This window comes from Phragmites australis, chromosome 19, assembly GCF_958298935.1.
Source record: "Phragmites australis chromosome 19, lpPhrAust1.1, whole genome shotgun sequence".
NCBI classification, from domain to species: Eukaryota; Viridiplantae; Streptophyta; class Magnoliopsida; order Poales; family Poaceae; genus Phragmites; species Phragmites australis.
Genome location: NC_084939.1, coordinates 181,837 through 236,459, shown reverse-complemented (window position 1 = coordinate 236,459; position 54,623 = coordinate 181,837). Strand labels below are relative to the sequence as shown.

Genomic DNA, 54,623 nt, shown 5'->3' with positions numbered 1-54,623 from the left:
GCCGTGTGTGCATGGTTTGCTACCTATTTGGTGTCCTTAATTTGTGCTGATGATGTGTGTGTTGGTGTGATCGTAGCATCGATCGTGCCAGACCATGCATACATCTCTCTGTCTGTCTGTATGTTTGTGTGCTGGCCTGTGTCTCGCTCTGTAATGATGGATACAGAGTGATATGAATATAAAACTCGTTTGGTTTGCCTAATTAGTACGTAACGTACTGTCTATATGTTTTCATGCCTTCCCTGTATGATTCCTTACTGCTAGTACTAGCTAGTTTAGAATACACTTGTCGTAAATGATGATGATATATATATACTATGCTGGATGCACATAGCTAATGTTCTCAAATCTCAACTCTCAGATATGGAGCAGCAGAAGCAGAATTTACCAGTTTGGATTTCCATTTTTTTTCCAAATCTTCAATGTGCACCGATTAGTGCAGTGTTCTTGAGCTCCAACACTATTTCAGGCGCCATGCATCTGTGCCTTAAGCATCCATCGATCAGGATTAAAGCCATGTCCACCATTTCCATGGAGCTCACCGCTCTCCCGTTCGTGGTCACCTTACTTGTGGCCCTCCTCCTCCACCACCATGCCGCCGCTGCCGACGTCCACGTCGCATCACGCAAGGGCAGCGGCTTCAGCCTGGACCTGGCCCCCAGCCCCGGCCTGAACAGCACCATCCGCATCGACGGCGACGGCTTCCTGCACCTGCAGGACATGCAGCTAACCGCGCTGCGGCCGCACGTTTTTCGGCGCAACCTCCAGAACGGGCAGCGCGGGACGGGCTCGATGGTGATGGTGCAGAGCGCGTGCGACATCCTGGAGCGCTCCGTGGAGGAGCACCTGAGGCCGCTCGGGCTGCCACTCGTGCCCCGCTCCGAGTACCGGCTCTGCCTCCACGGGGCGACGAACGCCGTGTGGGAGCACCTGCCGACGGTGACGCTGCGCTTTAAGGAGCACGGCGTGAGGCTGGTGCTCAGGCCGCAGCAGCCGCAGGACGTCTGCCTGGCCGTCACGCCGGGCCACATGACGGTGATCTGCGCGATGCAGCAGGTGGACAGGCGCTTCACCTACGACCTCAAGGCTGGAGCCGTCTTCTTCGCGACGGAGCATGCAGTGCGACCTCGACATGCACTGCCGGCGGCAGTACTTGATCCTGCTTCAATTGTAAGATGTGTGCATGCTCCCGACTGATCATTGACGGAGTGACTGAACCTGATGAAGCGAAAATGAAAAATAAGGGACGTTCTATAAATCAATCGACTGAAATGTGACGTTCTATAACTCCCGAACAAAATACAAGTCAATTTCCACATACTTAGTACGCTGATACTAAACCGAGTTGTTGGAGAGATAGACGAAGCGTAGACTAAGGTGGCGCACCGAAGGGGACTGTAAAGCTCCGAGAGCAACTGGCGCGACCAACTAGCTTCAGACGCCATTGCAAACGAGAGTGAATTGCAAAATAACATCGCGAAACGTAAGGGGGGGAAATGCCCAAATATCTAGCCGGTCGGTAATTTTATTTTTATTTTACCCAAGTGGTATTTACTTAAAATAGCTTTCGAGGTGAAGTTTAATACGACAGTGACTCAAATCAAATGGATCATTGAACCTCTTTATCTGGTGCACAGCGCGGGGTCCGGCAACACCGGTGGGTTTATGTGAACGGGGATCGTGTATGCATGTGGACAAGGATGGACAATGGATATATAATTGGAAAAAGTCTATTTTCTGTCCTTCAACTATCGCTGCGGTTTAATTTTCATCTCTCAATATCAAATTCTCCGTTGAAGAACTCATCCTAGACAAATTGTAAATACCGGATGATCTGGTGTTCACTCCTCCTGAGTGCTGGACCATTCGGTGTATTCAACTCCTCAGTTCAGCCATTTTGCATCTCTCTGAAAAAATACTCCGGTGAAACATCCGACATACACATTGCCCAGTGCTGAACCATCCAGAGGGTGTGAGTCCACCAGAGTCAATTTGCAACCTCTCTAGAATAAATACTTCAACCTATACTTCTGTCCAACACCGGACCATACGGTATATACTTCAATTTTTGCTTCTGTACTAAAATACTCCAACGTGTACAAATTCCTCAGCGTCGGATCATCCAGCGTGTTTCCTAAACTCAAAGGCAAACACGCCAACTCTATTTTTCTGCAACTATAGTTAGTCATGACCATAATTACAACACATATACATGCTTATACAATCCAACAAATCACCAAACCAAAACAACGACTTTATCAATCACTCATCACTTATAAACCAAAGCACAATTCAATTTGGTTTCTCAATCTTCCCCTTAATAAATACATTGACAACTCTCAAAGTACAAAGATTTTGGTTTGAAGAAATTCAATAAGAGAAATTTATCTAAGTGACTAAAAACTCAAGAAAACTCTAAAATGATCACTTGGTATAAGAAGAGTGCATAAGCCCGAAGAGAATCAAAGGCAAGTCAAAAATTGCAGAAATTATCCTTCGATGAATGCACAGGTTTCATTATGCAAGATTCTCTTTTGTAAATTAGGGTAATTTTGTCCCAAATTTTCTCCCCCTTTAGCAATGCAAACATCAAGGATAAAGCATCATGCAAGATATGACCATGCAACCCTAACGAGCTTTCACAACTATACTACAAAATATTTGCAAAAGCTAGAAGCATCAAAATGCTATGGAGAGTAGAATGTTGAGCTCACAATTGCATAAAAGCTCAAAAAGAGACAATGATATAAGAGCGTGAAGCTTTTTAAGCTAATCCTGAAGAATTGTTAACACATTTAAGTTCACATAGCTGAATCATGTTAAAGTGACCACCACATAAGAATCTACTTGTGCCGAGGTAATACAAGCATTAAGAACTAGCAAATTTCAATCTCAAACTAGACAAACAAGCATTTATGACAGTAGATTTTGTAAACGCTCACATATAAAACTAAGACTTAGTTAGATTAAGTGATTAAAATAAAATTGATCATTTAGACATATTTCTTTGTAATTCATTTTATCCTTAAGTTGAATTTAGCAACTATAGATTTACTTCTTTGGCGAACCATATGAAGCATCAAGACAACCGTATTAAATCATATTTTAGTACAAGAAACTTAATTGCTCAATAGAATTAAAATTGCACAAATTATCAAGTTTTCATTTAGATCAAGTCAAGTAGTGTCTTTTGATATAAGGAACATATGTTCCCCCAAGGTTCTATCATGAGCTAAACATTTGACAAAGATAGAAAATATAGTGCAATATTTCCCAATCCACTGTCTTGAACCAAGAAGCCTAGAGCAAGATATTTATCAAACTAGCTTTAACACAAGCATTGACTAAACCAAAGCAATTACAAACATGGTGATCAAGAATTTAGCATTTCATAGTCTACATGAATTATAAAATTATCAAGCTTCATCTTTAGGAAAGCTAGCTTTTCTAAAATGATTCATGTCAAAGCATCAAGAGGAGCCTAAGTTTAAAATATTACTCCACACAACTACTTAACTTAGTCCAAATTCAAGATTAGCAACTGAAAATGCTAAAGACATATAAGTCAAAGCTCAACTATTATGATTATCTTACAAGATGAGATGCAATGCACATGCAACAAAAGTAAGATAGAGTATATACAAAGATAACTTTCCCTCACACAATGCATAGGAATGACACACTTCAAGCTCTCCTCTCAAAAAAGGCAAATCTGATTGCATTAAGAGGCTTGGTAAAGATATCGGCAAGATGGTGTTGGGTATCCATATATCTCAAGTCAATGTCTTCCTTCTCATTGTGGTATCGCAGGAAGTGGAATCTCACATCTATGTGTTTGATTCTTGAGTGTTGAACTGGATTATTGGCTAAGTTTATGTCGCTGGTGTTGTCACACAAAAATGGTATACTCTTGAAATCTAACCCAACATCCCTCAAAGTAGCAACCATCTACAAAATCTGATAACAACAGCTAACAACAGCAACATATTTAACTTCAGTAGTTGACTGTGCTACACTAGACTATTTGAGAGAAGACCAACAAACAAGGGAGATACTCAAGAAATGACAAGTACCGGAGGTACTCTTTCTGCCAATCCTACAACCAGCAAAGTTGGCATCCAAAATATCTCAAAGAGAAAGCAAAGAGGATGCAGAAAACCAAAGACTATACTCAATGGTGTGTTTGAGATACCTCAATATACGTTTCACCGTTTAGCGGTGAGATGTCCTTGGTGATGCTTGGAATCGGACACACAAGCAAATGGTGAATTGGATGTCAGATCTTGTCGCTGTCAGGTACAGGAGAGAGCTAATCATGCTCTTATACTCTCACTGGTACACCGCTTCGCCATCTTCATTCAAATTTAGCGCGATCGAAGTAGTCATTAGTATCGCCAAGGGCTTTACATCGCTCATGTTGAACTTCATCAGCAAATCCTTGGTTCACTTCGTCTGGTGGACAAACGTGCCTTACTTCCGTTGCTTGGTTTGAAGCCCAAGGAAGAAGTTGAGCTCACCAATCATCGATATCTCGAATTCTCTGCTCATAATTTCTACAAACTTGGCCACAATAGCATAAGAGGAACCAACAAAGGTGATATCATCCACGTATATTTGAATAAGTAGTAAATCATTGTCATTCCTAAAAGTAAACAAAGTTTTATCAATCGACCTTATCTCATACATATGCTTTAGCAAGAAAGACTTAAGCCTATCATACCAAACCCTTAGCGCCTACTTAAGCCTATACAATGCCTTCTGAAATTTATATACTCTATGTAGGTATTTGAAGTGCTCAAAATCTGAGGGTTGCTTGACGTAGATCTCTTCCTCTATAAAAACATTTAGAAAAGCACTTTTGACATCCATATGGTACAACTTGAAATCTTGGGATGCCACAAATGCAAGGAGAATTCTAATAGCTTCTAGTCCAGCTACCGATGCAAAAGTCTTTCCAAAATCTATCCCCTATATTTGAGTAAAATCCTGAGCTACAAGTTTAGCCTTGTTTCTAACCACCAACCCATCTTCCCCCTGTTTGTTCTTGAAAACCCATTTGGTACCTATGGTATGGATATTTGGATGTGGTTCTACAATAACCTAAACTTGATTTCTCTCAAGGATTTCTAGTTCTTCATGCATGGTATTGACCCAATTTAAATCCGAAAGAGCACGTCCAACACAAAAGCTTACAACTAGAAAAAGAAACACTTTGAACAAAAAGATAGTCACGGGATGAAGTAACTCTCTAAGTTGATAATTTAAAGACAAGAGAATTCAAGATCTACTTATATATATTTGTATATGAATTTTATGCCTATAACAATAAAGAGAATGACTTCCTAATGTGAGAGAATTTTAACTCAACAACCAAAACAAAAATCACAACTAAAAAAAGGAAAAACTCATAACAAAGTAATAGGGCCAAAAGAGAGAAAATAGAAGAAGATGAGCACAAACATAGAAGAAAACATAAACTTCATAAGGATAGCCCTATTTTCGACGGATTATAAAGTTTTTTTAACATAAAACTCTCACATAATACATAGGTTAACCTCTACTCTTCCTCTTCTCTAAAATTCTAACACAAAACTGTCAAAATAGATAGCTCAAAGAGCTTAATCAATCATCCCCTCTATTTATAGTGTAGGTTCCTTAACCTTAAAATTTTCTAGACTGTTTCCAAAATACTACTTTCTTTCAATACATTCTTACCTACTGTCGAGTGCATTTTCGTTCATCTTTTCTCTCATCCATCGAACGGTCATGATGCCTTCATAACTTAGCTTCGTCTCGACGCAAGCTTCGCGATGATGTCACATGTACTCCATCCTTTTACGATTTTAAGGCCAAATTGTAATACCACATTGCGCCGCTTCTCAAAGCATGACTCACCACCACTAGAGCTAATTTGCAACCTCTCCAAAATAAATATTCCAGCGTGTACTTTTGCCCAACGCCGAACCATCCGATGTGTACTTTAATTTTTGCTTCTACACTGAAATACTTCGCGCGTGTACATTGATCCATTATCGGACCATCCAGCATGTACCAATTGCTCAGCGTCAGAGCATTTGACGTGTATATTTTATAGAACCTGTCCAGAAAGACCCTATAAGACTCAATCTACATCATTCATCTCTTATCTAATAATTAAATAAAAAATAAACATATATCATGATAAAAGAGATTTTTTAAGATAAAATCTTATAAAATTTGCTTTATTGTTTTTCTGGCGCGTGAAAGCGTGGAGACCGAATCTCACGGGTCGTTGGCGGGGAACCTCTGGACGCGCGTATTGGTGCTGGTGCGGACACGCCTTCACGGGGCTGTATGTATCGCTTCGGTCTTGGTGATTGATGGCTCCTGTTGAATCGCCGCAGAAGAAACAAAAAAAGAGACGGACGGTGAGCACAGCAGGTGCGACGGCAACTTCTGTAGCAGCGCGTGGATCGGTGATTAGAAGGGAGCAGCAGCGGATTTGGATTGCCTGACTTCACACCGTTTAAAATTAGGGATAATGTAGCGTGACTTCAAACTTGTATGGGACTGGAATAGACGCATAAGATTCAGTAATACAAGAAGGTATAAACAGTAAACATAAACAGTATTTCGATGAATAGTAAATCTATACAGTATTTGAAGTGTATCATCAGACATATTTTATTGTTGCTCCCTGACTTCAATGTGTAAAGTCAGAGGATCTAAATCCAGTAGCAGCACCCGTGGCCAGAGGACGGCATCCGGCGTGTGCAGGCACCAATGGCCGCGGTCACCAACAGTAACCGATAGGGCGACTGTGGACAGTAGCGATCATGCTGGTACTGTATCCGGTCCGGTTTGAGATACAATTTTTAAGTAGAAAGCTCTTACAGATAAAAAGAAGACCCTACTGGATAATGTTCATTTTATAAAGAGTTGTACATAACGTAAAGATTGTATCAATTTTCCGTGCGGTTTATAAGATAACGACGACTAGTCTAATAAAGATTATTTTAAAATATGGGTCTAAAATATTTCTTGTGTATGGTTGGTAACACAGGAACCAGGGGTCCTCGAGTCTCGAGGCCAGATCAGCAGAGTGCCATATGGCGTCCTTCCTCGGGGATTTTCTCCCCGAGGTGTGAGAAGACTAAGTCCCGGGAGAGGGTGCTCGGGACCATGTACAGTGGTCCCCGAGTGCCCGAGTTCCCCGATGACCCGAGAAGACCAAGTGCCGGGAAGAGAGTGCTCGGGGCCGCGAGCAGTAGCCTCCGAGCACTCAAGTCCCCCGACGACCAGAAGAACCGAGTACCGGGAAGGGGGTGCTCGGGGCCGCGAGCAGCGGCCCCCGAGTGCCTGAGAACCCCAAAGACCCAAAGGAAGTTAGTTTCGGGAGAGAGTGCTCGGGGCCGCGAGCTGTGGCCCCCGAGCACTCGGTTCCCCGAGGATCAGACCAGCCAGATTCCGGGAGAAAGTGCTCGGGGTCGCGAGCACTGGCCCCCGAGCACTCGGTTCCCCGAGGACCAAGAAAAGGTATATCCGGGAAAGAGTGCTCGGGGCTGTGAACAGCGGCCCCCCGAGCTCTCGGTTCCCCGGGGACCTCAGAAGTCCTTCGCCGGTGGCCCCCGCAGAGGTCCAGCGGTGAAGTGTCAACCAGTGAAAGGCCCGATGCCGCATTTAAGAGGGCGCGTAGCCTGTCGCCTCCAACTGCTCCCCCTACGCTTCCTGACAGCCCTGCCCCGTTCTGGCAGGGGGGCCTGGAGACATTTAATGCACGGGTCCCATCCCGCAACATCCGGCGCGCCTCGGGATAACATCGCGAGGCCCGAGACGCCCCGCCTGCTGCCCTGCCGTGCCAGGCGTACAAGACCGAACGGGCACGCTGGGCTGCTCGGTGGCTGCCCGGTGGGCCCTCCCCACAGCGCCCATTGCAGAACAACATCATGACGACCGAGACCGGACGGGGGCGCATTTTCAACCCCCCGTCGCTTCGCACAGCAGCCCATGATGGTTGCTTTCTATTTATGGCGCCTTAGAACTCGTGCCCTCCCTTTCTGGGCACGCTACCGCCGGCGAGTATTTAAGAGGAGCCGGTGAACACGGAAAGGAGGAGGGAGATCGACTCTAGCATCGAAGGAGCCGGGCAAAGACCAAGGAAGAAGACAAGTCCAGTACAAGCATAGAAGCTGAGATCACCGAAGAACAAGGAGCCCGAAGCTCTAGGATAGACAAATATTCCTGTAACCAGCAAACATCTCTGAGAGACATTCTCAGAGTATTTATAGCACACACAGGAGTAGGGTATTACGCTCAGTGCGGCCCGAACCTATCTAAAAAACCTCCTGCGCATTTACTACTTCTGCATCCGATCATTCCACACCACCTGCCATCGCATTTACATCCATTTATTTCACCCGTAAAACAGGTTCAGAATCATCCCCCCGGCCGAATCCAAAGGAGGTCCCTCCGGATCCCCGCTTTAGGAGTTCACCCTCCGACATGTGTGGTGTAACTATAATTCGAATCACAATACAACTATCAATCTTCTTGCTAATTGCTAATTTGCCATTACCTAAGGGTGCCTTTTGTTGGGTATACAAGATGGATTGTATGGAATAGAACTAGTAACTTATATGAGATGGAAAGGAATTATATAAGGTCTCATTGGTTGCCTGTACAAGATCAACTTGGTTCAACAGATGCGTATAATATTAAAGAGAAACGTATTTAGTTGCTCGTATGTACTATTCCAGCCTGGTTCGGTGGAATCAAATGTATGCCCATAGTTTGGCCTGGCAAATGCAGGCTCTATATCCGCTTATGCAGGCAGACCAACTTGTCAGTGTCATAAAATCATCTTCATACGAGTAACCAATTACAATGTCAACTCTTGCATCCGTTCATCCTGTAAGATCCCTTTTTGGGATCTCCTATGCCTCCTATATCAGTCTCTGGATCAAGTAGCTGCTACGTATAGTATAATAGTTATAGTATCATAGTTAAACTTCGAACATAAAATATTAAGATTACATAGTACAAAAGGTCATAAATCATATTGTATATTACAAACATAGCCTAACGGCCAACAAAAGCATAGCGGAAGACAACGACTCAATGCTACAAGTAGCTAGGGTGCAAATGTGACTTTTAAGTTTACTCTTCATCCTCACCTTCTCCTTCAACGAAATCGGCTTTAATTTCCTCATTTGAATGACAGGAAGAGTGAGTATAGAATGTACTTAGCAAGCCCTATACTATTTCAAGTGTTTGATAGATGCATAAAGGTAATTCGAGGATAAGACTTTACGGTTTAGTTTTGAGCGCAAAACAGTTTATGCAGGGACTCAGTTGTATTTTCTACTGTTAATTTTAAAATAGTTTAAAGTAGTTCGAAACCAGGTAACAAGTCATATCTGGGGTTTTAAGTCTTAGGAGGGGCTACACCTCACTCCGCAGTCCCTATTATCACATCTGGTGCATCTCTATAACCACACAGATCCTGGGGGATTTAACTAGCAATCTCATCTCACGAACATCTAGTCCACACACTTACTCATTAAGATACACGCATCTGGAGTCTAGTAAAAAAGGTTGAAAGGATCGAATAGCCCAAGAGGGGGGGGTGAATTGGGATATTAATTTTTTTTAATTAACTACTGCTTGACCAAATAAAACTTATAAGAAACGCAAGTAAGGAATTTTAACTAGCACAAGATAGCTAACCACGCAAGAATTAACTAAGAAAGACAATTCCTAAGAAGAACTTGCAATAATAACAAAGCTCAAAATAAGATGCAAGAAAGTAAAGAGTTGGAGAAGACAACACCGATTTTTTTTCGAGGTTTCGAGAAGTTGCCACTTCCCCCTAGTCCTCGTTGGAGCATCCACCAAGGATGTCGCTCCCCCTTGAGTCACCAAGACTCAAGTGCTCCCTCTTGATTACCCCTTCTCCATCTCCGGATTGGCGGGTATCAAACCAAGTACATCCTCTTTTTCCGGGGCTCCCACAATTGCTCCAAGAGCTCACCGAGAAATCCTCCGATCACCAAGACCGTCTAGGTGTTACCAACCACCAAGAGTAACAAGCCTCAAGCTTCACTTGACAAAGACCAAGCCTAGACAACAGCTAGATGCACACTTGTTACTCTCCAAGCACTCAAAGAAGTCCTTAATCCTCAACTAAGAACTTAAAATGGACACAAGTGCTCCCTTTCTTGCCTCTAAATGACACACCAAGTGTATGAGCTGCTACAGGGTCGCAAGAGCAACTGTTGAAACCAACTGAGTGGGTATTTATAGCCTAGAGATCAAAAATTAGCCGTTGGCTAACCACTCTCATTTTACTGTAATCACCGGATAATCCGCTGGCTATATCCTTAAGATCACCGGATAGTCCGGTGGGTTCAAACCCAGAGCCAGCTGTCACTAGCCATTGCACGGCAACATTTGTCCGGTGATAAACTCCGGTGAACAACAGTCAACACCGGATAATCCGGTGAGTACAACTCACCCGACCCTTCGAATTTCAGAACCTTCTGCAAGAAATACTCCGGTGATATTTTTCCTACCACCGGATAATCCGGTGAGTTCAATTTGTCTGAGTTTCTTCACAACATTTCTCCGGTGGTCTGCCAGCTAAGTCACCGGATAATCCTGTGAACGTAATTTTCCACTGTGGCCCGAAGCAATGCTCTCTGCAAGAAATAGTCCGGTGTTCATATTATGCATTCACCGGATAATCCGGTGGGTACAAAATTGTTTTTCTCCGAAAATTTTCTCTGCTGGAAAAGCTCCGGTGGTCACCGGACTTTCATCACCGGATATTCCGGTGTAACACTTCTGAAATTTTTCATATAATTTGGATGCCTCAATTAGTGTTTATCCGGTGAGTATTAGACATCCATCAGAGGATAATCCGGTGAATAAATGTTTTGTGAGCTTGTCCAATTCAACTCTCTTTGAGCTCTAATTCCTTGACAGCTTCACCATGGACTTGTATGCTCTACCTAGTGCTAGAATTTAACAAGTGTGCATCATCTACGTCTAGACTCACTAAGTCAAGCTACTACTTTTAGCCCCCCTTTATAGTACGGTCAAAAGACAAAAAGAAAAGAAGACCTATACTACTCTAAGTATCCTCCATCTCCTTTGTGACACTTAGAACTAGAAGATCCTTAGTCTTAAAGCATATGTCCTTTGATTGTCCATATAAGCACTTTAGGGACCAAGATTAACCAAATGTCATTGTATACTGAATTTTTGATTCCCTTCAAAACAAATTGTTAGTCACAGTAATATGGTTGTCATTAATCACCGAAACACTTACCACTTACCTAGGGGCCTAGATGCTACAAAGGTTCTTCCTTGGTATGCCCATGACCGTGGACCCCGCTATTTAAATAGGTTCACACTCTGTAGTGGTTGTACACTGTACTCACACGATATGCTCAGCCTCCAACCATTGTAAGTGGAGGAGCGAATCATACCGAGACACTTCAATCACCTTCCCTGCTGGGCTTTTCTACGAAATAGCCCAAGTACTAGAGGCCTTGTACTAAATGTCAGGTTCCATTTTTAAGCACTTGCCGGTCTCTGCACATTCAAACAAAGGGATAAATAGTCACTTGATTTCTCATTGCTCTCAGCCTCCTAGTATGATGCACAACCCAGTTCGGTGAAAGAAAAGTCAAGTTCTGCTCATACAAAACGCATGATTGCACTATGGTGGCTTAAGCATGGCGGTAAAATAACTCGATCCTTAAGCGACCAGGGCAGACATCTTCTGGCAATGAATACGACAAAGATAACTTAAGCCCCTAAGAGCATCCTCGTTCAGAGTACTACTCTGCCTGCCCTATCAAAATAGTTTTCACCTATTTTTACACACCACCTGTCATATCACAGACACATCAAGGATCTCACCACCATCACGAAAATCACAACCATCAAGGATTCATGGTATATGAGTTAACATTGATAACGATCAAGCAATGTCTCCGAAAAGACGTATTTTGAAAGTGACATATCTAGGAGATGTATTCAATCCTAAGCATATATTAAGGCGTCATCTGACGTTAATATAGATAACGATAGGTAAATCCTAGGGTGATATGTATTTTAGATGATAACATTTAAGGTATGACAATTGTTTGATAGGATTAATTATTATAAGCAGTTAAAAGCAAAATACGTAGCACAAGCGATAATAAGTTCAGTCTTTTTAGTTGATCATGTAGATTATTTGAAAGCATGGGTTCAGTATGATCAAGGAGATATTACTTTCCTTCTCTGACATTCTCCTCTAAGCCTTGGTCGTAATCAGGATCCTCCGGGCTCCTGATGCTTCCTACGCAGCACTCACAAAACTCTGTTGGTTCTACAAATGCAACTACAATTAATAATAAACTATACTAGAGAAGAATCAAACAACACCATATAAAAAGCCAAATGATCCCTAATAGATATCACACTACGATAGATAGGCAAATCTCGAATTTAGATAAATTTTGATGAAAGAATCGCTAAAATTGGAGCCAGGACGAAGAAATTATGACTCACAGAAGATTTATCTAAAATTAAATTGAGAAATATGAAATGGCACTATTCATGGGTGGGGCCCACATAACAGTAACTCGGGTTGGGCCAAATATGGGCTTGGATTGGGCCTGGGCCACATAGTGTTGGGCTGCACAATGGTTGGCCCACTAGGGTCAGGTCAATTGGTGTTGTGAGCTGTGGAAGCTGGGTTGGCCCATTAGGGCACGGCCTCAGCCGGCTAGGCTAGCTTGGTAGGTCGACGACGCGCAGGCCGAGCTGCGGCCTACCTTGGTCGGGCTGCATGGCGCAGGAGCAGGCCGAGCCACGCGCGCGGGTGCAAGCGGGTGCGCGCGAGCGCGCCAGTAGAGCGAAGCGTCGAATGGGGAGCGGTGGAGCCACGCTGGAGGGCTCGTCGAACTTGTGCTCCTGCTGGTGACTCACAAAGAAAAATAGTTGTCATACCTCTACATGTGATGGGGATTCCGTTTGAGGGCGTAACGTCGCCAACAGTGGCTAGAGCAGTGTCAGATGACGGCCGAAGTGAAGCTAGGCAGTGAAGCTCAGCCGGAGCAGTGGAGAAGAGGAAAGGGAGGTGGGTTTGGCCGGCTAAAGGTTCCTGCAGGTGCGACGCGATGCAGGGAATTCCGCCAGGGAGTCTAAGAGCCGATGGTCGGATAGTGGCCTGGCCGGCGGTGTGTGGGTGAGGTACGGCAGTGCTCCGTCATGGTGGAGGGGCACGTCGGCATCGGTCCAAAGGAAAAACGATGCGCACAATTGAAATGGGGGGGGGGTGGGGGGAGGCTCACCGAGCTCAGAGTGGGAGAGGGAGAGGACAGTGGCTGGTAGTGAAGTTTCGGCAACGGCGGCGTGTGCACGTGCTCCGATCTAGCTTCTAGGGGAGGCAGGGGTGGCACCGGGACGACAGGGATCTCCTGGTACTCCTCGGTTGCATGTGGGGGGAGAAAGGGTGATGACAGAGCTACAACGGCGAGCAATGGCAACGGTGACGGTGTTGTGGCAGTGGCGAGTCGGGGAAACAAAGGGGAGAGACCAGACTGCTCTATTTATAGAGGGAGGGGAATGAGCAAAGAGGCAGTGCAGAAATTCATGGCGTCGCGCGGTCGTCAGCGAGAAGCGCAGTGGTGAGGTAGTGAGGCAGCACCCACCTTAATTCCCACAGGCGGCTCTACTGCGCGTAGCGAGAGAAGAGAGAGAGGGGGGGGGGGAGAGAGCGCGGAGATGGCGAGAAAGTCACCGACACATTCCCCAATTGGGGAAATATCCCCAATTGAGTCGCTGGCCGTCGCAGTGGCGTCACGTTGGCGAGGGAGATGGTGTGGGTGCTCAAGCGGAGAGGGCATACGCCGGATGGCCGACACGTGGACGACTAGGCTCGCACGCGGGCGGGCATGGGCGAGCGCGAGCGGGCTGGCGCACGTGGGGAGAGCTGGGCCGGTGGGTTGGTTTGTCGGGCCACGCAAAGAGAAAGGTAGGGAAGATTAGGCCTAGGGAGAAAAGGAAAAAGGGGGAAAAGGAAAGGGTTTTGAAATAAATTCAAAAGAGGGATTTGATTTTGGATTTGAGCTAGGTCTTGGCATAAATTCAATCGGGGATATTTGAATTATGAGATGGGAGAAAAGCTCTAAGATTTGGAAGATGATTTGAATAAAAAAGAATTTAAATTAAATTTAAGCTGAATGTAATCTAAGAATAGATTTAAAATTGAGAGATATTCAATTTCAAATCTTCACTTAAAGAACCATAAAAATAATAAATCAAATGTACATGAATCAATTAATGCACGAAAAAGTTTAGAAATTAAGGTAGTGTATTTTGAAATACTTAGTCAATTTAATATATATAAATATTTACATATTTTCTTGATTTTATTTGGTTTAATTAATTACAATTTTTTTAATTTAGAGTAAATTTTGCTATTAATTAATATGCTAAAACTAAGAATGTTACACATGCAGTCTTAAATTTAATCAACCAAACAAAAACTCAGATTAACCTATCCAGACAGATACAACCAATCAAATACTTTTATTTTCAACAAATATGACTCCGTTCAAGCTACTATCCCTCAGTCTACATATATGATTCATACTAGCAACTAATCACATCCTTAGTTCAAGTTGGACATTTGATTGAAGGGATGGGATGATCCGATTTGGTATTTGATGGAGGGATGAAACTGCCCGAGAATACTTGTCGGAGGGTGAACTCCACAAGCGGGGATCCGAAGGGACCCCCTTTGGATTCAGCCAGGGGGATGATTCTGAATCCGTTTTGCGGACGAAATAAATGGGAGTAAATGCGATGCAGGTGGAATGGAATGATCGGATGCAGGAAGTAGTAAATGCTCCGGGGATTTTTAGACAGGTTCGGGCCGCACTGAGCGTAGCCCCCTACTCCTGTGTGTATGCTATAAATGCTCTGAGTGAGTCTCTGAGTGTTTGCTGGGTTACAAGAATATTTGTCTAGTCTAGAGCGTCGTGCTCCTTGTTCTTCAGTGATCTGAGCTTCTGTGCTCGTCTCTTGCTTCCGTCTTTCGATCGGTCTCCTCCTCGTCCATCTACTGAGCTCGTTTTTCTCCCGGGGAGCCCGTCCAGCTTTATACTCATCAAGACGGTAGCGTGCCCGGAAAGGGATGGCGCGAGTTCCAAAGCACCATAAATGGAAAGCAACCATCATGGACCGCTGCACGAGGTGACGGGGAGGGTTGAAAACGCGCCTCGTCCGGTCTTGTAAGTCATCATGCCATTTTTCAACGGGCGCTGCGGGGAGGGCCCACCGGGCAGCCACCGAGCAGCCCGGTGTGCCTGCCCGGTCAGAGCGAATCCGACACAGTAGGGCGGCAGGCGGGGTGCCTTGGGCTTCGCGACGCTATCCCGAGGCGTGCCGGATGACGCGAGATGGGACCCGTGCATTAAATGTCCCCACGCCACCCTGCCAGGCCGTGGCAGGGACTGTCAGCAAGTGTGGGGGGAGCAATTGGAAGCAACAGGTCACACGCCCTCTTAAATGCAACATCGGGTCTCTCGCCAGTTGACACCTCACCGCTGGACCTCTGTGGGGGCCACCGGCGAAGAACTTCTTAGGCTCTCAGGGAACCGAGTGCTCGGGGGCCAATGTTCACAGCCCCCAACACTCTCTCCTGGATATGCCCTTTCTTGGTCTTCGGGGAACCGAGTGCTCGGGGGCCACTGTTCACGGCCCTGAGCACTCTCTCCCGGAGCTGACTGTTCGAGTCCTCGGGGAATCGGGGAGCCACTGCTCGTCGCCCTGAGCACTCTCTTCTGGAACTGACTTCCCTTGGGTCCTCAGGGGACTCGGGTGCTCGAGGGTCACTGTTCACAGCCCCGAGTACCCTCTTCCCGGTACTCGGTTTGTCTCATCGTCGGGGGACCTGAGCGCTCGGGGATTACCGTTCGCAGCCCGAGCACTCTCTTCCTGGTACTTAGTCTTCTCGGGTCATCGGGGAACTCGGGTACTCAAGGACCACTGTTCATGATCCCGAGCACCCTCTCCCGGAACTTGGTCTTCTCGCACCTCGGGGAGATAATCCCTGAGGAAGGGCGGCACGTGGCACTCTGCTATTCTGGTCTCCGTTCTCGGGGACTGCTGGTTCATATGTCACCGACAGTACTAAGTCTGCATCGTTAGATCAAAGATCCAATGACTCGGTCATCTTCTTCGATGCTCATGAATGGAGCATCTGCCAGGGCTACCGACCATATCCGCAACGCAAACTCCATCCCCGATCTTCATCTCTGAGGAGTCCCGCCCAAATTGAGCACATCAAGATGTGCTTCACCATCTCAGCAGTGACAGCTCCTAAATAAATTTTGTTATTGGAAGCACGACGACCGATGCAGCAGATGGAAAGGTTGAGTCAGTGTAGCTCGACAACATGAAACAAGGAGGCCTTCTGTTCCTTTAATTTGTGTTTCTACATAGAATGGAATGATTTAATTCGTGTTTCCACACAAGAAACAAATTTGGACCAAACCAAACACAAGCAGCTACAACAACTAAGATACACCCACCACTTCAGTTTACTCCCTCGTGCAAAGGGATGATAACAATCATAATTATAAGCTGCCTCTTGTAACTAAGGATACCACCCAAGAAGCATGGCAGTCAGACAAGAGTATAGAAGAATGTGGCGCAAGCCCGGCAGTATCGACCCTCCAGCTCCAGCGCTGCTGGAGCCTGGAGGACGTGGACTCGAGGCTGGTGCCCCTGCCCCTGCACTGCCTGGACTTGCTGCGTCCCGTCAGGAGACGTATTTGCAGCTCCCGTAGCCTGCGACACAATGCCATCGTCAGTTGCAATTCAGAAATCATCATGCAGAACAGTTTTCATGGACTTACTCGGGTCGTCGGAGGTGACCACGCCGGTGCCCTTGAAGTCGCAGTCGTAGTCGTGGCGCCCGCTGGCCTGGTAGTATGCGTTCATCACATACGCAGCATGGGACTGCACGTTGTTGGGGTCAAAGCACGCGCCACCACTCTGTATGGGCTTACAGTCGATGTAGCCACAGGCGTAGTTGATGTTGTTCTGCAGGTCAGTCGCATCTGCACCGGCCTTAACAACACACCACTTCCCTCCACCGGACGGCGAGGGGTTTGATGAGGGATTCGGACTTGGCTTGGGAGATGGATTTGGTGACGGGTTTGGAGCTCCAGACTGCAATATAAACAACATGATGAGCCGAATAATTCAGGTCAGATTTTTTTTTTTTTTTTTTTTTTTTGAGTTTTGAGCATCATGAATAGAGTGAATGCATAGAAGTATAGACATGAGGCTAGACACCATGGAAAATCTCTCCAGAACAAACAGCATTTCTCCAACCGAAAATTTTCCTGCTATCAGTCCGAAACTCTTAATGGAGATAGGCACATTAACCCATTGCTCTTAAATTTAGAGGATGCCTCACACGAGGACTGTAGAATTGCACATATTACTAATGCATTTGACAACGAAATACATGGTCCCTGGACTGGCACCACCAAAAAGGCCAAAACATGTCCTGCCCAACTTGATTACCCGCCTAAGATTCTTGAGTCAATAATATTGATCCCACCAGAATGCTAAGAAATACAGACAATCTCTTAATGGAGATTGTCCACATGGTATACTTTCCCTAGGCTGCTGCATTTTTTTTTTTTTTTTTTGGAAGGAACAGGCTGCTGCGTTTCTTTGATTAAACTACTGGAGAAGCTACTCACATGTGCACCAAAATATATAGCTCAAGCAGAATTGGGGCTAAAAGTTTCAAGAGATTGAGACGGCAATGCATGCATAGAAATTTAGAAAGATAGACCTAGAAAAGTTTGAAACCGCACTGCTCCATCCCATTTATTATCTATACGATGCCTGACTTGTTGCTGGCGATAACCGATTGACCAATCCTCATTTGGAAGTATCCAATAGGCATCTTGGTAAACCATATAACAAGTTTTGAGGCCTATTTTTGGTTGAGCTTGAGACCCACGACATTCAGAATCTTAAGCCCATCCCCTTTGCTTAAGGTAGCTACTTGCGGACGCATCTTTGAAGAAATAAAAGTGATACCAACAAATCAATATCATATATGCCCATATTTCATACAACCCAAATCAGGACCACCTATAATAAGCTACTAGAATGGTGGTGCACTCCAGAAGGTCTATCCATTTATAAGCAGTGTGTGGCACAAGCTGCATTAGGTCCTATCTAGAAAGCAACATCTGGGTATAATGTCCATAAAAATTTGGTTTAAGGCACTAGACCCTGAAAATCATTTCATTCATATTGTTCAATATGCAGTCAAATTTTTACGTACTCTTTACGGTTCCCCTTGCATATACTATAAGAGCCTACCAGTAAAGTAGTAAACCAAAGCAACTGGAATGGAAATCACCCAACCAATAGATCATCCAAATTATTCACTACACAAGCTTGTGGTTATCCTGTTACATTGCTGGTGTTTTTAGATAATGGAAGCCAAAAGACCTGCAGTTTCTCAGGTTTTATTTATTTTTACATTGGTAAGATGTACCATGTAAAAATCTGAGAATTACCCGGTGCCAGGTAGCAAGTAGATTCGGAGCAGCAGCATCTCATCACACAGGTAGCAACGTGTGCATTCGGATCTAAACAGAGTACTATGTACTAACAGCAAGGCTAAAAAATCCAGAGGTGTCCAAGGCATCAGCACATGGGATGCTGTCACTGCATCCATCGAGAAAAGCAACCAGCCGAGGCAACATTCTAATCTTTCGACAACTAGAATACTAAAAATCATGCGGATGAGAGAGCAAAAGTTGGAAACGAAAGCAGCCCTTTCCAGAGGCAGAGGGGTCGGTCCACTCCACACACTGACACACCTCGTGGCTACACCACCTTTGATGATGGATGATTCAACCTAACAATGTAAGTACAATCAGCATGTGGAATTTTGGAGTGATTTTTCTGGCTGAAATCGAGGACCACATGGTTTCGAGCAAAGGATATACCGATGATCTATTGACAAGAGGACACGGGCAGGCAGAGAAGCTAAACATATGTCCAGATCTAGCTAGCATGGCATGTCGGTTTAAAGTTCGCTTTCAACGGTGTCAAATGGCCATATATGAGATAACCCATTGATTCGTTCCCTCGAAACCATAAAAGAATAAAATATCAGGAGCAGTGGTGGTTAAAAAAAATGCAATCTTTGACACAGTGACGCGACCCTATGACCTCCCTGGCATCTCATCTCTGAAGACATTCTTTAATTCAAAACACCATCTTTCCGCGTCTCATTTCCTCTCTTTCTTTTGAGAGGCGTACACGCTCGCAGTCAAATTTTGGCACCGAGTTGAGTTTGTGTTGTGGGCAAGTAAATTGGTTGCGTATTTTAATTTTGAAACAAGAAACAGATTAACAGCAGTGAGTGGGTGAGAGGAGATGGATACTGACCGCGCCTTGTCGGAGGAGTCCGAGATAGTATTTGGCCGTGAAATCCGGTTTGAAGATGCCAAAGTTCCTCTCGGCGATGAGGCCGGGCTTCTGGTTCTCGTCGAAGAGGGAGAAGATGTAGGTCTCGAAGGTCTTGCCCGGCATCAGCGGCGTGCCCTTGCCGCCGCTGCATACCCGAATCATCCCGGCGTTGAAGTCCCTGGCTTCTTCGGGGCCGACGCCGACCTGGCCGGCCTCGCCCTGCGTGGGCCATCCGGCCTCCCCGACGGCGATCTCGACGTCGCCGTACCCGAGCTTCTTCATGGCGGTGTAGATGGCGTCCATCTGGGCGTCGAACATGCTAGTGTAGTTGAGCTTGGTGGCCGGGTCGTAGATGCCGCGGTTGGGGCGGAAGATGGCGTAGTCGAGCGTCTGCGCGTTGTAGCTGAAGTAGGGGTAGGCGTTCACCATGAGGGGCGACCCTGTCTCCCTGTGGAACTTGAGCATGGGCGCGAGGATCTTGTCGTCGAGCCCGGGGCGGAAGCGCGCGTTGGAGGGGATGCCGTCGGAGGGCGCGAGGATGCCGAGGTAGTGCGGCGTGGTGACGCGGACCTGGGGAAGTTTCTCGAGCTGGAGGGCCTGGTTGAGGCGGCGCATGGCGGGGAGGAGGGCGACGACGAGGTTGGGGTCGATGGTGGGGCCGAGGATCTCGTTGCCGGCGAGGAGGAGGGTGACGTTGGCGCCCTGGGCGGCGAGGTTGTCGCGGACCCATCCGCGCGCGGCGTCGAGGCCGGTGGCCTTGTCGGCGAGGGAGGGGAGGACGGAGTTGGGGAGGGAGACGGCGAGCGAGATGGCGGGGGCGTTGGCGGCGAAGGCAGAGAGGAAGGCCGGGTTGGCGTCGAAGAGCTTGACGCGGTTGATGGTGGTCTTGGTGGCGAGGAAGGAGGCGACGGCGGCGGGGGTGGGGAGGTTGTCGGCGTTGGCGCCGTAGTTCACGCCGATGGGGTAGGACGGGAGGCCTGCTTGCGCCGCGGCGCCATCGGCGGCGAGCAGGAGGAGGAGCGGGAGGAGAGCGTGGGGGAGCATGGAGCCGAGCGATTTGGATTTGGAAGCAAGCAAGCAAGCCCAGAAGGCCTCCCTCCCTCCCTTGTCGTTTTGAAACAAACCAAACCTCACCCCTCTCGCCCTTCGTTCAGTAGAGTACTACAGTAGTATTTCTTTTTTTAATGGCGCCAACGTTTGGTGCCTCGATTCTTTTCTTTTCATCTCATGCTTTGTTCAACTGGTGGCAAAATTCCAGGAAAGAAATGGGAAAGCACAACAGAAAATTGCTAAAGTGGGCTTGTATTTTGGTTTCATAATTCCTTCTTGTTTTCAGTTTGAATTATGCTAAAGAGGGCTCTTTGGAGGGTAAAGGAGGCTAAGAGGGATGCAGGGCAATTGTTTACATCATCCTTTCTTTTCTTTTTTCTTTGCATTTCACTTGCTTTGGTTTATTTCGCAACTAGTGGTGCAAATCCCTTTCGAGGACAAATGAGCTTTGAGGGGAAAGAAATGGCAAAGAATGAAGGAGAGAAGACGACGAAGGAGGCGGCCACGCATCACCCATGGTAGGCAGCAACGCGTGTGGAGGAAGAGAGAGAGAGAGAGGGGGGGGGGGGGAGGTACTAGGTAGGTCCGGGCCAAACCACATGTCCAACAAACAACACAAAATCATCCCACCGTATCGTAGCATAACGTTGCAATGCATACCTCGAAAAAAAAAACGTTGCAATGCATAGACCACAACACTAAGTACCACCACCGCATCAAGTTACTACGTCTCACAACAACAATACCGCACCTTGTCTTCTCATACATTCTCAGCAAAGCAAAAGGTTTAACGGCCTCACTCATCTTACTAGCAATCTAACCTCAATCAACCATCCATCACACAGCACAAAACAACTAGAGGGGGGAAAAATAAAGGGCTACAAACTGAGCACATCAACCACCACAATATGAAGCGTGTATATCACAGACACGGTTCCCTTATCGGATCATCGGCTGCTGTGGGTAGGAGATGCCGATCTTGACCGCGACCCTGGAGGTGACTCAGTCGATGCTCTGCGGCGCCGCCGAGGTTCCTCGTCCTCAGCTGCCGGTGACCTCCTGCCCACATTACATAAACTGTTATTGCACACGCAACGGAGTATATGACCCACTTGTAAATAAACCTAAACCAAAAACACATCAACTCTACGTTTCTAATACAATGGAAAACCAAAAACAAAAAAAGATGGTGTCAGGTCCATGATGTGAATGCGAATATATGATTTGCTCAGTTGCTCACTAGCATCGGAACAACCTGAATCTAGTAGGATATGAACATACCAACAGTTGTGGGATTTTCAATACAATATTGCTGAAAATATGCATAGTACAAGGAATTTTGGTACACTTTTACAAGTACTGGAGCGCTCAAATTTTAGGCAGTAGCCCATAAGACACTATTGGTGGACAAGGTATAAATTTATGTGTTCTCAGGGTTCCATTCACCATTAACAAATGATCACTTCTAGTACGCACAATTGATGCAGTTTAATGGGTATGAAGTAACAAAATTCTTTGTCAAATAAAGATTATAGTAGCAACCCTCAGTCTGTTGCGTGCTATACATGGCAAAAAAGAAAAGCTCCAAAACATGACCACTCAGTAAGCACAACATTAGTTTGGGAGTCACAAAACTAGATTACACCAAACAAATGTAGCAGCATTGGATATACAGAACTTACTCAGCATGACCATTGTCTCCACCACGGCGATCACTTCTATCATCAGGAGTATAGGATCTCCGCTTCTTATCCCCATCGTGTTCTTTAGTCTGCCTTGGTGATCTCCGGTGCTCTTCCTTTGCCCGTGGGGAAGCAGAGTAGTCATCCCGCCTTTTAGGGGCAGGAGAGTATGACCTGCAGTGTATGCAGCATCATTTTGATAAAGATCATTGCGTAGTGCATCATGGTTAAATTACTTCTTCATAGACTCAATGACATACCGGGATCTAGCACGGCCACGAGGGCGTGGGGAGCGGGAACGTGAGTAGGAACGAGAACGAGACCGTCCTACAGGAAGGGTAGCAACATGTAAATATTGCAAACCCGTGGTATTCAATGAAGAACATTTGTATACCAGTAGGTGCAGCCCCGATACAGAAAAATAGTGCCAGGGCATTATAGAACCAAAGAAAAGAAATTGCATAACACATCAAGCATAAAATTGAATGGATCAAGACTCTAGATTTTTTTCTATTTTGGGTATTTACTTCGGAATGAATCAAACAGAGACAGTTATACTTAGACAGGGTACATTTCTTATAAGTTGGATTATGATAATGAAAACTCTAGCATTCAGCTGTGCAGCTCAAATAATAGGACAAAAATAACTATAACCAGTGGAAATAAATCAGATTACCATGGCGAGAAGAACGACGCCCCTCATGATCAGAATAACCTCTGCAGAGCAGCCACTCAAAGTCATCTAAAATGAAATACACAGATAAAGCTTTCAAAACAGCAATGGGTACTGGCATACCTTGGTTTTGTTCGTCTACGCATTTCCTCAGGCCTTTTCCGTGTATCCGCAGCAAGAACAACAGTGATCTCTCGTCCAGCAAACATCTGACGGTTCATGTGATATTGCGCCTCAGAAGCATCATAAGCATCAACAAACTCCACAAATCCAAACCCTCTTGGCTCCCTAAATGATTACAAAATCCTTGATAAGTACAATTCACATAGTATAATAAACAAACAAGAGGGCACATATTGATCATTAATAGTATGTGCCCAACGGGTTACCACCACAGTTTCATATTCCTGTGAATCCTCTATAATTCTCCATGAAGCACAGCTAACAACTTACTAACATGTTCATCAAAAGGTAGCAAGCCTCTCAAAAAGCGGTTAGGAGCCCAGGCTCGTCTTAGTATCCAAGTTTCTTGTATACATCTTCATAAACTGATTCGCTTCAAGTTCTTCAAATGTTTGAAAAGTCATGAAAGTACTTGAAACCAACTTCTCTTCATTATATCTTCTCAGGGAAGACACAGTAAAACCCTCTTCTCTTCAGGAAATTAATTTTGTCAACAAATCGAATCTTGTCTTCATAAAAGAACTTCATTCGCACAATACTCTATCTCACCAAGCAAATAAGCGGTTAGGACTGTTAACGTGCTCTTCAACAAGTTCAGGGCTTGTATTTACCTTCAACCAAATACAATCCTGGGAATAATTTCAAAAGAGTAATTCGTACCAGCAGAAAACTCATGGGTAGTATAATGTAAAGTAAATATACCCTTCACGAGACATTAACTTGTGAAGCTCAAGACGTCAAGGAGTTACCAGGCGTACTCCACACATTTTGACTATTCTGAGAGTTTGCAACAAGTATGCCGTACAGAAAATGAAAAGGGTGCAAGCAAGTTCTTTAACACAAAAGTTTTGAACTAGGACAATCTCCCACTGGCAACTCATGTAGTATATGTGAGCTACGACCGTGAGTAGATCTCCAGCAAAGTCTACAACCCAAGCAAAATGTTTAGTTTCACACAGACATTAACAATCGTATTTCCACATGATGATAGGACTATAACATCCTAAAAGGCTTGTTCTTCTATGCTCTTCAAAAGCACAAGCAAGAAAAGGAGTTTTAAGCTTCCGAGTGCCTTTGAATGCTCAATGGTTCAACATATTTTTTTATATATCCGTCATCCAACCATGGCACTGAAACGTAACGGATAGAAAAGGACGGCAGCTAAACCAACAACCAGGTTAGCTCAGCGGCTCCATTAACACTTACCCAGTGTGATAGTCCCTTGGCAGGTAAACATCCCGAACAGGACCGAACCTTTCAAAAGGGGCACGGAGATCTTCAGGCCTGCAAATTTGGGGGAGAACCATAAGGAGCAAGTTAACGAGCGATGAGAAGAAGAAATTGCCAAGGATGTTGAGGCCAGAGTTTGTATACCTGCATCTGAGCGGAATGTTACGGACCAGGAGACTTACAGAGCCTTGGTCACCGCGTCCTCCGCGGCCGCCGCCGCCGCCACCATATCCTCTCCTCGGTGGGCTTCTTCCCCTGCCGCCATGTCCTCTCCTAGGGGGGCTATGGAAAGCGGGGCTGTACCTCCCCATTGCTCTCGGTACCTGCAGACGCAATTGATTCAGTCCATCGGTACGCCTCACCCTCACGGTAGCAAGCAATCCAAGCTGGGGTTGAAGAATCAAGGTAAAGGGCTGTCAATTGAGAAGCATACAGGACGCACATGTTCCTGAAAAGAATCAGACTAATCCATGCACGCCTCGTGCTAAACGGATAGATCGCCGCGAACGCTGGTAAATAAGAAAGATTCTGGGTCGCACGAACATCCATCGCGTCAAGAGCAATTAATTGTTCGGAATCATTCGGGAAAGTATTGTGGTTCCTAGACCGCAAGACATGAGCACGGATAGCGAGCGAGCGAACGACACAGAAGGAGGGAGAGCGAGAGGGAGGGGGCGTTACCGCGGGTAAGAAGGCGCCGCCGCCGCACCGCGCCGGCGGAGATGCGGAATTAGGGCAAGCGGGCGAGCGAGCGAGGAGGAAGAGAGGAAAGGAGAGAAGAGGACCCGTCCGTGTGAAGGAACAAGGAAGAATTTTATTTGGGCCGTCGGTGTTTCGCAATGGGCCCTCGCTTCAGCTGATTGATACCTCCTTCGGCCCAGGCAGGCACCCAGCTTACCAGAGAGATGTCGGGTGTAGGGATGTTAATGGGGACCTGATCCCCGATTTTCCGTGAGGAATTCTCCTATTAGGGAACGAGAATGGGGAGACTTTATCCTCCGCGAACTCATATGGGGACGAGGACGGGAAGGCGCTCCCCGTCTCCGCTCCCCGCTATATCCTCGATATCACATATATACATATTTTTCTTATTATATAAATGTACAAACATTACATTACGTAGAGTAAATAATAAATTACTCTTATTCTTTTTTGTCTAACCTATAATATTTAATCAATCTTATATTAATTACCCTCGTATACATCAATAAATTACTTATTTATACAACATATATATTATTAATATATAAAAATAATCAAATATCATTCAATTTTATATCCCCGTTGGGGACCCGATCCCCGCAAATTCCCCGCGGGGATGGGGATGGGAGAAATCTTCCCCCCGATAGCTAAATGGGGACGGGGATGGGGAAGCATTCCCCGTGGGGATTAGCCCCGTTGCCATCCCTAGTCGGGTGTGTTTGGTTGTCTATACGTGTATTTTATAAAGAAATTTATTTGATTGTCTGTATATATTATTATTATTTGTATTTATAGATGTAATTATACAGTTAGAGTCTGATCTAGTGCGTATATCCGAATTGAGCTTCTCTATGAAGCCTGACTCGATGGCTGCATTGACATCTGCTACAATACTGCAATAGGCTCATTCATTAGTCTAATGTGCAGAGTCATTGCATCCGTCCTTACAGGCAACCAAACACCTTCACATGATCATTGCATCCGTAAGTACAGACAAATAAACACTCTTCTTTTTAAATCACTGTATCAACTCAGTCTGTTTCTACTCATCCAGGATATACGCTGCAGGTCTACGAAATGGTGAAGCGAGGTAATGCTGTATTCTCTCTCACACAAGGAAGAAATGTATCTATTAATTCATGTACACAAAGAATAACGAATATGATACAGCAGGGAGGGAAAACTCGCGGGGAATGGGAAAGGAATCAGATCTTGCTAAGCTAGCTGCAAAGCTGGTTGCAGAGGTCGTTAATCTTGTCTTGCGTCGGATCGCCTATGATGTACGTCGCATTTTTGTTTGTGCCTTCACATATCAAGTTCAAAGTGTTCTCTCGTTGAATTTCCTGTAGTTAAGGGAAAAACATTCTCAGTACCATGGATATATGCCAAAGGAATCTCACAAGGCTGGCTTCAGAATTTAGACAGATTAAGCACCATTTACACTGTTAAAAAATTTCTAGTTCATTTGTTCGCAACAACAATAGCACTTGGAAATGCAAACAAGGCACTTTGGGTTATCTTACCGTGCATAATGTTGGCGACGAGTTGCATTTCCATCTCTTGGTAGGAACGCAGCTGAGATAGTGACACCAAGAGCAGTGCTCATTCGCATTGTATCCTCGGAAAAGCAGCACGGTAGCCACAGCAAACCTGTAAGTTTCGGATAACAGGTTTCGTCATGCGTGTGAAAAAATTCCTATACATTAGTGCCTCAACAGAGAGGTTTCACATACCCAACAATGAGCGCGATAGCAGCAGCCAACCACAATATATACTGATATGTCTTGTGCTTGCGTTTCACGGGAGAAGTTTGTTGCCCAGGTGTTCCTCTTCTCTGGTTCAGCCAAGCAACCTGTGGCCGAATGAAGATAACAAATCCAAGGAAGAAACCGGATATAAGGCCCCCAATGTGAGCAAAGTTATCTACTCTGGGAAGAATCCCAAGAGCCAAATTCACCACGATCATCAACACCAACGTTAGTAGTGCTGACACCTGAAAAATGAAAAAGGTTGTACCGTTTAAATGAACAAATCTTCCAGAATGGAGGACAACGATGGATAGGGAAATGCATACCTTATTTGCATAGAGTGACCAATTTGTTATGAGCTCCGAAAGCATGGAACCAATCAATCCAAACAAAGCACCGGAGGCGCCAACAGAAATACTTGATCGTATGAAGAGAGCGGACATCAAGCTCCCACCCAAACCGGAGACGAGGTAAACCAGACCAACCCTCACTGCATCATAGGCAGACTTCATGATTCAGTAAGCCATTGAAGCGTTAAAAATATGTATTTCATATTCACTTCATCACTTGGACTAGTACTAGCATGAAATTGTATTCGAGTTTCATGAAATTTTTTGTAAACTAATCAACATGGATAGGGGAGTTCGAATTATGATTGTCAGGGATGTAATTTCTTTCTGTTCCTTTCTGTTAAATTCTACAAAGTTCAGATGAAAAAAAAAATGCAAACACAGTGCTTTCACTTACCAAACCCAAATTCTTGTTCGAGTCGGATACCAATAAATAGGAGGCCCAGCATGTTGATGAGTAAATGAACAACTCCGGCGTGAAGCCACATACATGTAATCAGACGCCATCCTTGGCGACCATGCACAACCTTAGACACATCTAGAGCCCCCATCTTCAGCAACCTGACATTGAGATGAAAAGAAAAGAAAAAAACTATTTTTAGCCTCTGATAGCAATTCTAGGTCCAGACAATGGCATTATGGAGCACAGATCATGGTTCTGAGCAAACTACTTCTAATTTCAACCACACGTAAGCCGTTTCGAAAGACCATACTTAAGAATGTACCTAAATTAGAAACACAAGTACTGAAATCATCATCTTTAAGATGCAAATCACAGCCCACACCTGCTCTTCTTTGACTTTACATTTCCGAAAATCACAGTGACTAATCTATGTTCCACAGAAGTCTAATTATGTAGTAAGTTAGTAACATGAACACGCGTAGACAATTGAGAAGAAAATTTGCGTTTGTCTTCAGCCTTCACCAACTCCCACCACGAGTACAGACAATGGACCAAATCAACTATGAGAGCAATCAAAGATAAATCAACTGATACCAAATCCAAAGTTTTTTTTAAGTAAAGTTCAAAGATTTTGTGATCACTGAGAGATCCTACATTTGAGTTGACAAACCAATTGCTTGGTTGTACAATTTAATTTTTCACCTGTCAGTTTCAGACAATGATATCATCCCCCCAAGTCAATTACCAACTCGGGAAGGAAGGAACGTTGCACACTTCACACCTACAAGACATCTATGCCTTTATGAGGAGCGAGGCAATGCTCGTCACTATAATGCCTAATTTACTCATTTTGAAAGCTAAATTAAGCAGACTTAATGTTTGAAACAAGGTAAATTGGACAAACTGATTTGTACAGAATGTTTCTACGACCCATAAATACATTTTTCGCATGTGATACTTTGGGAATCTATAACATATATTATCGCTCCAAGATTTGGAGCGCTCTCATGTGTTCGGCACTGTAGCTACTGTAGCAGTGGACCCTGTGTATGTGTATGTATATATGTGTATACATATACATATATTTACACATAATATAATTTTATTTTCGGGAAATTCCAAAAAAAAATATCAACAGGAATATTAGTTATATTAATAAATCGACTGAAATAATCTAAAATACAAAGAAAAATATATAAAAATCAAAAAATATGAAACAAATTTTGTTAGTTTCGTATTACTGTTGTCTATATGCTAAAATTATGTGCATACATGAAAGTACTGCTGTTTTCCTTATAATTAAGTAAATGTGTTAAATATTGATAAATTCATAAGTAAATATTGAGATATCATAAATTGGTTTCTTTTGTCATGTTCTGTGAAAAAAAAAAGGGCACGGCGTAAGCCAATCCGCCTAGTTGCATTGCAGTTGACAAAAATGAAAGGTGAAGGCTAATAAAAATATCATCTTTGAGCCACCGTTCCTAGAATCTATCTATGAGCAGCAAGGCAAAACATTTGAGTCATGATTTGCGGTGTCGGTACGAACCGAATATGGAATTAGTCATGTGTATCATACGACGAAGACAGACAGGTAGGTACAGAAAGAATTCATGTTTGTGTAACTGCAGCAACAAGTCAGGAATTGATGATGCAGCAACAGACTAGAAAGTCACCTTTAATTTGCAGATGAAAGAAGGGAAGAGGCCGGCGTATGGTAACGTACGTGGCGGAGGAAGGGCCGAGGAGCGGGTTCTCCCTGAGCGGCTGGAAGGCGAAGCGTCCCAGGAACCTCGCGGTGCAGTTGTTGGAGCGTCCGGGGCAGTCGTTGACGTACATGGTGACGAGGAAGACGACGATGCAGGCGACTGTTGCGGCGGAGACGATCCATGGGGACCAGCGACGGTTGTAGGGGCGGGCCCTGAGCGTCCCCTGCGGCGTGGGGCGCTCGACGAGGACCTGGACGTCTTCGTCGGGCTTCATGGCGCGTGGCGTGGGGAGGGGATTGATGGATTGGCAAAGGAGCGGGATCGACGGAATTGGATAGCAGAGGCGGCCGGCGGAGGGAGGGAGGGAAAGTTATTTAAGATTTGGAGGAGGAGGGAGCTGCCTCTGGCCTCTGCCTGCCCCTGCCGTGTGGACGACTCACTAGGCGCGTAGCAGAGCAGAGCACGTGAAGCATGAGCAGGAGAAGCGAGGGAATGGAGTGGCCTTTTACTCGTTCCGTCTTCCTTGCTGCACGTGTTCCGTCGGTCTTCTTCTTCTTTCTTCGCTGATCCTTTCCTTTCTTTGTTTCGTGGTCGGGCCAACTCTCTCACCCACCGCCTGCTCTGCTCTGCTCTTCTCCGCTCCATTGTATGTACAGGCGGTCGAGGTTCGAGCGGAGGTAATACGTTCCGAAGCCTATACTGAGACCGGAGGCCTAAAGACGTTGGAGTCGAAGACCATTTGAAGTCCTACAGCGGTCAGATCAAGCTCTTCAGCTTCTCTGATGGCGAGCATTTTCGTTATTTGAATCATCGTAATAGAGATCGTATATAGAGGCAAGATATTCTCCCCGTTTTTTATATAAGTGATTAATGACATGTGGTAACATCAATCCGTCTAATAGGGTAATGCGTCGGTTCTCCTAGGGTCTTGTGCCAGTTACCCTTGCATACGCCGAAAGGGATTCAAATAATAAATACGACAGGATTGTATGTAAAAAACTAGGACGCTGCCGCAGGAGTTATCGTGTGTGCGTGGATTTGATCGGAATGTGACCACGGCCCCTTAGGATGATAATTGGGAAGGCCGCGGGACAGTACTCGTGGCGGTTCCGTTTCCTTTCCTAGGCGTACACAAACGATTGATCCGGTTATAAAAGCTAAGATCTACCTAGTTGATCCTTCATTATTGTATAAGAGAGCGATTCTTCTTCAACTTGATCATGGTGTCCTCCCCCTCCTCATCGTTAGAGATGTCTAATTTCGATTGGCTTGACTGGGGTAGGGTCACCTCTGGCGCCGGCACCGGTTCCGCCTGCTGTGGTGCCTCCGGGGGTGAGCGGTCCCGCAGGGCATATTTGCAAGGTTAGAGCCGGCCACCATCGTGCTTCCATCCTTGCAAAGAGAGCTGCCCCTGCCACTCCGTCTCAATCTCTAGTCTGATTGGTCGCTTCAGTCGAGATTATCAATATCTCTGATGATGAAGAGGAGGTCGACTGGGATATTTTGGAGAAGGAGATTAAAGAGGAAGAGAAGGCGGAAGCGAAGAAGGGGGCAGCCCAGGCGGAGAAGAAGAAGGCCAAGGAGGAGGGAGAGAAGGCTGTGGAGGAGTCCTCTTCGTCCTCGTCCTCTGACAGCGCGGGGGCTGGCTACTACATCAGCCTCTGCAGCGGTAGGCCGCAGATGAAGTGCATTCACCGCTTCATGCACCGTTGTTAGGGCTTGTAGTTTTCTTCTCCATCCTTTGTAAGTGCTTTTGGTCCTGAGTAGTCCAGATATTAGGAACTCGGGAAGGCATATAAGCATCTTTTGGATGTGAAATTTATTAATATAACTAAGTCCTTGGGTCCGCTTAGTGTTGTTTTTTCTTTCTTTGATCGAAGTGTATGGTGATCCTCCGGGCATGCAGCCAAACATGTGTTTTTTTGCACCTAACCTCCAGTGCCTTACCTTCCCCGGGCCCCTCGCACGCAGCGGTTGTTAGCGGCCGGAGAGTGCGATTGTAGGTATTTTTTTTTAGTGTTTTAGGGGTGACTAGAGCGACAAAGTCATACACAGGTTTAGGCCTCAACGCAACCAAGGTAGGTGTCATCGACGTGCGGAGGGTTTGGACCCCGACACCTTTGGCGGGGGATAGTGACCTCGTCCTTCCTAACGAAGGAGGTGTAGCCGATAGTGGGGCCATGAGATAAGTTCTTTGATGGAGGCAAGGTTGTTTCGGAGCCTAGTGGTGGTGGATGGAGGCGAAGCTGACAATTAAGGCTGAGGGAGGCAGTTTACGACCCCCTCAGCCTTGGCCACCACTAGGTTCCAGCATGGTATGAACATTCTTCTATCCGATGCCGGTACAGACTCCTCTCCAAATTTGTTCTAGATTTCTGACTCAAAGCAATCTATTCGGAGCCCGGCAGCAGTTGGAAGAGGTGAAGTCGATAGCTAGGCCGAGGGAGGTAGTCCGCGACCCTCTCGGCCCTTAGCCGTGGCGAGGCTCCAGAGGCAATGCCATTCGGAGCCTAGCGACAGTTGCCAAAGGTGAAACCGATGGCTAGGCCAAGAGAGGCAATTCGCGACCCCCTCGCCCCTTAGCCGTGACGAGGCTCTGGAGGTAGGGCCATTCGAAGCCCAGCGGCAGTTGCCGAAGGTGAAACTGATGGCTAGGCCGAGGGAGGCAGTCTGCGACCCCCTCGACCCTTAGCCGTGGTGAGGCTCCGGAGGCAGGGCCATCTAGAGCCCAGCGGTGGTTGCTGGAGATGAAACCAATGGCTAGACTGAGAAAGACAGTCCACGACCCCCCTCGACACTTAGCCGTGGTGAGGTTCCGAAGGCAGGGCCATCCGCAGCCCAGCAGTGGTTGCTGGAGGTGAAGCCGATGGCTAGGCCGAGGGAGACAATCCGCGACCCCCTTAGCCCTTAGCCGTGGCGAGGCTCAGGAGGCGGGGCCATCCGAAGCTCGGTGGAAGTTTTGTCAGAGCTCAAGCCGATGGTGAGGCTGAGATGACCTCTTTGGTACTCGACCAGCGTGTTCGAGTTGCCAGAGGGTTCCGTGCCTCTATGACATCGATGATATGCCTTCAACTTGTTGGAGGGTTTTTCATACCTCTACGACATCGAGGCTTATGCCTTTGACCTGCTAGAGGGTTTTGTGCCTCTATGACATCGATGATATGCCTTCAATTTGTTGGAGGGTTTTTCATACCTCTACGACATCGAAGCTTATGCCTTTGACCTGCCAGAGGGTTTCTTTGTACCTCTACGACATCGGGGCTTACACCTACAACTTGTTGGAGAGTTTTCAGTACCTCTACGACATAGGGGCTTACGCCTACGACCTGTCGGAGGGTTTTCAGTACCTCTACGGCATTGGGGCTTTCACCTACGACCTGTCGGAGGGTTTTTTTTTTACCTCTACAACATCAAAGCTTACACCTACGACTTGTTGGAGGGTTTCCAGTACCTCTATGGCATCGGGGCTTTCGCCTACGACCTGTCGAAGGGTTTCTTTGTACCTCTACGACATCAGGTCTTACACCTACGACCTATCGGAGGGTTTTCTTGGACCTCTACGACATCAGAGCTTACAACTATGACCTGTTGGAGGGTTTCCAGTACCTCTACGACAACGTGGCTTACGCCTACGACCTATCGGAGGGTTTCCAGTACCTCTACGGCATCAGGGCTTACGCCAATGACCTGTCGGAGGGTTTCTCTATACCTCTACGACATCGGGGCGTTCGCCTACAACCTGTCAGAGGGTTTTCAATATCTCTACGACATCGAGGCTTTCTCCTACCACCTATCGGGGGATTTTCAGTACCTCTACGACATCAAGGCTTTCGTCTATGACCTGTCAGAGGGTTTTCAGTACATCTATGACATCGGGGCTTTCGCCTACGACCTGTCGGAGGGTTTTCAGTACCTCTACGGCATCGGGGCTTTCGCCTATGACCTGTCGGAGGGGTTTTAGTACCTCTACGACATCGGAGCTTTTGCCTACAACCTGTCGAAGGGTTTTTAGTATCTTTACGGCATCGGGGCTTTCGCATACGACCTGTCGGAGGGTTTCTTTGTACCTCTATGACATCGGAGGTTTCAGCTATGACCTGTCGGAGGGTTTTTAGTACCTCTATGACATCAGGGCTTTTGCCTACAACCCGTCGAAGGATTTTTAATACCTCTGCTGCATCGGGGCTTTCGCCTACAACTCGCTGGAGGGTTTCTTCATACCTCTACGACATTGGGGCTTTCGCCTATGACCTGTCGGAGGATTTTCAAGGTTTTTAAGGTATCTCCGCTACCAAGGTCATGCCATCGGTGGGGGAGGTTTTTAAGATGTCTCTGTCACCGAGGCTAGGCTATCGGTGGGGAGGTTTTTAAGATGTCTCTGTCATCGAGGCTAAGCCATCGGTGGGGAGGTTTTTAATCTCTATGCTTTATTTCAACAAAGGTATAACTTAAGTTTTGACTGTAGATATAACTTAGGTTTTATTGTTTATTGTTAAACAGAGATATAACTTAAGTCTTACGTTATCATGTTGCTACCTAGCAGCTATCTGTCGTAGAGACTTTCAATCAGATAAGCTAGCTACTTTCAAAGTACGTTGACTTTGTTGTATAAATACTAACTAGCTAGGTAAGTTATTGCTAGGTGGCCATAAGTGGGCGTACCTTTGCCAAAATGAGGCCTCCACCGTAAGGTTGAAGGCCAGGAAGAACTCCGTAGCCTGAAGGCGGCGGAAGGGTCAGCTTCTCCGACCTGGGCTGCTTGCCGAAGGGTCTGGGCTGTGTGGGCATCTGGAGGACTCGAAGCCCTATTGCCGGAGCCCTGCATCTCTTCTCCACGACCAATCCCACCATTGTCGAACCCGACGGGGGAGGCACGTCGTGGGCCCCAACCACTCCGGAGGCTCAAGCGGGGACCCTACGTTGGAGGCTTGCTGGATCTGTTTATGGCTAGGGCCTTTTCGCGACTCAGTCCTCGTAACGGGCCGAGGGGCTTGGTAAGGCCCGGTCACCCACTCGGAGGCCTGCTGCAGGCTTGTGGCCCTTGGGTCGCCTGTCGCTGATTTTTTCCCTTGCTGGGTGTCCCGTCTGTCTCTTGAGGTAATCCTCCCGGAAAGCTATGAGAGTTCGGCAGCCGTCTGTATTGTGGCCACGTCCGGGTCTGTGTAGGATGCACCAGTACCCTTTCGGTGGGTCTGGAGCTTGTGGTCGGTGCTAAGGATGTCGGCGGGATCTGCGTCCCCCAGGGTCGGTGGTCTCCTCAGAGCTTGCTTCCCCGCGGGGAGGCCATCAGGGCTGCCGGCCGACCAGGCTCTCAAAGTATACTGGCTCAATGAAGGTGCCTTGGACGTCGTCACATGAGGCATCTAGGGGTCGAGCCCACGCATGAGTGCTTCTAGGCGCTCGCTTCTAGGCTCGAGCGCCTAGAGCTATTGGAGGGCAGCTTGTCTGGCTGCGGCCTTGGCTGTAACCCCTTGGGGTGCGACGGGGTCCTTGCTGCGTCACTGTTGGAACGCCTCCGCGCTGGCTTGGAGCTCCGTGCCAACCCAAGCTGTTGGGTCGGCGGTGGCCGGATGGTCGCTGTTCCGCTAAGCTGTGGGGTTGGTGGGTGCACATGGTGTGCCTGGTCGCGGCTGCCGTGCATACGCTTGCATGGGTGCGGCGATGGAAACGACTACTTGGGGTAGCGCCTTAGTGGTATTTGGTGGTGTCCTACCTCCCCTTCTACTTCTATGTTTATGTCCTCATAGATGGAGCCTTGTTGTCGGAGGAGAAGATATCTTCCACGAATAAAGTGCGGCGAGAGTCTCTTCTAGAGAAGAGACTCAAGCTTGGAGAAGAAGTAGAGAGGAGGGAGAACAAAAAACGTGTTGATAATAAAAAATATTGGTCCTCTGGCCTGATGGTCATGTGTGTGTATTTATAGTGCTGTTTAGGGTGTAAATGTGCAAGTATGCCCTTACAGAGATAGTAATACAAACTATCACTATACCACAGGAGCCTAGGCCAGTCAAATCGCACAACATGAGCCTAGGTAGGATGCATTTACCCCTAATCAGAAGATATTATCTACTATGACAATACAATAGTGCAATTAGCCCTAAGGACATGGTACTCAACCGATCACCTATTGCGGCGCCACATTTCTAAGGTATCAGTCTAGCTCCCACTTGTGCTGGGATGTCAGGGTGGCCACCACTTGCACTTGCATTAACTGTGGGTCACTTCGTGTTAGGCTAGTTGCCTTTGGTGTTCTCCTTTTGCTGATATTTCTTCCGGAGGCCAGCTTCTTCCCTTGTCTCGAGAGGCGGTGGCCTAAGGGGTTCACAGCATCCGGAAGCCTTAGCTTCTATACAGGGAGTCCGAAGCCCAAGAGTCTCCGGAGAAGCTTTTGATGGCGTCCCCTTAGTATTATCCGTGGGCTAAGATATTTCCCCCAACAATACCTAATCCAAAACTACCAATATACTTGATTCAGTTACTCTCAGTCTCATTGCATCTTCTTTTGTGGACCACTAGACCCATGTCTCAAACAGTAGCACAACTTCCCCTCTTGCCTCAAGTTAGGACGTAGACGCACCATCATTCCTTCTCCTCCAAGTGTGTAGAGCCAGGCTGAGTTAGTCGTGCACATTTAGGGTAGCTCCAACCCAACTCAAGATCTCAAAATAACTATCCATGTCAAGAAAAATCTAGATGGATTGAAATCATACTGAACTCAAAATAATTAACTAACTTGAGATTTTCTTGATACCATAAAACATGATGCAACCTATTCCCGCTCCACTCCATTCATCCGCCACCTCCTAGAACCCTAAGTCCTAACCAGAGAGGTGTACAAGTACTTGCATTCAATTTGATATGGTGGCAAAAACAAGCAAATAACTTAGAAACTTGAGGTGGCTCAACATAAACAATGTGGAGGAACTTACAAGGCTATATATCTGAATGATAATGTTTGCATAGTGCAATGCAAGCTCGTCAGGTCCTAGCCTTTGACAGTTCATAGTTGATTCGGCACTCCATGCACTTTCATCTGCAAATGTGTTACGAGAATCAGCTGGTATTGTCACTAATTCAACAGGAGACATCGGGCCATGGAAATACAAGATGATCAAAAGAACTGTTGATCTCAATTTGTAAGTAGTGCACATCTACAAGCTTCTCGACTACCTATCATGAGAAATCTATGTTAGAAACAAAAAGAGGATAGGCTAACGTAGCATACAAAGTGAAATATGTAGTAAAAGCTACCAACTTCTTCCAATGTCTTAGACCGGAGAGATCTTTTCTCCAAGCTCTTTACAATTCCTTTGGGTCTTCAACTCTTGTATCACAATTTGAATATTATATCCTGCCAATTTAATTTATTATAGTGTGAAAAGTTCAAAGAACTATAGCTACATTGCCATATTGAGAAGGATTTGGGTTCAAATAAAACAGTAAGGATAAGAAAGTATCATCGTCGTAGCTTCCATATTCCCATTTTGTTCAGGTAATGGACACAAACACAATGCACAATGTCATTTTGTTTAGGTAATGCCACAATGGACATGGAACAAGTGACACAATGGATCGGCATTTTTTTTTCTTACTGAAAAGAAATATAATGTTATAAATAGGCATCATACATTTCTCAAATATATCTGAATGTTCCTTTCCCTTTAGCTTAGAGCAGTACGGTTGCTTAAATCTATGTAATGCATACAGCTCATGGTACAAATCCTGGGGAAAAAAACAACAAAAACAAGAAGACAGGAATTTGTCCCTCAAAAGAAGACATTGAAAAAGAGTCATCAACTTTTGCATTTATATTCTCTGCTATTCCTGCTTCTGAAAACAGTCACAGGTCAAGGGTGATCTGAAAGTCATTGCGGTAATCGACGACAATCATCCAGTCTACCTTTTGTCATTAGCTGCGATTCACATCAACTCACTCATGTCATAGGAAATTAAACTCTGTCCACCTTCAGAAGAAAGCACCACTTGTTTGAAGTGACAGTGTCTTCCGAGAGATTGCATAACACTGGCGCCTTTAAGTATTGTACTGACAACTTCAAAAGCAAGAGGAGCCACTAACTTAAATGGTGCAAGACTGTTTGTGAAATTTATTTAGGGAGAGAGAGAAAGAGAGATGCAATGACAGAGGTGTTGGCAGCACCAAGAGGAGCACGGCTACGCCATCACTGGATCAGGAAGGGAGGAGCCACAGGGTCCCATCCTCGAATACCGGTTTTTTCTGGTTTTAATTAGGCGGGACAGGATTAAGGGGAGATCGAATTTCTTTCAGGGTTTTTATTAGGTTTATATTAGTAGAGATATATATTGTACCGGCCAATTAATGTGTATTTTTTTCTCTCTGAGAGGATGGGCCTTTCATACATGTAGTATATGCACTTCAAGTACTGGCCTTATGTTCTGCTACGCTAGGCCCATTAGCTTTGGACTCAACAATGAGGAGAGGAAATGGTCAATGTCGTCCTGGACAGGTCATCGATCACAATTAAGTTATTCAGGACCCAGGAAATTAATAGATTAAGCAGGCTAATAGTTATGCATATGATATAACTATGAATGATAAGGACTCGATGGATCCAGCAAGCATGCATGCGTGCATGAACTCTCTTCTCTAGCTAGATTTTGGTCAAGACTGACTGCTGGACTTTTGTACCCTTGTTTCTGAAGTAGGATCACCTGATCGAGGCCGCGCGGGTAGAGGACGACTGATTAATTAAGATGCGGGTTGGACCAGCCAACAAATTGAGCACTCTGTCTGCGGAATCATGCACGCACCCGTGCCGTGGGCTCCAAAAAGTCGCGGCGCTGATGGCAGATGCTTGTCGTCCATCTTCCGCCAAGCGAGAGAGAGCAACGCTTATGGTGATCATCCCCATCCCGTCTTGTGCTGCAAGGAAACTGACCCGACTCACTAACTCATCAGTGATCGGTTCTTTGTGCCATGCCATGGATGACTTCATCACCGGTTGGTTGGTTGATCGATCCATCTGCTGTGGCCTAGGAATCAAGATCCTCTCCCCGCTTTGGTGATTGGAATGCAACCGGCACACGAGTACCCCGACCCAATGCTTGTCAGTCCGATCCAGCCTCCATTGACGGGAATGAACGGACGCGATCTCGCGAGTGAGATCAGCAGCCTCCAAGGACGTGCCGCTGCTCCTGTCCTGTGCCGGCGACGCGATGCGGCGTGACTAATCACGGGAGGGGAGGGACAGAGAAGAGGGGGGATGAGTCGCAGTTGCATTTCGTCTTGGTCTCCTCTCCTCCCCTCCATCCACTGTGCTAGAGTGACAAATGATCGATCTGGTCGCCTTCCCTTCCCAGAAGCTTCCCTGCTCGCCCACCGGTCACGGCGTTAGACGATCGAGCTCAAAGATTTGATTTTTAATTCGCCCACCATCCCCTCCCATTCCATGTCTCCCTCAAAACATCACCACTAGCTCTCAAGTAGTACTCGTAGTAGCTAATCGGGCTCATCGCCAACCCAAAGATTCAATTTTCTTTTTACCGCCGGCAAGCCATGGCCGCCTCGCCGGGGGATCTCCTGGGGCAGGGAGCCTTTCTCGAGCCCTTCTCCCCCTCCGTCTTCCTCGACCTCCCTCCGACGCCCCGCCCAGATGGCGGCTTCGACGGCGAGGACCCGGCCTCGTCGGACGACCTGGTCCTCCCCTTCATCTCAAGCATGCTCATGGAGGAGGACATCGACGACAAATTCTTCTACCAGTACCCCGACCACCCCGCGCTCCTCCAGGCGCAGCAGCCATACGCACAGATCCTCTCCGCTTCCGCCACCACCGCCTTGTCCTCATCCGATTCCGCGACCACCAACACCGACGGAAGCGGCAACTTCCACCTCTCGCCATCCTTCTCCTCCGACGCCCCCGCCTTCGCCGACGCTACCTGGCCCTACGATCCAATCGAGCTCTCCCAGCTGCTACGCTCCCCGCCGTACCCCGACATGGGAGTGGGGCTCGACGATGTCAACGCCTTCATCTTGCCGGGGCAAGACGGCGCCACCGCGGGATTCCAGCAGACTCCGGCGCCCTTCAAGAGCGCGAGCGAGGCCAACGCGTTCCTGGATAGCGCGGAGGAGGAGACGAAGACAAAGTCCACCACCACCTTGCCCGCTGACGACGGTGACCACGCCGCGCTGGCCTCGGCCTTCTTCGGTGGCCAGAACGGGGTAACCATGGACATGCTCAATCAGGCGTTCCTCAAGGGCATGGAAGATGCCAAGAAGTTCTTGCCCACCAACAACAGCCTCCTCATCGACCATGAGGGCACTTCCGGGGAGTCCTTTCCTAGAGACAGGAAACCGCCGAGTGGCTTCGCTGCCGGCCAAGTGAAGAAGGAGGAGACAGTGGATGGAATGTTAATGTTTGGAGGAAGCAACAATGGCAGGGGCCGCAAGAACCGGCACCACGAAGAGGACCTGGAGGCGGAGACAGGCAGAAACAGCAAGCTGATGATGCCGGAACAGGAGGAAACTGGTGCCCGGGAGATGTACCGCGAAATAATGTCCTGCGATTACGAGGAATTCAACAAGCGCATGACGGACCTGCGCATTGCCAAGGATAGTGAGTCTGAGAGGAGCAGCAGGAGGGGTGGCGGGAAGGCGGCGCGGGGGAGGCAGGGCGCGAAGGAGGTTGTTGATCTGCGCACCATGCTTATCCATTGTGCACAGTCAATGTCCACGGGTGATGCCCGAAGTGTGAACGAGCTGCTGAAGCAGATCAAGCAGCACTCCTCGCCGAGAGGAGACGCCACACAGAGGCTGGCATATTGTTTCGCCGAGGGACTGGAGGCACGACTTGCAGGCACAGGGAGCCAGGTGTACCAGTCGCTCATGGCAAAACGCACCTCGGTTGTGCACTTCCTCAAGGCATACAAGCTACTCATGGCAGCCAGCTGCTTCGTGAAGGTGAAATTCGTCTTCTCCAACAAGACAATTTGTCATGCTGCGGCAGGGAGGAGTAAATTGCATGTTGTGGACTATGGTGTGCAACATGGATTTCAGTGGCCAGGTTTGCTCCATTTACTGGCAAATAGAGAAGGTGGACCACCAGAGGTGAGGTTCACCGCAATTGACGTCCCACAGCCTGGGTTCCGCCCAGCCCACCAGATTGACGAAACAGGCCACCGCCTCAGCAACTGTGCGCGCCAGTTTCGCGTGCCCTTCAAGTTCCACGGTATTGCAGCAAAGTGGGAGAACGTCCATGTTGAGGACCTCAATATTGATCCAGATGAGGTTCTTGTTGTCAACAGTGAGTGCTTTTTCGGTAACTTGATGGACGAGAGTGTTCTGGTGGACAGTCCAAGCCCTAGAGATATGGTCCTAAACAACATCCGGAAGATGCGCCCTAACGTGTTCATCCATTGTGTGGTCAATGGCACATATGGCGCACCGTTCTTTTTGACACGGTTCCGGGAGGCACTGTTCTTCTACTCAGCGCATTTTGACATTCTTGATGCGACCATCCCCCGGGACAATGATGATCGGCTGCTGATCGAGCGGGATATCTTTGGGCGGTCTGCCTTGAATGTTATCGCTTGTGAGGGTGCAGACCGGGTGGAACGCCCTGAGACTTATAAGCAATGGCAGGTGCGGAACCACCGAGCTGGGCTGAGGCAGCTACCATTGAATCCAGAGGTCATAAAGGTTGTGAGAGATAAGGTCAAGAACTATTACCACAAAGACTTTCTCATCGATGAGGATCACCGTTGGTTGCTGCAGGGATGGAAGGGGCGGGTACTGTATGCCATGTCGACATGGGTTGCTGAGGATAATAAGTCCATCTCTAGCTAATTTGGTTTGCCTGATTCCACAATCCGACCCTAGATGATATTGGTATTTGGTAGATGGTCTATACTTATATTATTACCAGCTGCAGTGTATTATGTTTTACTGATGAAACTATGGTCCAGCAGACGTGGTTCACTGGACTTCAGTTTTTAGAGGGCTTGAGTGCTGAGACTTTGTGAAGTAGAAATAAGTGGATGCTTAAGGCTACATATCTATAGATTTAGATATAGGACATGTTGTTGAGCTGTGATAATGTATACCAAAATTAAGAACCCTATAGCTGACAAGCAATTTTATGGATCACATGTCTGACTTTTCATGTGTCAAAGCCTTAAAAGTATATGTCTTGTGAAGTTCTGTTTGTGTTGTAGCGTCACATTGTTGGCATTTCCCTTGCGTCTGGGTAGAGTAAACAGATGCGTGAATAAGCATTAATTAAAGTTGCACTGGTTATTCAGGGCATTTGATTCTGTTAGGATTCTCATACGAACTTTGAGCTTTATTGGCAGAGTAACAGTGATTGAACTTCTGTTAATAGGTCAGATGCTTCTTGTTTGCGTGAGCCATTTCTTTCCCCATGTTTTTCCTTTAGGCAATCTCTTTCTCTAATTTCCATCTAACAATCGCATACTTTGCATATCTATGTCGTGTCTATTTGTTTACTTTGCAGATTTAGTGTACCAATATCTGGTTCATCAGCTCATATATGGATCACAGGAGAAACACATAAACCAAACGTCGATAATTCGATTATTACAGGCTAACATACATAGATTTCAAGCAGGTTTAGTTTGGTCTGTCTTTTACTCTGTCCATCAGTTTATATGTTATTATAGCCTTTCAGCTGGCGTATGCGACTAAGTCAGAAGTGCATAGTATGTAGGTTTAGGAGTACGGTGCATATTTGTAGGATTGAGATAGACGATTAAAGGAAGGTAAATATGTGCTTTATAAATTTCTTGTGAAATAGATGGTGTATTCTTTGTTCACCCAATACTTTTCAAAAATGCATAAATGAAAGTATAAATTTTAGAGAGACAAAGCGAGAAAAAAAGTTTTAAAGAAATATGACTTCACGGATGAAATATGAATTATAGACTTTATTAAAAATTATTTTATGTATCTTTGAACATAAAAACTTGAAACTTGAATGAAGAATAAAGCAAAAAGATAGTTATCGAAAGAACCAACTATCCAAATTGATAGTTTAGAGGTAAGGAGATTCAAGATCCTCTCAAATACATAAGTATATGAACATTTATACCTCTAGCAATAAGAATAATTACTTCACAAATGTGGAAAAACTACAGCTCAAAAAGAAAAAGAAAATCACAATTGAAAAAAAACTTGTAAGCTTACAAGGGAACCAATAGAGAGATTAAAAGGAGAGAAATTCAAGTATATGCAAAAATATAAACTTTATTACTCGAAAAGGTAAGCTCTATCTGAGATGTATTATAAAGATTTTTCTCTAAAAAACTCTCAACTATTACATAAGCTAAGCATTTATCTTCATCTCCTCTAAAACTCTAGCACTAGGCTCTCAAATGGGTGGCACAAGTGACTCAAGTGACTGGTTCAAACTCTTCTATAGCCTTACCTTTCTATTTATAGGCATAAAAAACTTAAACCCTAGGTTTTCTAACTTGTTACTAAAATACAACTCTTTTGTAGTACACTTCTACATATCACTGAATGTATTTTGATCTATTTATTGTTTCTTCCATCGAACGGCCGTTGTGTCTTCACGACTTAGCTTCGCTTCGACGTAAGCTTCGTGATGGTGCCACATACTCCTCTAATCCTTCCACGGGATATCAAACTCTAAAGTCTACTTGGACTTAAAGTCAAACTCTAAAATTTACTCGGAGTCTCAGGATATCACGTCAATAAAACAAAGGTGTTCTTGGACTTGCTGGAAAGCCTATGATGAGTCATTTCCAATAGATCTAGTCTGGACCCAATATTCCTTATAGCTAAGTCAGAGTTGATAAAATAAGGTGTTGTATTACCGTTTTGGGTCTTATCGAGTCTTGTAATCATGTCGGGTCGGAATTTAAGTTGTGTACGTCTCTATCCACGACTGCACAACTATAGATCGACCTCCGCACGCCTTATATATATATATATATATATATATAAGCTATCGTAGTTTAGACTCGAGTTTTGCTTAGATTATTTTGTTTTAGATAGTTTTGTCGTATATCGGTTTGTAGAACTCCAACTAGAGTACTTTATTGGTAATCAGCATTATTCAAATTGCATCTACATGTTCTTGCTTGTGTTTTTGATTCGCTTGCAGGAAAAACCTTCTTGGTGAGGTCCACCGCGTCTTGGCATAGTTGATAACTACAGAGTAGTGGTTTACTGGTTGCGAGGTTTCTCGATCTGTTATAGTCAGAGCCTTTGGATCATCAATATTGAAGCTTCACCAAATCGACTTATCATATTATCTTTCGAAAGATTGGGCATGCCCCCATCAGCTATCAGCTTCCCTTTTTTGTCAAAAGTTTGCCTGTTATGTTCCTTCCAAATCTCCTAAGAGATAAGCATAGCCATATACCTCAAGACTTTCTGCAAGGAAGGGATACAATGGGTTACGGTGATCCACCAGTCCGAAACAGAGTGATTCTGTGGCCATGCCTCTAGGCAAATGGCCGTCTGCCTTAGTTTCCTGCTGTAGCGAATATGACCTTTTTAGGGTATATGTATGTGATTGTAGTGCTTAGTGATATCATAGTCAGTGAGACTAATATGTTTGTCAAGTATATACTTTATTAGGTCTCATGGATACAACATGTGAAGAAGCCACCAAAGTGGGATAAATATTAGATTGAATTGGATAAGTCCCAGAAAAATTATATGCGTCGGATAGTCCATCGTAGAGGCGATGATACATGTCGGAGCATTCTTCCCGGCTATTTTGTACACACTGAAGTACACGCCAGATGGTCCGACGCTATAGAAGTTGTACATGCCGGAGTATTCTCAGAAGAAGGTTCAAAGGCTGTACATGCCGGAGAACACATCGGATGTTCCGACACTATGGAGGTTGTATAACCCGGAGTATTCTCAGAAGAAGGTTCAAAGGTTGTACGCACTAGATGGTTTGGCAATGAAGAGTTGGCTACAATGGAGCATTTCTCATAAGAGGTTGCAACTATTGAAGATTAAAGATCAATACACCGATGTTTCAGTGTTCACACCGGAGTAATTGCAATGGCTAGTTTTGGCGTGGTTATACATGCCGGATGTTCTGGCATATTAAAGATCTACACACCAGACAAATGCATAGTAGAGAGAAGTGGCTCGGTTGACTCAAGTCTATATACCGGATAGTTCGGTGATGGAGTGCAAGGTAACACTAAAACATCTGGTGTTTACAATGAGATTGATGGGGGTCCAACGGCTAGTTGTTGCTACTATACGTACCGAATGTTCCGATGCTTATATTACTATTAACACCGAATATCCGGTGTTCATAGCCTTTTTGAGCTGTTGAAGTAACGGCTAGTTCGTGGGGTTGAGGCTATATATATCTTTACTTAGCCATTTGAGTGTGCTGAGTTCAGATGAGCTCACATATACTTGAGGAGACATCCAAACTAACAAAGTACTAAAAGTGATCATCTAAAGTAATTAATATAAGATGAAAGAGTGATTAGTGCTATTATACGTAGAGAGCTGTTGTTAGGTATTGCTGCCTAAAGATAGAATCAATGAGTGATCCTGCCTCAAGATCTGACATTAAAACTTTCTGATGGAACCAGACATTAAAACTTTGACCAAAAGGGAGAAAACGTACTTGAATAAAACCATCAGATACCTAGAAACTAAAAGTTTAATCATTCCTTAGAGTTTCCCAATCTGATGCCACTATACTGACCTTCGTCATCAGCAGCACAGCGGACCGGCATCGCCGGGATCCTTCTTTTCTTGTGGTATGATGCACCAAAAGGAACTGGAGATGAAAAACAGAGAAACAAAGCATGCAATCAGGGAATACAAAAGAGAGAACTTTTTTTTTCTGTAGTTGCAAGATGGGACAGAATAAATCTTTAACTCGAGCGAAGAGAGTGGCATGAGGAGATTCACCTGTGCTTCCGGCGAGAGGTCGCGCAGCCGAGATAGGCAGGAGGAAGGCGGAGGCGGAGGCGGGGGCGGCGGCGGCGATGGCGATGGCGATGGCGATGGTGGCGCGGGAAGTCGGGAACGCACGCGAGCAAACGGTGGTTGGTGATTTTCACGGATTCTTTTTACCGGATAATGGAATTGGATATAACTTGTTGCAGGCTTGTTCTTCGGCCGATTGGGTTCAATACATTATTGTATGAATTCTGGCCAGCATGCACATGGGCTGGGCTAAGAAATTTGGCTAATTTTGTTACTGTAGTTAGACGAATTGGAAAAGCTCCAGAATCTTTAACTAGATCCATGTCTTGGACTGGTCAATCCCTAAGGCACACATATACAGTTTTTTTTCTTTCTTTTTTTTTTTAAGATGCGATTGCTTAGTTAAGGTGTGTTTAGTTCATGAGATATCTTTAGATGGAATATGATCATTCAATTTTTTGAGTGTTTGATTGAAGGGCAATCTGGATATGATATCCAGTTTGAGAGAATATTCCTCTGAGATATTGTATGAGCACATCCACCAAAACGATACTAGAGGGAGCCATCTATATTCTAGATAAGCTTTATTTCTACTGATGTGGTTTATTCAGGTTGGTTAGAGTAATTTTTTTAACATGTTTTAAATGATATTATCTCCTAAACCGTTTATTTGATTTGAGATCCAATTGTACCATTGTATTTATTGTAATTACATCAACAAAATATGATCTCGCATGATTATATTTTGATGAAAAACAAAATACATAACATGTGGGTCCCATAAAACTTTGGCTAACCCCATCCAGGTTCTATTCATCCAACCAAACAGGAAATTGGATCGTCCTATCTATACCACAAAAAAAAAAAAATAGATCGCCTTATTCAACAAAATATGAATGGCCATATCCCATCCAATCTTGTTCTTCAATCAAACGCACCCTTAGGGTCTCTTTGGAACGCAAGATTCTAAAAATATAAGAATAAGAAAAACACAGAATTAGAGTTACCTAGCACTTGCAATCTTACATGAATCTAGAATGTAGGAAAACTTCCAGTGGATCGTTTGGATGCAACAAAGAAAAAACACATGAATAAGATAAAAGAGATAGAATCAAATGAATTTTTCCATGAGGTTGGACCTCATGCTAGAAATACTCCAAAATTCCTATAGAACAAGCCATTTGTCACACCCAAAAACCCTAACCTAGTTATAAAGCACGCATATACATCATGGCATCATGTTTCATGTTTTTGACTTTTGTTTTAAGTGTTCAAAATGTTTGGAAAATAGTACATCGTTAAGCAACTCGAGTTTCTAGCATATACTTATGAGAATTACTTTTGGAATAGTTTCGATAGCCCAAAATCATTTAAGAAGGAAAGGGAAAAGAATTGGTAGAAAAAAAGAAAGAAAGGAGAACTTATTGTGTGTAGGCCTAGCCCGTGGTCTAACTGGGCCTACCCGCAATCTGATCGCCAGGGCTCATAACGCCCACTTAAAACCCAATCGACCACCTCTCTTCTCTCTCCCTCACTCATTTCCCACCTCCACCCAAAACCAAGAGAGAGATGAGGAGCACCACCTCAACGACCACAACAGCAAGAGATCGATGGAGAAGACTTCCCTGGGCTTCACCAAGCCTCCCTGAGTTACTCCCCGCCATCATCCTCACCAGAGAAGCTTCCCCGCATTCTCTTCTACCTCAAGGCCGAGCTTCACCCCAGAACCCGATCTCCAAATCAATACTTCCTCAGAGCTGGCTAATCCCCTAGGGAGCTTCCCCACATCAAGGCGAGACTTCCCCGACTGTTTCCCCATCATCCCCGAGCTCCAACCAACCCCAACTTTCTTAGATCTAAGCTGCACCCCTAGCCATGGACGTCATCCATAGGGCCCTAGAGTTTGGCCCCGTGTATGTCGCCCAAACCACAAAATATGAACTCCCCTAGTCCTGTAGAGTGTTTTGGTACCACTCTTGGTCAAAGGTGTCACCGAAGCCTACGCCAGTGACCTCGCCAAGGTGTTGCCGGCCAGGCCTAGCGGCCTGACCACCACCTGGGCCAGTCTGATGAGAACTTGGTTAGCTAGAATTGAGTTGGACTCCATAGTTAGGAGTCAGACCGCCACTGTGTCCATAGCTACTTAGTATCATTTTTTATCTGTCCAACCCTCACAGTTTGACCGCCACCCTCACCCGGTCTGACCGCTAGACACTTAGAACCCAGTGAGCTTAGGTTATCCAATATGTTGTCTAAACCTCTTCAAGCACGATCAATCAAGTGTTCTTTTGCAAATGTTTTTTGTGACATGTCGCATTGCATCTTGTTCATGATCATGCATCATAAAAACATATTTTATAACATTTCATCATGCTTATTGCGATGCATTTTCATTCTTTTAGTGATCGACGAATCGAAGAGTGATGGGTTTTCTTGAGGAGAAATTTGTGGTTGATCTTGATTTTGAAGCTAAGCACCAAAGCAAGTAATATATTTCTCCTATATTTTGGTGAATTACTGATCAATTTTGCTAGATATTGCTATGTATCGTACATCCATGTTTAGCGAGTTGATTTCGGGAATCGGGTAGCACCTATCTTGTTACATTGTTCTTGTGTTGATTATTAACGGTCTCTATCCTTATAACCTGTGTATAACTATGTTAATGTCTAACTTAAAATTTATCTGAAGTGCTTAGCAATGCATATGTCACCGATAGAAGTTGAGCGATGGATCGTCCATCGTTCGCGAGCTATAGAACTTAATTACTATTCATGATGGAAACAATGTTGGGATGAGTTGTGAGAATGAGACAAGATATGGGCGGTGTTAGGGCCAGGTCGGGAAAGGAACCCAGATGCCATAGACTGTTTGCATCGTTTAAGTACCATTTGTTGGTGTTGTTGACTTAAGCACTTTTGCGTACTATTACATATTCGAATAGGCAAAGGATAAGCCAAGTATCGTAAGTCGCCGCGTTTATTTGACTCATGTGCACATGATGTGAGCGAAAGGGCTTGTAGGAGGCATTTAAGGTTGCTCCGGAAGTAGACCTAGGTGGCCTCCGCATACTTAGGTATGGGAACAAAGTTTCGGGATGGGTACGTGAACGGTTGTCATATGAATCATCGTTTGCAACCGATGGGTTGTATGGAGGGTGGTTTCGTGTCGTGTTGGTAAAGATGTACTCCCCTGTAGGGTGTAAAATCAATTTGAATTACCATACTCTCGGTTATTAGCAAACTTCATTTTGATTAGATGTCACCATAGAGTTCCGTTTGGTACTTGTGGCATGGTGGTATATGTGGGAGAAGGTGAGATGGTTCCCTTATGTTCTATGTTCAGCTGGTCAGGTTCATATGTTATCTATGGTTATGTTGTTGTGATCATGTAGGATAGTCTAAATATTAAGTTATGTTAAGTGTTCACATGTTTATGTCGTAAATTGCATTTCACATAATTCAAGTTAACCTTGTGGTATATTTCTTGCTAATTCATCCAAATACATTATCGTTGGAGTTGAGAATATACATACCCATATGAGTTACTCTTACAAGTACATTCGTACTCACTGTGCTTTGTTTATTGTTTTACAGGTGAAGTTTAGGTGTCGGTTACTTGTGCCCCGCTGAGAGTGATGTGGTGATGAGTAGTTGCTATACTACTACTAACCCCGTTCGGTTGTCTTGTGGGCAAATGGCGCCACCGGTTTTTGGTTTCTTTAGATGTTTTTCCGCTGTAATTTATGTATAACTACGCTAGATAATACCTTGTCACTTGTTTATTGTATCAACTTTTAATCACTTGAACTCTTGTATAATCGTGATGTTATGATGTATATGTTTGTACAATTGTTGGATAATCGCTCTCTTGGGAATTATCAAAATACACATATCAGGACTGCCGAAATTGTCTCCGTTTCAATTGAATGGTGCATTGAGTTATCGCATCAGTTGAGGTTTAACCTATGTCGTGCCTTTTGGTGAGTGTATATTAGTTCTCAATTTAAGTGGACGATTGGCCATTTGATTGAATCGAGTGTAGTTTGGTCGAGTCTCCATACCATTCAATTGGAATTTTATAGGAATTCTAGAAATCTAATTTTTTTGTTCAAAAGGGCTTCATAAGAATTTTTTTTAATAGGATTCAAATCTTTAAAATTCTTTTATTTTTTCTTTGTTCCAAAAGACCCTTAAACGCTTAGTGGTAGGAGGCATGTCACTAGGCTAATAAGGCTGGCTGTTGTGTGCACTGCACATGCATCAACTAGCTCAATTAGACTTTAGTTGACTGCATCCATCTAAATTACAGGCACATTCATAAACCATGGATGCATGGTACGGTTCAATGAACCCAGCCAGCTGGGATCGATGGAATATATATAATACGCGCGGCTTCTTAATTAGGTTCATGCATGTAGATCCTCGTCGCCTAGCTAGCTAAGCTAGATAGGGAATATATACCATTTGATGCTTTACGTACGCTGATTTCATAATCTAATACTATCTTTCACGACTAACCAAAACTAATGACCACGCAGTGAATTGGGGCCCTCAAGTTTAATTTTGTCTTCTAAATATATGTTAGATTAATTCTCTAATTGTGTCAAATTTCTTGAAAATTGGCTAGGTACGTATTAACAAATCAAGAGCTTGTGTTCTGAAATGACGTACGCAGTTACGCACCGGTGCTAAATATTTTTTAATTGAGAATCAAGTTGGAATGTGTCTTAGTTTTTTTATTGATATTATTATTTATTTGATTTGATGATCTTCAGTTTTATATGAGCTTTGATGTAATTTGAATCGATCTGAGATTTTATTTGAGCATATTGATTATAGACTAATTGGAATTAGAGTTGAAGATATGTGTTTGCTTGTCTCATGGTGTGCAGGTGATGAAAGCAATTTGGCGGTCGATAGCGGGATGATCGAGGTCAAACAGAGTGCTTAGTGCCAGACGATCAAGTAGGCCGGGCAGAATCAAGGATGATCCTAGCTGAACACGTGGAGGTCAAGCAAAGTATTGAAGGCGGATGTAGATGGCGTGTTGACAAAGTCAAGCGAAAGGAATGCCGGTGCAAGTGATAAGGCGGCCCGAGGGATCGGGAGCAGGAAAAACTTGCCGGCGGTTAGGATTGCATGACGGAATACATGCGTCGACATCGAAGCGCTTGCTTAAGGTGTAAGCAAGGCAGTGAGTCACGCTTTGAGAAACGTGCAGGCGGTTTCACGGTTTGACCTCAAAACTATGGGAAGACTGGAGGGGTATGTGGCACTATCGCGAAGCTTGCATCGAGGCAAAACTAAGTCATGAAGGCGTTGCGGCCGTCCGATTAATGGAGAAGAACATGGATTAAAATACCCTCAATGGTATGTATGAGTGCATTACAAGAGAGTGGTATTTTAGGGAAAAATTAGTAAACTTAAGGGCCAAGTTTTTTAGACTTATAAATAGATAGGTAGGGCTAGAGAGAGCTTTAAACCAGCCACTTAAGCCCCCTTGTACCATCCATTTGAGAGCCATAGAGCTAGGATTTTAGGTGGGAGAAGGATGAGTGCTTAGCCTATGAAATAGGTGAGAGTTTTGAGAGATAAATCTTTGTAATCCGCCTAAAATAGGACTGATCTCTTTGAGTAATGAAGTTTATGCTTTTTGCATATGCTTGAATTCCCCCTTCTAGTTTCCATCTATTGGTTCCCTTGAATACCAAATGTTTGTGCAAGGCCACGGAGAGTCTTTGGATGCGATGTTTACTCGCTTTGATGGGATTGTTATCAATCTTCCATTAACTGGTGTTTTGCCCTATTCTGACTATGATAGAGCGATCAAATTTCTCTATGCTCTTGACCGTAGCATATAGGAAGTGAAGATCTCGAGCATTGAAGAGTCTTCAAGTTACGACACGTTGACTTGTGATGAGCTCTTCAGCAAGCTCAAGTCCACCGAGATAGCCAAGGCGGCTCGAATCAGTCTCAGAAACCCCCTGTCTCAGAACATGGCGTTGGTTTCCGGATCTGGTGGTGACAATCAGTCTGCAGCTGATTTTTCTTGTGCTAACACTTCATCGAGTCGATTTGCTTTGTCTTCCTTGGTTTCTGTTACTGAGGAACAGGTGGACACGCTGGATGATGAGGACGTTGCGCTGATTGTGAAGAAGTTCACCCGCTTCTACAACAACCGCCGAGACCAGAGGAGGGGTGGTTCTCGTGCCTGCTTTGAGTGTGGTGACACTACCCACTTCAAAGCGGACTGCCCCAAGCTCAATAAGAGGGAGGACGGTGACCACGACTACAATAAGTCCAAAAAGAAGAACAAGAAGCTCTTCTTCAAGAAGAACTGCGACAAGATGGCCAAGAAGGCGGCCAAGATGGCTTCTAAGCATTCGTGGTGGCTCTCAACGACATCGACACTTCTTCTAACGAGGAGGATAGCTCGGAGGAGGATGAACCGCAAGCAAAGAACAAGAATAAGGCCAAGGACTTCACCAGCCTCTGCTTCATAGCGGACGACCACAATGACGATAACGACCCTGAATTGGATCCCTCTGAGGTGGCAGGCGGAGGTCTGGAGAACAAGTGGCTCATCGACTCCGATTGTTCATGTCACATGACCGGAGATTCATCATGGTTCTCCAGCATTCACCCCCGTGAAGCGACATGAGTACATCACATTCAAGGATGATCAGAAAGGAAAGGTGAAAGCCAAAGGTATGATAAGGATGAATGAGAGTTTCACTCTCAAATATGTGACTTTGGTGGAACATCTAGGATATAATCTTCTGTCTGTATCTCAGTTGCTAGATGAGGACTTGGAAGTGCGTTTCAAACGCAATACTTCTCGAGTTCTTGATTCTTCTAGCGCTTTGATTTACAAGATTTCTCAAGTTGGGAGAGTTTTTGGAGCTGATTTTTCTGAGTCTTCTAGTTCTTCTGGGTGTTTATTTGCTTAACCTTCTTCTGAGTTTTAGATGTGGCATAGGAGACTAGGGCATATAAGTTTAAGAAGAACCTTGTGTGTGCTCCTTATCAGCATGGCAAGATGGTTGCCGCTCTTCACCCACCAGTCAATCTGGTGATGACTGAACGACCTGGAGAACTTCTCCATATGGACACTGTTGGTCCTTCTCTGGTTCGTTCGGCGGGTGGAAAGTGGTATGTTCTTGTCATTGTTAATGATTTCTCTCGCTACTCTTGGGTCTTTATTCTTGTGAGCAAGGATGAAGTGTTTTCACACTTTCGAAGCTTTGCTTTGAGATTGTTCACAGAACTCCCTGGTGCATTGAAAGCAATTCACAGTGATAATGGCACTGAGTTCAAGAAGTATCTCTTTGATGCTTTCTGCCTTGAACATGGCATTGAACATCAATTTTCTGCCCCACGCGTTCCTCAGCAGAATGGCGTGGTTGAGAGAAAGAACAAGACTTTGGTGAAGATGGCTAGGATGATGCTCGATGAGCATAGGACTCCTAGGAAGTTTTGGGCTGAGGCCATTAGCACAGCGTGCTACATCTCTAATCGGATTTTCTTGCGCTCGATTTTTAATTTGACTTCTTATGAATTGCGCTTTGGGAGAAAGCCGAAGATTTCTCATTTGAGAGTTTTCGGTTGTCGTTGCTTCATCCTAAAGCGTGGCAATCTTGATAAGTTCGAGTCGCGTTCTTCCGATGGTATTTTCTTAGGGTATTCTCTTTATGGTCATTCTTACAGGGTTTATAATCTTGACACTAACACTATTATGGAATCATGTGATGTGACTTTTGATGAATCAACCCCCTGTGCTAGTTCTGCCTTTGAGTATGCAGGTGACCAGGATATGAGCAAGAACATCTTTGTAGATGACAATCTTCCAGCTTTTGGTGATGACGAGGATGATCCACTACTTCCCTCGACCACACCTGCTCCAGAGCTGACTCCTGCTTCTTCTACTCCAGCAGAGGGTCTTGCAGTCTCTACTTCCACTTCGGCTGCTCTCGAGCCTGCACCCACACAGGTTGAGGGAGAGTTCACCTCACGTGAGGCCCCCTCAACACATTCAGCGGCGAAACCCTCCACACATGATGATCGGAGATCTTGAGAAGAGGGTAACGATGTTCTTGCTCATTTATTTGGTTTGATGATCTTCGGTTTTGCATAAGCTTTGATGTGATTTGAATTGATTTGAGATTTCATTTGAGCATAATAATTATGGACTAATAGGAATTGGAGTTAGAGATATGTGTTTGTTTGTCTCATAGTGTGTATGTGATGGATGCAACTTGGCGATCGACGGCGGGATGATCGGGGCCAAGCGGAGTGCTTGGTGCCAGACGATTAAGGAGGCTAGGTGGAGTCAAGGGTGATTCTAGCTGAACACGTGGAGGTCAAGCAAAACATTAAAGGTGGATGTAGACGGCGTGTTGACAAAGTCAAGCGAAGGGAATGTCGGTGCAAGTGACAAGGCGGTCGGAGGGATTGGGAGCGGGAAAGACTGCTAGCGGTCAGGATCGCATGACAGAGTACACGCGTCGACATCGAAGCGCTTGCTTAAGGTGTAAGCAAGGCGGTGAGTCACGCTTTGAGAAGCGTGCAGGCGGTTTCGCGGTGTTTGGCCTCAAAACTGTGGGAAGACTGGAGGAGTATGTGGCACCATCATGAAGCTTGCGTCGAGGTGATGCTAAGTCGTGAAGGCGCCGCGGCCGTCCGATAAATGAAGAATAAAATGGACTAAAATGCCCTCGGTGGTAGGTAGGAGTGCACTACAAGAGAGGGGTATTTTGGGGAAAAGTTAGGAAAATTAAGGGCCAAATTTTCTAGACCTATAAATAGAGAGGTAGGGCTAGAGAGTGCTTTGAACCAGCTATTTGAGCCCCCTTGTGCCACCCATTTGAGAGCCTTAGAATTTGGGTTTTAGATGAGAGAAGGATAAGTGCTTAGCCTATGAAATAGGTGAGAGTTTTGAGAGATAAATTTTATGCTTTTTGCATATGCTTGAATTCCCCCTTCTAGTTTTCCTCTATTGGTTTCCTTGTAAGTTTACAAGTTTTTTGGTTTTGATTTTTGTTTTATTTTTTTAGCTAAAATTTCAGCACCTTGTGAGGTCATTCTTCTTGTTGCTACACGCATAAAACTCACATATGAGTGTATGCCCATGGGTCTTAAGCACCATTACCTCTAGATCATCAACTTGGAGAGATTCTTTACTCGATGATCTTTTCTTTGAGCTGTAGTTTTTCACCCTTATAGGGTTGTTTCTCTTGATATTAGTGGTTAAACACTTACATATTCATGTATTTGAGCGGGTCTTAAGTCCTCTTACCACTAGACTATTATCTTTGAGGATAACCTTATCCGGTGTATATCTTCTTTAGTTTCTTTGAAAGTTGCGAGTTTTTATGCACAAAGACACATGCAATGGTCTTGAATGGAATATATAGTTCATATTACATCTGTGGAGTCATATTACTGTGGAACTAGTTTTCTTACTTTGTGT

General features: G+C 45.3%; 5 protein-coding genes across 10 annotated transcripts in view; 2 read left to right on the top strand and 3 right to left on the bottom strand.

Annotated features, from left to right (window-relative positions):
- The window catches only part of LOC133900795 (metallothionein-like protein 1B), an 862-nt gene extending 660 nt beyond the window's left edge, over positions 1–202 (top strand). The window contains exon 2 of the mRNA XM_062342040.1: positions 1–202. This exon is cut by the window's left edge and continues 274 nt beyond it. The gene's annotated coding sequence lies outside the window, so the exon portion shown is untranslated.
- Positions 203–16,427: 16,225 nt separating this feature from the next.
- LOC133900604 (glucan endo-1,3-beta-glucosidase-like) lies at positions 16,428–20,617 on the bottom strand. The gene is made up of 3 exons (XM_062341798.1): positions 19,471–20,617; positions 16,899–17,214; positions 16,428–16,830 (listed from the first exon to the last, which is right to left on the bottom strand). The coding sequence occupies exons 1-3, from the start codon at positions 20,533–20,535 to the stop codon at positions 16,802–16,804; spliced, it is 1,410 nt and encodes a 469-aa protein (XP_062197782.1). The 5' UTR covers positions 20,536–20,617; the 3' UTR covers positions 16,428–16,801.
- Positions 20,618–21,207: 590 nt separating this feature from the next.
- LOC133900425 (serine/arginine-rich SC35-like splicing factor SCL30) lies at positions 21,208–25,095 on the bottom strand. 3 transcript variants are annotated; one of them, XM_062341566.1, is made up of 8 exons: positions 24,991–25,095; positions 24,454–24,632; positions 24,286–24,363; positions 23,020–23,184; positions 22,900–22,940; positions 22,484–22,550; positions 22,224–22,397; positions 21,208–21,600 (listed from the first exon to the last, which is right to left on the bottom strand). In XM_062341566.1, exons 2-8 carry the CDS (start codon positions 24,618–24,620, stop codon positions 21,489–21,491), a joined length of 804 nt encoding a protein of 267 aa, XP_062197550.1. In that variant the 5' UTR covers positions 24,621–24,632; positions 24,991–25,095; the 3' UTR covers positions 21,208–21,488. The 3 variants fall into 3 exon arrangements, with proteins under 3 accessions (XP_062197550.1, XP_062197549.1, XP_062197551.1); XM_062341565.1 differs by having other exon boundaries at positions 24,454–24,695; positions 24,991–25,084; XM_062341567.1 differs by lacking the exon at positions 24,991–25,095 and adding an exon at positions 24,752–24,899.
- Positions 25,096–26,035: 940 nt separating this feature from the next.
- LOC133899920 (RHOMBOID-like protein 2) lies at positions 26,036–29,911 on the bottom strand. 4 transcript variants are annotated; one of them, XM_062340957.1, is made up of 6 exons: positions 29,239–29,908; positions 27,507–27,670; positions 27,086–27,249; positions 26,745–27,004; positions 26,535–26,661; positions 26,036–26,354 (listed from the first exon to the last, which is right to left on the bottom strand). In XM_062340957.1, exons 1-6 carry the CDS (start codon positions 29,493–29,495, stop codon positions 26,232–26,234), a joined length of 1,095 nt encoding a protein of 364 aa, XP_062196941.1. In that variant the 5' UTR covers positions 29,496–29,908; the 3' UTR covers positions 26,036–26,231. The 4 variants fall into 4 exon arrangements, with proteins under 4 accessions (XP_062196941.1, XP_062196940.1, XP_062196942.1 ...); XM_062340956.1 differs by having other exon boundaries at positions 26,745–27,249; positions 29,239–29,911; XM_062340958.1 differs by having other exon boundaries at positions 26,745–27,249; positions 29,189–29,326.
- An 8,154-nt stretch (positions 29,912–38,065) lies between these two features.
- Positions 38,066–41,376, top strand: LOC133900483 (scarecrow-like protein 34). The gene has a single exon (XM_062341643.1). It carries the CDS (start codon positions 38,757–38,759, stop codon positions 41,040–41,042), a length of 2,286 nt encoding a protein of 761 aa, XP_062197627.1. The 5' UTR covers positions 38,066–38,756; the 3' UTR covers positions 41,043–41,376.
- The last annotated feature ends 13,247 nt before the right edge of the window (positions 41,377–54,623 follow it).

Excerpts from the sequence above, each read along its gene's own strand:
- LOC133900604 (XM_062341798.1), bottom strand. The coding sequence starts at position 20,535 with ATGCTCCCCCACGCTCTCCTCCCGCTCCTCCTCCTGCTCGCCGCCGAT. Across the intron at positions 17,215-19,470 it reads GACTCCTCCGACAAGGCGCG|TCTGGAGCTCCAAACCCGTC; the intron begins GTCAGTATCCAT and ends TTTATATTGCAG. Across the intron at positions 16,831-16,898 it reads GGTCACCTCCGACGACCCGA|GCTACGGGAGCTGCAAATAC; the intron begins GTAAGTCCATGA and ends ATTGTGTCGCAG.
- LOC133900425 (XM_062341566.1), bottom strand. The coding sequence starts at position 24,620 with ATGGGGAGGTACAGCCCCGCTTTCCATAGCCCCCCTAGGAGAGGACAT. Across the intron at positions 23,185-24,285 it reads CCAAGGGACTATCACACTGG|GGAGCCAAGAGGGTTTGGAT; the intron begins GTAAGTGTTAAT and ends GTAATCATTTAG. Across the intron at positions 21,601-22,223 it reads GGAGACAATGGTCATGCTGA|GAGGTCACCGGCAGCTGAGG; the intron begins GTAAGTTCTGTA and ends TAATGTGGGCAG.
- LOC133899920 (XM_062340956.1), bottom strand. The coding sequence starts at position 29,495 with ATGAAGCCCGACGAAGACGTCCAGGTCCTCGTCGAGCGCCCCACGCCG. Across the intron at positions 27,671-29,238 it reads CTCGGCCCTTCCTCCGCCAC|GTTGCTGAAGATGGGGGCTC; the intron begins GTACGTTACCAT and ends TCTCAATGTCAG. Across the intron at positions 27,250-27,506 it reads CGAACAAGAATTTGGGTTTG|TGAGGGTTGGTCTGGTTTAC; the intron begins GTAAGTGAAAGC and ends CCTATGATGCAG.
- LOC133900483 (XM_062341643.1), top strand. The coding sequence starts at position 38,757 with ATGGCCGCCTCGCCGGGGGATCTCCTGGGGCAGGGAGCCTTTCTCGAG.